General features: G+C 42.7%; 1 protein-coding gene and 2 long non-coding RNA genes across 3 annotated transcripts; 1 reads left to right on the forward strand and 2 right to left on the reverse strand.

Moving 5' to 3' along the window:
* Nucleotides 1-9,265: 9,265 nt before the first annotated feature.
* ptger3 (prostaglandin E receptor 3 (subtype EP3)) lies at nucleotides 9,266-43,286 on the reverse strand. The gene is made up of 2 exons (XM_029677021.2): nucleotides 42,442-43,286; nucleotides 9,266-13,335 (listed from the first exon to the last, which is right to left on the reverse strand). The coding sequence occupies exons 1-2, from the start codon at nucleotides 43,231-43,233 to the stop codon at nucleotides 13,033-13,035; spliced, it is 1,095 nt and encodes a 364-aa protein (XP_029532881.1). The 5' UTR covers nucleotides 43,234-43,286; the 3' UTR covers nucleotides 9,266-13,032.
* Nucleotides 15,709-25,828, forward strand: LOC135574693 (uncharacterized). Its single transcript, XR_010465569.1, has 2 exons — nucleotides 15,709-17,129; nucleotides 17,484-25,828. It is a non-coding gene; the product is annotated as an uncharacterized LOC135574693 (long non-coding RNA).
* Nucleotides 43,287-48,512: 5,226 nt separating the features above from the next.
* Nucleotides 48,513-53,425, reverse strand: LOC135574694 (uncharacterized). Its single transcript, XR_010465570.1, has 2 exons — nucleotides 51,978-53,425; nucleotides 48,513-49,263 (listed from the first exon to the last, which is right to left on the reverse strand). It is a non-coding gene; the product is annotated as an uncharacterized LOC135574694 (long non-coding RNA).
* Nucleotides 53,426-72,089: the final 18,664 nt, after the last annotated feature.

Here is a 72,089-nt window from a genome sequence, read left to right on the forward strand (position 1 = left end):
GTAGCAACCTTAAAGAAGAAAGGGTCTAAACCATCTGACCCAGATGTTTTTTGGGGGTCAAGTTTCAGGAGCTCCTGACCTGGCCTTCCAGATAGCCTTACTTATTTCTCATTTGTCGCAACCCAGTCAACCTGAGTATGCGTGTGCCGAGCCTTTCGCCAAATGCTATTCTTGAGGTGGAGTAACTCTGCAAGATCACGGTCAAATCAGGGGCTAAACCTGTTTTTAATTCTCATTTTCTTTATGGGTGCGCGTTTGTTAACAATACCACTGAAAATATAAAAAAAGAAGGAAGGCTTGCTCATTAGTGGTTTACCAAGCGTCGTTTCACTGAGCAGCCATTACGAACACAGTGTGCAAAACAGTAATCACTAAGGTCATTACAGAAAACAGACTGATACCTATCAGGATTATTTGTGAGGATAACTGCCACGATTTCTGCCGAAGTCGATGCCTCTCATTGTTCGGGCGGTGCTCGGCGATCGACGTCACCGGTCTTCTAGACATCATTGATCCATTTTTCATTTTTCATTGGTTTTGTCTTGTGTTCCTACACACCTGGTTCCAATCCCATTAATTACCTGTTATGTGTTTAACCCTCCGTTTCCCCTCATGTCTTTGTCAGAGATGTTTTGTATTGGTGCACGTTGGGTCCTCGTACCCACTTTGTTTTGTGTATTTTTTCATGGTTTTGGAGTTAGGTTTTTTACGTCATTAAACTACTCCATTTTCCCAAGATAAATTCTCCTGCGCCTGACTTCCTTGTCACCTATACACACGCCTATGACAATAACAAGAAGAGTAGCCTTTTCTGGGTGTTTGGAGTCATACCTTGTGGGATTGGTAATAATCTGAGAAAGATTTAGGGAGTCCCATTGCTTTAGGAATTGGTCAGGTGGTTTAAGCATGTCCCAGTTTAGGTCACCTAGCAGGACAAATTCAGACTTGGTGTAAGGGGCCAACAGAGAACTTAGGGCAGGTAGGGTACAGGCCGGTGCTGATGGAGGACGATAACACCCAGCAACAGTCAACTAAGAGCTATTTGAAAGTTTAATACTTAAAACCAGCAAATCAAATTGTTTGGGGACAGACTTGTAGATACAACCGAGCACTGAAGGTGATCCTTTGTAAAGATTGCCACTCCCCACATTTGGAAGATCTGTCTTGCCGAAAAAGGTTATAACCAGAAAGGTTAGCATCAGTATTCAAAACACTCTTCCTTAGCCACGTCTCAGTAATGAACAACACATCTGGATTGGAGCTGTGAACCCACACTTTCAATTGAGCCATTTTAGATAATGAGCTTCTAGTGTTAACCTGCAGAAACCCCAGGCTTTTACGGGAGCAGAAATCAGTGAAGCAGATATCAGAGCACAAGTCAGAATTGATAAAAAAAAAATATATATATAACGGCTTAGAGCTTGCCATTGTAAGTTCAGAGTCACTTGCCCCAACAGTGCCTGTGAGCAGGAGGCAAGCGAAAGCTCGGGAGAGAGAGAGAGGGGAGGGGGGGGGACAACCAGGGTAGACGGTGAACAGATCGCCAGGCAGAATCCGAGCTGCAGTGCAGCAGGCAACGGGAGTAGGTGGGAGAAGCTTTTATTTCTGGAGGCAGATTTCTTGTAGAAAATGCCAGTGGATGGACTGAACAGCAGGAGGAGGCTTCAAGGCCTCTGGATCTGGGTGGGGTAGCCTGCCATATGTTGGGTTCAAAGGTTTCGACACCTCTCGCTTCACACGTCAGTGCCAATTGCAGTTGTATCTCTTCGTCCAAGCAAGCTTGGTAGTCTCAGCTCCAGGTTGGATGGTGTTTTCAGGTCTCTGCTTGTCTGAAACATTCCAGGTAATTCCTGGTAATTCCGTCCAAAATTAGGTTGTAGGTTTGGAGTTCTGATTTGGAGTGAAGGTTATGTTGTTTAGGGTAATATCCTGCATATGTCCCTGCCAAAAAAATCTAAGTTTGTCTAACTCTAAATCTAAATCTATCTATTTTTAAAAACACATTGAAAAATGTGGTAGCTCATCTGCTCATGACCTCTCTCTCACTCTGCCTCTCTCGATATTTCAAGACCAGGCAGTTGTTGTTCTCCTAGGAGGGGTAGACATTCACAGAAAGTTGGGACAGTCCTGTGCGAAGTGATGTTAGAGGCTTTCTGTGATGGGTTGGTTTGACATTGAGGAACGCCATTCTATTGCGTTAAGACATTGAAACATCAGGATAGCAGTGGTCTTTTGATCAGTAATAAACTGCTATCTGGATGTGTCATTCAACTTGTTGTTTGTCTAGTGACCACAATGAAGAATTTACAGTTGTTCAAGGAAATATATTTTAGAATGGTGTTTACCACAAGCTCACTACTGATCAGAGGGAGAGTACTGTCAGGAAAGCTGCCACAAAGTACACAGTGAAAGGTTGTCAATTTCAAGGTGTTTTAGGTGTTCCGACCTATGAATAGATACGTAAGTAGATTTGCATATTGCGATTTGTGTTGATGGATACATCAATGCAATTAACGGTGCAGTATAGCAATTTCAACAACAATTTGCCAGCACAGTTTTGACGATGCGTCAATCTAAATTATATAACCAAAAAAAAGAATTTTCTTTGCATTGGATGCGTCTCAATTTACTGCATCTGCCAGTGTCGCACCTCCGCATCTGTGGTGAAAGGTGGCAGAGCTAGAGTGGTGTTTGTCAGACCATTAGACGTCCCAGAAATCAGTCTTCTCACGAAACTGTCTGTAGCATCCAAACGGTTTGACCTACATACAAACTGTTATGACCACTCTATGGAAAGGGGAGACTCTCACGAACAAGATGATATTCTATGTTTTGCTCTAAGACCACAAGTGTCAGAGTACTCATCTGAAGGTAACTGGTACTGGTTTAAAAAAATAGTATGACAGTGGTTTTATGCCTACCTGGCTCAGTGTCATCCGGGTTTGGCCGGTGTAGGTCGTCATTGTAAATAAGAATTTGTTCTCAACTGACTTGCCTTGTTAAATAAAAAAATACAAAATCACACGACTAAGACCTCTTTACTAATAACGTTAATGAATTACACATTTCTTAATTATCTGACTATTTTGAGGAAGTGTACTGGCTATGTTGTTGATACAGCATCTCAAGAGGGAAATGGGTAAGAAGTCTGTGCATATTGCTGTTATGATCTATTTTAAGACGAGTGTTTGCCTTCTGTTAGGACTAATGTACAGTAAATTTTAAATTAAATGGTGAGTCTCAAATAGTCACCTGTCCGATTTAATAGCCGGGTTGTTTGAGGTTACACTGAATTACCATGAATGTTTAGAGGTTTAATGTTTCATTTGTTACATTAAATAATTCAGCAATGATGCCATTTTTATCGCCAGTAAGAAACTGCTAGCTATTGGCTGGTAACAGCTGAGAAATGCTAGCTAACTGGCAAGCACAAAAATTGTCAACAACTTTGGGAGTAGAGACCCTTAGAAATCGGCAGATTTATATACCATACCTGTCAGGTGGATGGATTTTCTTGGCAAAGAATAAATGCTCACTAACAGGGATGTAAACAAATTTGTGCACAACATTTGAGAGAAAGAAGCCTTTTGTGTGTATGGAAAATGTCTTGGCTCTTTTATTTCAGGACCAACACTTTACATGTTGCATTTATATTTTTGTTCAATGTATTTTAATTGACTGATTTCCTTATATGAACTCTGACTCTGACTAAAATCTTTTAAAATGTTGCGTTTGACTGGAAGTCCATGGGTATCTGCTAGCATGACATACAAATCTGACTCTGGGGAAGTAGATAAAGAGCCCTAGTCTGTTAGATATTCAAATTGTATTTTTCAACAAGGACCCAACAAATTAGAACTGGAAATGTGGTAATATGCTAACTTGAAAATGTGTTATGCTACTAAATATCCAATAAATAACATTCAGCATATTGAAAAGTATGTTCATAATCTTTAATAGAATGTTCAATGATGCAACATCACATACGCAATAATATAATATTACAGAGCATGAATCAAAAGTGCATTTCATGTTTTCATTTCTATGAGTCAGGTATGAGGATACCGACCCACCCAGAGGACAGTTTAATGAATGGTGGCAAGGAGCATATTCCACTCTTTCCCTAATGTTACATAATCCTCTTTGACAGAGATATTTGGCAGCAGGAATCTAAACCTATACATCACAATGACTTACACAATTAAATAGGTTCCAAGCTTCTTCTAACTGCAACATTGTGTACCAATACTAAATTAATATTATTAGAATAAAATGCTCCATTAACAATTCAAATGTAGGTAGCCCTCATCTAGAAAATTGAGTCTCAGAGATCAGAGTTTGTTGGAGTTTTTCCACATACTAAAAATAATGTTCACGTTTCACATTCAGAAGCAAATGCCTTGAACTTGAAAAGACATCGACTTTGCCTGACAGTCATCTGGAATTGTAACATTCACTGGTAGAGCATTTGCTAGTGGGCACAAGCATAATATGTTTGTTTCCATTGCATGCACCATAGTTATACATTTTGTGTCCATCAGGTAACATTTAGAAAATCTTTGCAGAGACAGAAGAGTGAAGTATTTTACTCATCACTTGAGATCTATCAATTGTACAATTATTTCCTACCTAGGCAGTTAAATTGAGCATGGTCAAAACAGGCTTTTTACAGAAGGCTCAAATTAATACGTAATATAAGACAAGCCATTATGAAATGTATGATAGATTCCCTTGTATTGTTTTTTAAAGGGATTCATTCACTTGGAATGGACTCTAATTACACAAACAGGCACATAGAAATGGTGTATTTAATAAACCAAAATTGAACTGTCATACCGCATGAGGGTAGAATACAAAAATATCCTCATCATACGTCTTTCAGCGTATATTATATGCAATGCTCTCTGTTATCTTCACCAGGATCCTTTGTCAACTGACTTTGGGCACTGACTGTCCACGGGGAAACAGGGAATCAGCAACATGCATAAGAGATCTGACAAAGCAACCTGGATTCAGTTAGCAACTGTGGATCCTCCAGGGCTCATAAAACACTATTCTCAAAATTATGCAATTATAGACTGAAGCAGAAGCAGATCTCTCTTGTGGATAATTGCTCAGGCTGCGTGCTGGTCTGCTCACAACAGGTTATATAGCCCTATTAATCAGAACTGGTTTCTAGCGGTTTTGGTGTAAGGCAAAAAAAAGGAAATGATGGTATCACTTTTCATTAGGGTACCCTAGCTTGCCAGTCTAAACAGTTTGCACATTTTTTACGACAAACATTTGTGACGTTTTGGTGTTTGGCAGGGTTTTTTCGGCTGTTCGAGCAAACCATTTATTTTTCTTGAGGTTTGTCAAATTTTGGTAGCCGGAGACTACACCCCTTCGTCTGTAATTCAAACAGTAGGGATTATTCTATTAGGTCTACTAGTTTATGCACATTTTTTTCACTTAAAAAATACAGCACCAAACATCTTAGTTAGATGTAAAATTGCACGACTAAGACCTCTTTGCTAATAATGTCAATGAATTACAAATTTCTAAATTATCTTAGATTTCTTAAAAATAGTCTGAATTAGTGTACTGGCTATGTTGTTGATACAGCATCTCAAGAGGGACAAACAGTAATATTGTCACTTTTGTCTCGTTTCTCAAGTGATTTTAAGGGAGTATGCGAACACAGACGTTCACTTCGCCTAGCCGATGTCTGCTAGGAGCAAACCATACCTATGTATGCAGATGACTTTAGGAGGGCTGTAAAGAGTAGTAGTTTTTAGACTGCTAATTGTTATTAACTCATAAAATTAGGTGATTGTCATTTTGGTGTTGCTCAAATAGTGAGCTATATGTATTTGTATTTATTATGGATCCCCATTAGCTGCTGCATTGCTTCCTGGGGTCCAGCAAAATGAATTAGTTTATACAATTTTTAAACATTACAATACATTCACAGATTTCACAACACACTGTGTGCCCTCAGGCCCCTACTCCACCATTGCCACATATCTACAGTACTAAATCCATGTGTATGTATAGTGCTTATGTTATCGTGTGTGTGTGTGTGTGTGTGTGTGTATGCATGTGTCTGTGCCAATGTCTGTGTTGCTTCACAGTCCCCGTTGTTCCATAAGGTGTTTTTTTATGTTTTTTAAATCAAATGTTACTGCTTGCGTTAGTTACTTGATGTGGAATAGAGTTCTATGTAGTCATGGCTTGATGTAATACTGCCATAGTCTCCCATAGTCTGTTCTGGACTTGAGGACTGTGAAGAGACCTCGTGTGGCATGTCTTGTGGGGTATGCATGTCTGAGCTGTGTGCCAGTAGTTTAGACAGACAGCTCAGTGCATTCAACATGTCAATACCTTTCATAAATAAAAGTAGTGATGAAGTCAATCTCTCCTTCACTTTCAGCCAGGAGACATGCATATTATTAATATTAGCTCTCTGTGTACATCCATGGGCCACCCCCCGCCCTGTTCTGAGCCAATTGCAATTTTCCTAAGTCCTTTTTTGTGCCACCTGACCACACGACTGAACAGTAGGCAAGGTGCTACAAAACTAGAATCTGTAGGACCTGCCTTGTTGATAGTGTTGTTAAGAAGGCAGAGCATCGCTTTATTATAGACAGACTTCTATCCATCTTAGCTCCTACTGCATCAATATGTTTTGACCATGACAGTTTACAATCTGGTGTTACTCCAAGCAGTTTAGTCATATGTGGGTGTGTACAGATGTAGGATCTTAATTGGATCAATCTTTTGTTGCTGATAATGTTTCTGCACCGCAGGAAATGTAGTATATAAGGTTTATAAAGGCTTGTAATTCCCACTTTAACATGTCAGACTTTATTTGCCCTAACGAAAAATGTATAAACCCCTAAAAACAATTCCATTAATTATAATACACATAATAATTCACATTACCTGTTGCTGCAGGGTTATTTTCCTGCTGTAGCAAACATCAATAACAGAAATGACAGTGGAGCAATATAAACCCATTATTTGGCATCACCAAAATGACAAATCACACAATTTAAACTAATATCACATTTTAGAATAACTCATTATTTAAAAACTACTTATTGCGAATTCAGTAGTAGTCCAACCAGTATTCAAACCATCGACTATCAACCCAACATCTTAGCCGTAAGTCAAGAGATCTGTACCTTGCCTAGAATAGTCCTTCGGAAAGTGCGCCCCTGTGATTCTCTTTCTCAAGCTCCCCAGGGCACCCCGTCAATGGCATCATGGTAGCTTCATCTCATGTCTTACACCGATGCAGCGCATTTTGGGGGTGTTCCTGCCCAGAACTCAAATCCGGGTCCAACGACTGTCAACCCAACAACTTAGCCCTTACAAACCTCTTGGAGAGGGTACTAGGTGTTGGGTTATGGTCTCTACAATAGGAACTATAATTAAATGTATTTAAAACCCCAATAAAGGGTACCTTAATGTAGTACCTCAGTGTTACCCCTGAGGGTGTAACATTGAATTACAGTGTATGCATTATTTTCTCTTAGCAGAGATCCTATTTTGCAAGGCTAACATTAAAGTTATTTTTCTCAAAATCCTCTATCCACATATCTCTGAGTAGAAGGCCTAATGGTCTTATTCATTCATATTTTATGAGAGCAAATGATATCTTGCAAAGCTCATTTTGGAACTGCAAGTGTTGAAACAGAGCGAGTGTACTCAGCAGGGATCATTATCACCTTTTTTCCTTTCTATTGTGGAAGTACTGCCTTGGGACAATTAAAATGGTATAACAGCATGTTCATCAAAAAATGCATAGATGACGTGACACCTATAGTATCTTTCAAATCGTACCCGAATCAAAAATCGTGGTTTGATAGGAGCCTTGTAGGAAAACTGGGCAAGGTGACCAGGGACAATAGTTTGTTTAAACAGTACAAATATGACTTAGGCAGAATGATCAAGATGGCAAAACACAAGTATTGAGACAAAGTGGAGGAGCAATTCAGCAGGTCGTGCACAAGGCGTATGTGGCAGGGGCTCATAACGATCACGGATTACAAAAAGAAAGCCAGCCGCATCACCGACTCCAATGCCCCCTACCAGACGAGCTAGACACCTTTCTGAAAAATAGAGCACTATGACCTTGAGTTACTGAGGATAGCCCCTGATGACAACATACGATGACAACGTGGGCTACGCACACAGTCTCCACTGAGGATGTATGTAAGACATTAAAATGTGTTAACCCTCACAAGGCTGCCGGCCCAGATGGCATCTCTAGCCGTGCCCTCAGCAGAGCAGCTGGCTGTTGTGTCTGGCATTTTCTATCTCTCCCTAGTTCAGGCCTCTATACCCACCTGCTTCAGGATGTCCACTATCATCCCTGTGCCCAAGAAAGGGAAAGTAACTGAATGACTACTGACCAGTAGCACTCACTTCCGTAATCATGAAGTGCTTTGAGAGGCTAGTCAAAGACCATATCACCTCCTCCCTCCCGACACACTCGACCCTCTCCAATTTGCCTACCGCCCTGACAGATCCACAGACGCACTGCACAATACCCTTACCCACCTGGACAAAAGGAATGCATATGTGAGGATGCTGTTCATCGACTACACCTCGGCTTTCAATACCGTAGTACCCTATGAGTTCCCACAAGGGTGTGTCTTCAGTCCCCTTCTGTATTATCTGTTTACCCATGACTGCGTGGCCTCACACAGTTCCGACTCCATCATCAAGTTCGCTGACGACACGACAGTAGTAGGCCTGATTACCAACAACGATGAGACAGCCTACAGGGAGGAGGTAGGCTCTCTGATGGCATTGTGCCAGGTAAACAACCACTCCCTCAATGTTAGCAAAACAAAGGAGTGGATTGTGGACTTCAGAAGGAACCAGGCTGGACGATAGTGGCACCATCCTCATCAACAGGGCCGCCGTGGAGATGAGCAATAATTTCTCAGCGTACACATCTCAGAGAAGCTGAAATGGTCTAACCACATGGACACCGTTAGTGAAGAAGGTATGACAGCAACTCTTCAACCTCAAGATGCAAAGAAATTCAGTGTTCAGTGTTCTACAGGAGCACCATCGAGAGCATACTGTTGGTCTGCATCACAGCCTGGTACGGCAACACCCCCAAACCCTCAACTCTCACTTAATTTACTTGTAACAACTCCCCCTATGGACACTCTTTCTCCTGTTGCCCACTCCCCCAACATACTTTACTCTGCCCTCACCCCAATGACTTTTATCACTGTTGCAGTTGTTAATATGGATATTATTGATTTAATTTTTATTTCACTCAATGGTCATGCTGCTACTCCCCCTATGGTCATTCCACTCCACCCCCTCAACAGACTTTACTATGGACATTTGTTGTTATGCATATAGTGCTATTTCTACTGTTTTATTACCATTTTCATTACTTTATTTCACTAGCCCTGCATGTTGGAGCTCAAAGCCTAAGATTTTCACTGTACACTGCAATCATACCTGCAACCCTGTACATGTGGCTATTAATATATCAATGATTTCTGTCATGAGAAAGATGATGTAAACTCTGCTTACAAATATATAATTCATTAAGTTTAAGTTAATTCAATTTGAGAGTAATTGTGTTCCATCACACAATCATGTCTCAGGACAACCTGTACATAATAATTATGTTAAATGCATGAATGCAAACCTGGAGTGAAACTAATTTCTAGACAAACAGAGATTAAAATCCCTTCATTAAATTGACCACCTGATATCGTAGAAACTTGCCTCTCAAAATGATAAATTAGCATGTTTAACACCTATAATAAACGAATAACATGCAAATCCCTGATTGCACATTAACAGTGAACAAAGAATTGAACATAAATATAAACCTTACTCAATGTCACAGAAATGTGTTCCTTTGGAAAATGCGCTCGAAACACCATAGATAAACTGCTCTCCATGCTGCAATAGCACAGTATTCAACTCTATCTCTCATTTCAATCTCAATAACTTCCTACGGTTAAACCTTTGAGCTGGTTTCTGAGGCAGACTGCTTTGACAATCATTGAATAAATTCTGTCTTTAATAACAATGTTGACAGATAATCATTGCCATAGGTGAGAAAATGAAAATACAAGTTTGACTGCCAGTTAGCATCATTATGTTACCCAAGTAACCAACTAGGTAGTTGGCTCATAAATGTTTTTCAATACGCTAGGCATGGTAAGGCACTGTACAGTATGACGTCGTTCATGTTGTTGTCCAGGGTACTAGACTGATGAAGAAATAATGGCTCATGGAGAACACCATCCCACTGACATGATTTTATTTTTTATTTATTTTACTAGGCAAGTCAGTTAAGAACAAATTCTTATTTTCAATGACGGCCTAGGAACAGTGGGTTAACTGCCTGTTCAGGGGCAGAACGACAGATTTTGTACCTTGTCAGCTCGGGGATTTGAACTTGCAACCTTTCGGTTACTAGTCCAATGCTCTAACCACTAGGCTACCCTGCCGCCCCATGAACCACCATACAGCATGAAAGAGAACGTTATCATATCCATTCACAGCGTAGGCGGCTGCAGGCATGACCATATGAGAAATATACAGTACATGCTTAAGAAAAATCATTCAATCAGGTCGTCCAAGGCTTTTGTTTGAGCATATTCATTCCCTTATAAAACAAGAGATTCAAGAGACAATAGGAATGACCAAAATGTAAATAGCAGAACCTCAATGGGGTCCATACGTATTGGCACCCTTGATAAAAGATAAGCATAAAAGACAATCAAATAAATAATATAAATACTGAGCTATATAGTATGCTCAAAAAATGGGGCAATTATGTTCTGTGTCTTGGTTAATTGACCACAAAATCAACATTTTGCAATGGCCATCTGTCGGACTTGAACCCCATTGAAAACCTGTGGTTTGAATTGAAGAGGGCAGTCCATAAGCTCAGACAAAGGATATCAAGGATCTGGAAATATTCTGTATGGAGGAATGTTCCAAGATCCCTCCCAAATTGTTCTCCAATCTCATTAATTTAAGGATCTAACCATTTCCCCCCCAATTTTCGCCTAAATTGAAATACCCAAAACTGCCTGTAGCTCAGAACCTGAAGCAAGGATTTGCATATTCTTGATACCATTTGAAAGGAAACACTTTGACGTTTGTGGAAATGTTAAATTAATGTAGGGGAATATAACACAGTAGATCTGGTAAAAGATAACACAAAGAAAAAAACATGGTGTTTTTTGTATTTTTTTGTATCGTCTTTGAAATGCAAGAGAAAGGCCATAATGTATTGTTCCAGCCCAGGCGCCATTTAGATATTGGCCACTAGATGGCAGCAGTGAATGTTCAAAGTATTAGACTGATCCAATGAACCTTTGTATTGATGTTCAAAATGTTGTATCACGACTGCCCAAATGTGCCTAATTGATTTATTAATACGTGTTCAAGTTTATAACTGTGCACTCTCCTCAAACAATAGCATGGTATTCTTTCACTCTAATAGCTACTGTAAATTGAACAGTGCAGTTAGATTACCAATCATTTAAGCTTTCTGCCCATATCAGATATGTCTATGTCCTGGGAAATTGTCTTGTTACTTACAACCTAATCACATTAGCCTATGTTAGCTCAACCGTCCTGCGGGTAGGACACCAATCTTGTAGAGGTTTTTAAACAGTTTAGAAAAAAAGTTAAGAACTATTTGAATTAAACATGCCACAGATTCCAGCCATCATTACATTTAACATGAACTTTGTTATATCAAATGCAAATGTAATCCCATTAGGTCAAAAATTATATTGCATCAACAGTGTCGTTATCCTCTCAAGGGTACTGGAGTAGGCCTACTGCAAACAGAGGTGGCAATCATTTTTACACCTATCTTTTAGAGTTGTAATTATTATTATTTATTTTAATTGTATTTAACCTTTCTCTAACTAGGCAAGTCAGTTAAGAACCAATTCTTATTTACAATGATGGCATACACTGGCCAAACCCGGACAACGCTGGGCCAATTGTGCGCCGCCCTATGGGACTCCCAATCATGGCCAGTTGTGATACTGGTTTCCAACCAGTAGTGACGCCTCTAACGTTGAGATGCAGTGCCTTAGACCGCTGTGCCACTCAGGAGTTAAACAAAATCTTTATCAGAGCAATTATATTAGCATAAAATAATATACATTTCCTATTTGTTTTGGCATATAATATAGAAATTCTATTTATTTTATACAATTTTCTTTGCTCATTTTTTTATCAAGGGTGCCAATTATTGTGAACCCCCCTGAACATATGACAGCATATCCCCAATAGGTAGCATCTTCAGCACATTCAGAGTTAAACACACATTTCAGTGTTCAACATAGAAACAACAAATATCAATGCCTTTTCCATATATCAATACATTTTGCAATCTTCTTCAATTAGCATATATAATACTGTGTAATCTATTCCAGTTTCGAGTACACTTGCCTTGCACTTCAGAGGTTCCCCTTCTTTTTTTTTTTTTGGTTACAAATCTAGTCTATTACACATGACAAAGTGAAGACTGATTTGAATTAAAAATGTCACACATTCCAGCCATCATTACATTTAACATCAACTTTGTTACATGAAATGCAAATGTGATTCCAGAAAGTCAAAAACTATATTCCATTAACAGTTGTCATCTGTTGTTTTAACGTGTTGGTTGGAAAACAAAATGGTATCTTCTGATTGAGAATGTCTGTTTGTGTTTGGTAGGGCTGTAATGTTTATTGAGCAACCATGTAAAATCCCCCTGGAACTCATTGGCTTTAACAGTCCAAAGTGAAGGTTGCAGAGGTCACATTTTCACATTCTGGTTTTGTGAGCCTCACTAGAATATATGCAACCAAACAAAAATGAGTGCACATGGAGAGCATTGCCAGGTCCATTAACACACTAACAAAGTAATTTCTGTCATTAGTGGCACAACATTATTGCACAATAACTGTTTTTGGACTGTGGGTGATAGAATTTAAAAAAATGTAATCAGGTCAGGTTATCCTTAAGTTTGATCGGGTACATTTACTGTTTCTACAGACCGTTAGTGTCAGAAGGCTGCTTGTTGAGAACATCCAGGGCCGTCTGAGTCTCCTTTTGTCCGTCTATGGAGCAGTTGGACACAGCATTGGCCACCTGGCAGAACTTGCGCAGTATAATCTCCCTTAGAAGCAGGTAAACCCAAGGGTCCAGGATCTGGTTCAGAGAGGCCAGGCGAATGGCGGTGAGAAAGAAGTTACAGTCCACCTGGATGTCTTGACTAGGAGTGAAAGACACTTCTGCCGGTTTGCAGTGATGTGACGACGTCTGTGTCGAGATCATTCTTAACATCAGCACCTAAAGAAGAGAGTCAGTGAAAATTGAATCAAGAGTACCTTGGAGGGTCTCGGTTTACTTAACATCATTACTAATTTATAGATATGAGATACCATACGTGGTCACAAACTCTTGAAATTCCTTCTGTCACTACATATTTCGGTAAAATGGCTTTTAGTTTCTACACACCTCACTTACGGAAAAAAAACAGTTGGACGCATTGGGAACGTGGTAATGTTATTTCATTAAAAAATGTTGTATGTTTCTGATGATCCTGCCTTCATTATGTAATTGTTTGGTTTTGTCATGCAGGGCTCACTTTTTTTTATTTGATTATGTTACTTAGATTAACGCACGGGTGCGTCCAATGGATTTTAATCAGCTCTCAGAAGCTGCGGTTAACATGTGGTTGTCCTTCATCTGATTAAGATGATCCAATCACTAACTGATTGAGATTTGTTGTGGCTGCACATGGTAATAAAATGTGTCTCATCTGCCCACTGCAAATTAATCCAACCTGCCTCAGACATCCCCTTATGACAAGCTGTATAAATCGACAGAAAACAGCACAGTTTTATAGTCAATAACTGTATAATATCATCATTACAACCTACTTTTGTTATCCAACGATTTAAGACTGGTCATAATAGTGTTCCGGGTAACCTAGCCCTGTCCACAGCCTGTCCTATCCCTAAGAAAGTCATTGCACAAACAAGCTGAGTATCTAGATGTGTGTACAAAATACAGTTAATGCACAGTATAAATAGAAATTACACTTAGGCCTTATTGCACACTGCAGAAACAGAAACAGGTTAAATGATAGAGTACGCCAAAAAGTTAATCTAATGGTGCAACGCATTTACCAAAACAGGTCTCTGGACAGGGTTGATATTTATGCATGGATGTAAACCATTCTACTGAAACAGCCAATGCTATTTTCTGGAGTGCATTAAATCTAAACTGGACATCGGTGAAGTCGGCACAGTCTTTTGGGATCTTGAAAAGGCCTTTGAAACTGTGAATCATGATGTCCTCTTATGCACACTATCATCCCTTAATGTGTCCACTGAAGTCATTAGTTGCATGTATTCCTATCTGACAAACAGAAGTCAAAGGGTTCGTTTGGGAGACACTCAGTCGGACTCTGCTATAACATTGGGGTCCCACAAGGGTCAATATTAGGCCCCCTTCTGATTACCATCTATATAAATGATCTCCCACAAGTTAACATACAGATGTATGCAGATTATACAGTGCTGTATGTAAACAACTAGTTGTTAACAAGTTAACTGAAGATATGGTACATGTTTCTAAATGGATGACTAATTCTTGCCTGCATTTAAATATCGACAAGACTGTTTATGTACTTCTCTAAGAAATCCATTGATTATTCTCAACGAGCTGTTCATGTTAATGGTATCTTCAGGTATCTTCATGTCATTTTGGACTCCAACTTGACATTTAAGAAATATGTGAAGAAGATGGTTCACATGGTCAATTTTGGATTATCCAACTTTATGTTTATAAAACCTTTCCTTTGCCTGGATGCTGCCAAACTATATATGCATGCTATGATCTTCTCACATCTGAAATATTGCCTCACGCTGGTCACAAGCAGGAGCTCCTATTCTGAAACCAATTGAATCACTCTACAAACAAACACTTAAGGTTTTTGATAACAAACCAAACAGTTACCACCATTGTCATATCATTTACAAACATAACTTATTTTAGTCTGGATAGCTTTAAGCATTATGTAGATGAAAACCTTGTCTTTAAGATCCTGCATGGTCTTGCCCCTCCACCCCTATGCCGGCCTATCATGCTCAAGGAAAGCACCTCCGGGATAACAAGGGCAGTAATTAGAGGGCATTGCGTTGTCCCTTTTTGACACAGTGCAATCGGTCAATCGGCCTTCTCTGTTAGAACTACAGTATACTGGAATGCAATGCCCATAGACTTGAGAAGCTGCACTGATTATGGGATTTTTTTATTGATATTGAAAACATGGCTAAAATCTATCCAGACCTGTACACAAGTCCTGTGGTTCCTCATATGTAAAATTACAGTTGATGATTGTCACGCCCTGGCCTTAGTTATCTTTGTTTTCTTTATTATTTTGGTTAGGTCAGGTTGTGACATGGGTGATTTATGTGTTTGTCTGGTCTAGGGGTTTTGTATGTTTATGGGGTGTTCCCTAGTCTAGGTGTTTATGTAAGTCTATGGTTGCCTAGATTGGTTCTCATTTAGAGGCAGGTGTTTATCGTTGTCTCTGATTGGGAACCATATTTAGGCAGCCATGTTCTTTGGGTATTTTGTAGGTGATTGTTTCCTGTGTCTGTGCCACACGGGACTGAATCGTTGCTAGTTCATTTTGTATTTGTGTTCTGTTGTGGAATTATCAGAATTAGTTGAGTAACATAGATAAGATGTGTTATTTTCATGATATGCTTATGAGTTATTTCTCATAAGAATGTATTTTGTTGTACTATAGTGGTGGCCATTGGCAGTTATCTGTTCTATGTCAGGACTAAGTTGCATGGGCCACAGGAGAGGGGAGAGGTCAAGGGGTCATCATGTGTAAACGTATCTTTTCGGTGTGGCAGTGACTCCCTACTTTTCTCATCGGGGAAAGAAGGGTGACAGTGTCTGGAATCATTCTATGCTCCCTCTTTGTTGACCTATAGGGTCACTCTCCTCTCCGTGAGTTTGTCCTCTGTTTGGTTGTATTTAGAATTGTTTCTAAATAAATTACAATTTGTATATATCATAGGGTGGGGGTAATGTCTTGGTACCATTTTGTACCAAGGACGAGATAAGAGCTTTGTTTAGGAGACCAAACTGAACGATAATTTATAGCCCACTCTGTCTGACTAGGGGATATTCTCTCTGAAGTAAGGTTTTTTTCTCTCCCTGTAAGTTCCTAAGACCTGTGTTTTGTCATGTCGTCTAGGAGGGGGTGGACCTTTGCTATAAAGGATCCCATTTGCCATTGTGTAAGGACTCTCAACTTTTCATTAGAGATACTGAAATGTTGAAAGTCAAAATGCTATTGCAAAAGCTTAATTATTATTAAAGGTGAAGATTAAGCATAACTCTGACTCGTGTGATTTGCTCTCTCATCATTTGGTAATTAAGGAAATTTCCACGACATTTGGCGACGGGGATGGGATGTGAATCTTCACTCGGTGAACGCTCCTGACGACCTAGGTAATCGTGCACAAGGGATCCCTCAAACTCGGGATCTCAGGGAGACCACACTTCGAGAACAGAGCAGATGGACCAACCTAAGATCGGAGAGGCAGCGAGCCGAGTGGATACCACATCCCGAACATAGTAAAAAAAAAAAAAAAAAGAGGTGAGATGAGCAAACCACATTTGAAGTTTGAGTTGGATAGGACTTAGAGCTTGGTGAAGCCCTAGTGGAAGAAGGACCTCATTCTGTGTATCTGTGTGATTGTCTAAGTGACTCTCAGAGGTGGTGAATTCCAATTATTATAAATGTGCTAGCCAGGTATGCCATGGGTTACTCTGTGTGAGTACTGTGTAGGAGTGTTCTGTGTGGGCGCGGTAGGTAGACTCTGTGTGGGTTACCTTTTTATGTTCTGATGTCCTGTGTGGGTGATCAGTAAAATTCTGTGTGAAGTACTTAAGGAATTCCTGTTGTATTTTTTGTGTGTGTGTGTGTGTGTGTGTGTGTGTGTGTGTGTGACAGAGAGACAGAGACTAAGAAGCCATGGGCGTGCGCGAGTGCAAAGAACCAGGCATTCCGGACCCTCCTACTGGAGCCTTGAAGGTTATGGTAGATAAATGGGGTAGGGATATTCTGGAACAGGTACTTCTATGGCATAGAGAGGGTGGTTTTCCTTTGACAGGGACACTAAGTGTGACGCTGTTAGATGAGATAAGACAGAGATTGGTAGAGAAGGAAGGTAAACTAGGAAAAAAGGATCAAATTGACTGGGTGAAATTCAGGAAATGGGAAAGGGAAGCTGACAAACGGAAGAAAAGACAGGACACATTTCGGGGAAAACCCTGTCAGAATATGGTAGTTCAGACTGAGGAAGGAGAAAAGAAGGGGAAAGATGAAACAGTGAGAAGGAATAGGAAGGATGATGATGACGGAGATTGTTCCCCTCCCTACTTTACTCCTCAAACTCTCTACCCAGTGTTGCCGGACCTCCCTCCTCCTCAGGCGCCTCCTGCTGATCCGCTGGATGCAAGACTACTGCAACCTGCAACCCCACCCCCTGTCTCTCCCAACACCACGGTGATTGATCGTCTGGCACGGAGCCTGGCTGAAGTCCTGACAGGGTCTGGAGTGACTCCGGCCAGTCTCACTGGAGGCGCAGTGGGGGGAGCACGCCAGAAGGGTAAAAAAGATCAACAATCCTTTTCTCAAGGCTCCTCCACTCAGCTCCAGTGAGGTAAGTGAGGACGGAGGGGCACCCCAGCTGACTCCCCCGTTGAAGGACCGTCTACGGACCAGGACGGAGAGGCGTGTCTCTACCCCCTTCCAATACGACCCAGCATCAGACATGTATCATCAATACCCTCTGATGGCCTGTCCTAACCCTCAGCCTCAACCTGATGATGCTAATGCTGCTGCCGCCGCAGCATGGAACCCCATTGTGTATGTCCGGAGGACGTGGAGACATGATGAAATCAAAGACATTGTAGAGGACCTACCAGACCCAAGTAAGGACGCTGTGAAATATTCAGCAGAGATGAAGGTATTAATGGGTCAGTACAAACCATCTGCTGCTGAGATAACCCATATCTGTAAAAAGAAACTGGGACTCAGGTGGGCGGATGTACAGGGACAGTTTGATTGCAACTACCTGTGGGCTGAGAATGGCGCATATCAGGACCAGATAACGGCGCTGCTGGCCAGGATTGTGGAGATGTATCCAACTAAGACTGACTGGACTGCTATCAGAGAATGCACTATGAAGAAAGATGAGGGCCTGGAGGCTTTCAGAAAGAGACTTGAGACCTGTTTCAGGCTACACAGCGGTATCAGACCAAAAGAACACGCATATGGGGATCTGCTGAAAGACGCCCTAGTGAGGGGTCTGACACCGGGCCTGGAGAAAGCTGTGAGGACTACCTGCATCAGTTGGGAGACTGAGCCATTAGCAACGGTGGTACAGCACTGCAAGCATGCTGAGAGACAACAGAGTACACAGAAGGAAGAAAAAATAAACGAAGAATAAGTAAAGACACAGAAACTACAGGCTGCCCAGATGACGTTTTACAAGGGAGCAGCCCCAGCAGGGACAGGACGAGGGGGTGGAGTGCGCAGGTGCTACAACTGTGGGATGCCGGGTCATTTTGCTGCTGACTGCTCCGAGCCAACGAATCCACAGAGGAACAAAGACAGGGGCGGACCGAGAAGAGGGGTCCGAGAGGAGGGGGCAAGAAGAGGAGGAAAAGGAGCACATGCATGGACAGCCCCATTCCAACAACAGCCGTGGCAGCCACCTCACGGGGTCCAGCAACAGTGGGGACCACAAGGAGTCCCTCCATGCAAAGGACAAACTGGAGCCTGGCAGACGGGGCCGCCGGCACAGACAACCCTGTACAATCCAGGACAGGGACAGGAGGAGGAGTATTGACATGATGAGAAGACAGGGACAGTTGTGCTAAAATCCTCAGAGCAACAAGAGCATTTGTTTTTAAAGTGTCACACCCTTCCGAGAGTAGAGGCAACAGTGGAGGCTTGCGTCAATGGTGAGTCATTAATATTTCTTGTTGATACTGGGGCTGCTATGTCTGTCATTAACTGCAAGGCTATGATAAAACCTCCCATGTCTAATGAAATAGTCAAAACTATAGGGGCTTCAGGCCTCCCACTCAGAGAGCAGGTAACTATGCCTCTGCCTGTCTCCTTTTGTGAAGAGAAGGGTCAACATCAATTTCTCTACTCTGACCACTATCCTGTCAATCTGATGGGCAGGGACCTCCTGTGTAAACTGGGCATCAACATAACATGTGGCCGAACCGGTTTAACTGTTATTCATGAGGAAGAGGAGGAAGAGGGGGAGCAATTGATGTTAATGTCTGAGTGTTGTGACTGGTATTATGCATGGGATGTTGATGATGAGGTGCCCAATATTGCTCGTGTTTTCTCAATGGCCAAAACCCATTGGGGCCACGAGGGCAGTTTCATGTCTGAAGCAGGCTTACATTGCACCTCCCATTTTTCACCATTGACAAGAGATCTCCATTATGAGAAACAATGGCTGTGTGATACATTACAGAATGAGTCAGTGCAGTGTGAGGGTATATACTGTAGCAGTGATTTCTGTGCTTTAGGGGTTAATCTAACCCCTGCACAGAAAGAGCTCTACCTGTTTAAGGATAGCGCACCACATGTGTCCCTGGCAAAATCAGACGGAGTAGAATGGGTGGATACTGGAATTTGGATGAAATGCTTGGTTGATGCTACAGACTGGGAGATGCACCCTGATGGGTCAACTTATTCACCCAGCACACTGACAAGTTGTTACCCACTCAGTTGGGGAACACCAACTGAGAGGGGTGTGCATGGTGTTGATCAGGTTTCTTTTTCTACCAATGTCATGTTGTTGAGTGAAGACTCACCCCTCCTGAGAGGGGTCCCTGAATGCCTATGGGCAAGGGACAAGTATGATTTTGGGAGAATAAAGGGAGCTGAGCCAATGGTAGTCACTCCTAAAGATACCAGGCGCCCGTCTAGAGCACAGTATCCACTCAGTAAGGAGGCAATAGCAGGTATTACACCTGTTCATGCATCCTTGTTAGCTAATGGTGCTTTAATTCCCTGTCAAGAATCACCCTGTAACACCCCTATCTTGCCTGTTAGAAAACCTTCAGGTGATTGGAGATTTGTCCAGGACTTAAGGCCTGTGAACGATGCAGTTTTTGCCCGTGCCCCGGTGGTTCCTAATGTTACTACACTGTTGGGGGCGGTACCACCCACAGCAGAGTGGTTCTCTGTGATTGATTTCACAAATGCATTTTTCAGTATTCCAGTGGCACCAGAATCTCAGTTCTGGTTTGCTTTCACGTTTCTAGGGAAGCGTTTTACTTGGACCGTCGCTCCAATGGGTTATGTGGATTCCGCCGCAATTTTTTCAGCGGCTTTAGCACAAAATCTGGAGGGTCTTATACCCCCTGAGGGCAGCACTCTGATTCAGTATGTGGATGATTTGTTGTTGTGCTCCAGCTCAGTGGAAACTTGTGAAACTGATACTCGGGCTCTGTTGATATTTCTCACTGAGAATGGCCACAAAGTTTCAATGAAGAAGTTACAGTTGGTTTCACAGGCAGTGAGGTATTTGGGTCATGACATCTCTCCCAATGGCAGGCAGCTGGGTAAGGAGAGGATACAGGCTATTCTCTCTGTCCCACAGCCGGTTACTAAACGACACATGATGTCATTGACTGGTATGGCAGGGTATTGTAGGGCGTGGTTACCTGACTATGAGTGGCAAAATTAAGTGGACACCAGAGGGACTGACTGCTCTGACCAAACTGAAACAACGCATGACTACTTCTCCCTGTTTGGGGCTCCCTGACCATTCTAAACCTTTTAACCTTTTTGTTTGTGAGAAAAATGGTTTTATGTCATCTGTTTTAACACAGGAACATGGAGGAAAGCAGCGCCCAGTTGGGTATTATTCCAAACAGCTGGACAGTGTGGCCAGAGGTCTGGTTTGTTGTTTGAGAGCTGTGGCTGCTGCTACTGAAGCTGTGTTGGCTTGTGCAGACATTGTTGCCATGTGTGAACTCACTGTACACGTTCCTCATGCTGTACATGCTCTTATTTCACAGGCAAAGACGGCCCATCTAAAACCAGCTCGACTGCTCCATTATCAGAATGTTCTTCTGACAATGTGTCATGTGACCCTGAAGAGGTGCACTGTGTTAAATCCTGCTACTTTGTTGCCCACCGAGGATGATGGAGAGCCTCACGACTGTGCTGAACTGTTGGAGCTTGTCTCTAAACCAAGGTCGGATTTAACTGACGTCCCTTTGCAAAATGCACATTTGGAACTGTTTGTAGATGGCTCTGCTCAGCGTTCTGAGAAAGGAGAACCATTGGTTGCGTATGCGGTTACTACTGCCTCAACCATACTGGAAAGTGCTAAATTACCCTCCCACCTTTCTGCTCAAGCAGCAGAACTCTTTGCACTCACTAGAGCTTGCATATTAGCTAAAGGCCAGTCTGCTACAATCTATACAGATAGCAGATATGCCTTTGGTGTGGTACATGATTTTGGTACTCTGCGGAAACAGCACGGCTTCCTGACCTCCTCTGGTAAGGCGATCTCTCATTCAAAACTTGTTGATAACTTGCTAAAAGCTATTTTGCTCCCTTCTGAAATTGCTGTTTGTAAGTGCCTTGCTCATGCTAACTCTTCCGACCCTGTCTCCAAAGGTAATGCTATGGCTGACTTGGCAGCTAAGGCAGCAGCTGTCTCCTTGGAGGCCCCTGTGTTACAGATGGTTTTAGTTCCTGATAGTAACCTCTTCTCTCCCACTGATATCTCTGACTTACAATCCTCTGTAGGTCCTGTTGAGTTGAGAAAGTGGAAACGACTATGTACATATGACCAGGTGCAGAAACTCTGGCTGGGCCCGGCTGGGCTACCAGTCTTACCACGTTCATGTTTCCCCTACTTAGCTAAGTTGTCACATGGAAGAGATCATGTGTCAAAGGGGGGAGTTGTTGATTTTGTAAATACATTTTGGTTTGCACCTGGGTTTTCTGTGTTTGCTGAACAATTTTGTGCAAAATGTGTGATTTGTATGACTAACAACATGGGAAGAGGTATTCCCATGCCACTGTCGGCTCATCCAACCCCTGAAGGACCATTTGAACACATAATGATGGATTTGATTGAACTCTCTCCTTGGCAAGGTTACAAATATTGTCTGGTGATAGTGGATGCCTTCTCCAAGTGGGTAGAGGCATTCCCATGTCGACATTCCACTGCTATGGCAGTAGCCAAGAATCTCCTTAGGGAGATCATCCCAAGGTGGGGGTTACCATCTAAATTAACCAGCGACAATGGCTCCCACTTTGTAAACCTGGTGATACAGAACTTGTCTGAGAGTCTGCAGATAGACCTCAGGACCCATTGTAGCTATAGGCCGCAATCCGGAGGTTTAATTGAACGCGTTAATCAAACGCTGAAATCTAAGATGGTGAAGCTTATGGCAGAGACGGGGCTTTCTTGGGTCACTGTGATCCCCCTGGCGCTGATGTACATGCGAGAGAGGCCCCACAGAACCACTGGAATGGCTCCTCATGAGGTTCTGACAGGTAGACCAATGAGGATGATTAATTCTCCTTTCCCACAGAACAAGCTGACACTGATGGGCTGCGACGATGACATGGTAAGTTATTGTATTGCTCTAAACAATGTTCTGAAGGCTATTTTCCCCAGGGTGAAAGCGGCTCTACCCCAGCCACTGGTGGGGATCCTGCACAAACTGCAACCAGGTGACTGGGTGGTGGTGAAAGACCTGAGACGAAAGCATTGGAACCAGCAGAGGTGGACTGGACCATACCAGGTGATGCTGATTACCCCTACTGCTGTTCACGTAGCTGAGAGGTCTACTTGGATCCACGCCAATCACTGCAGGAAGGTGCCATACTGCCCACCAGACCCTGAGGATAAAGGACCAGAGACGCCGGAAGTCACCGACTAGATGGGAAGATCAGGCCCAGACTCTACGCATCATGTTTCTTGCTCTGGTCTTGAGCATTCTCATTACAGTTGCCATATGGACAGTGACTCAAGGACAACCGGTCCTGGAAAGACAACATGGTACGGACTCGACTGATAACCGTTCAGTCCCACTGCGGGACTTAAATAACAGCCACTCCAGCTCGAGCCAACGGCAGGCTCAGGACAGGAGTCCAGCAAACAATAGCCGCTCCCATATCGAAAGAAGAAGAAGGTCAATGCATCCACTGGATGAGCATCACAGTAGGAATCACGAGGGAAACACTTGGTGGTCACTGCTTAACTATACAGTAAAGACTGAACTGATGTTAGGAAATACCTCCTGTTATGTATGTAGCTTGTTTCCACATTCAGCGATCTCCCCATTTTTACAGTATTCAGTAGAGTTCAGCATTAAAGACACTATGTGCACTAGAGGCGCTCTTGTCAAATGAGAACACATGGGGTCAACCTTCACTAGGTAGAACACTGAGGGATAAATGCATTAATGGTCATTTGTCATCAACAAAAGATTTACGGGGGGGATTTGATTGTTCACATTGGTGTAGTAGAATAATCTTAGAACCTAGATCCCGTGTACCAGAACCTATTAAAGTCCAACCCCGGCGAACCCCATTTAGGACCTGTCATTGTCACAATCCAAGCAATATTTCCATACCACAATTGAATGAATCCTATCTGGGAATGTCAACATGTGTCAATTATAGTGTTTTCCCAATAGGATGTAGCTGGAAGAAGGGAACATGCAGCTCTGGATACCCCATTAGACTGAGGGTGGGACACACCATTATTGATGCTGAAACTGACAGTCGTTCTCCTCATCAATTTGGCTCGGCAACATTTACTGATCATTATTGGATTTGTGGGGATAAAGCTTATCTCTACCTACCCACAAATTGGACAGGGTGCTGTGTTTTTGGTAAACTAAACATCTCCCTTGTGGTAATGCATAAAACTAATTCCTCTATTCCAAGCAGGTTAAGACTAATTAAGAGGGACATCTCGCAATACAATAATGTCCCTAGTGACTCTCGACAATCCTCGAAATTGGAAAAGTTCTGGCGTGGTTTAATCCCCTGGTATGGGGCATCGGAGAATGCACATGAGTTGGATAGGCTAGGATATCATTTGGAATCCCTGGTAAATTTGACCACTGCAGGGTTTTCTATGATAAGACCAGAATTACAAGCCACTCAACTCATGGCAACACAAAATAGGGTGGCACTTGACATGTTGCTAGCACGTGAAGGAGGAGTGTGTCAAATTATAGGAGATCACTTTTGTACATTTATACCCCAGGGAGATGACAATTTGACTATTGTAGTGGAACATTTGAAAGAGCTTAGGGGTGTTCTCGAAAGGGAACACCAGCCTGACATCAACTGGAATCCGTTAGGATGGGTTCAGTCAGTGTTTGGTGCTTGGGCTGCGACCATTTTCCACTGGTTAATCTATGGTCTAATATTACTGATTGCTCTGTTGCTAATTATAATTTGTGTGAAGAAATTGTTTAATAAAGTGGTTGATGTTGTTCTTACTATGCCCTTGCTTGCAAATGAAGTAGGTGTAGATGAGGAATCTGAGATTGATGGACAACAATCAGGTGAACACAGTGAAATATTCTCACTGGACAGTGTAGAGAGAGGGTTCACTGTATATGAATGATTTCCCTGACCCATTCCCTATTCCTGACTATATCTCTGATAGTGGGGAATCCAATTCTAAGCATGAGTACTTAGAGGGATGACTGTCCTATAGGTTGTAACGATGCCTGTGTTTAGGTTGTAATGATGCCTGTGTTTAGGTTATCTTGTAATTTTGGGAGCATTTATGTTTTTTTATTTTTACTCAACAAATGTATTATTCTATATGTTTAAACAGGTGCAAGTCTGTTATGGTATAAACATTGTAAACTCAGTTTCTGACGGGTGAATACTTACATTGAAGGGATTTGATTCTTTATTATCTTTAAATTTTAATTATGGATTTTTTAATTGTATTATATACTCTGCTGTTAGTAAGGTGCCATGTTACTATTCTGATTCTTCAGAAGTGACTGAGTCCCTTGAGAGGGGAATGTTGTGGAATTGGTTGAGTAACATAGATAAGATGTGTTATTTTCATGATATGCTTATGAGTTATTTCTCATAAGAATGTATTTTGTTGTACTATAGTGGTGGCCATTGGCAGTTATCTGTTCTATGTCAGGACTAAGTTGCATGGGCCACAGGAGAGGGGAGAGGTCAAGGGGTCATCATGTGTAAACGTATCTTTTCGGTGTGGCAGTGACTCCCTACTTTTCTCATCGGGGAAAGAAGGGTGACAGTGTCTGGAATCATTCTATGCTCCCTCTTTGTTGACCTATAGGTTCACTCTCCTCTCCGTGAGTTTGTCCTCTGTTTGGTTGTATTTAGAATTGTTTCTAAATAAATTACAATTTGTATATATCATAGGGTGGGGGTAATGTCTTGGTACCATTTTGTACCAAGGACGAGATAAGAGCTTTGTTTAGGAGACCAAACTGAACGATAATTTATAGCCCACTCTGTCTGACTAGGGGATATTCTCTCTGAAGTAAGGTTTTTTCTCTCCCTGTAAGTTCCTAAGACCTGTGTTTTGTCATGTCGTCTAGGAGGGGGTGGATCTTTGCTATAAAGGATCCCATTTGCCATTGTGTAAGGACTCTCAACTTTTCATTAGAGATACTGAAATGTTGAAAGTCAAAATGCTATTGCAAAAGCTTAATTATTATTAAAGGTGAAGATTAAGCATAACTCTGACTCGTGTGATTTGCTCTCTCATCATTTGGTAATTAAGGAAATTTCCACGACAGTTCATGTTCAGTTTTCCCTATTAAAACATGGACCCCTACCACGCTGAATATTGGTCCGATCCTTGTTTCACCTATTCAGAGGAAGAGGAGGAAATCTGCCGTGACAATGATAGTGTTGTTGTTAGAATTATATATTATTTGATGTAATGTATTTGTATTTTGTATAGTGGCTGTGTAAAGGTCCTTACCTGCCCAGGTACTACAGGTGAAAATGTGCTTTTGGATAACCCCAGGCACATGTACATGGATGTTGAATTATTGTAAAATTGATGTTGATTAATGTGCATTGTCCCCTATAAATAAACAAAATTAAAAACATAGTGCCTTCAGAAAGTATTCATACCCCTTGACTTATTCCACATTTTGTTGTTACAGACTGGATTTGCTTTTTGTACTCCCTTATCTATACACAATACCCCATAATGACCAAGTAAAAACATGTTTTTATCATTTGTTGCACATTTATTGAAAATGAAATACAGAAATATCGAATTTACATATGCATTCATACCCGAGTCAATACATGTTAGAATCAACTTTGGCAGCGATTACAGCTGTGACTCTTTCTGAGTAAGTCTCCTCTAAGAGCTTTGCACACCTAGATTGTACAATATTTGCACATTCTTTAAAATTCTTCAAGCTTGATCAAGTTGGTTGTTGATCATTGCAAGACAGCCATTTTCAAGTCTTGCCATAGATTATCAAACCGATTTAAGGCAAAACTGTAACTAGGCCACTCAGGAACATTCAATGTAGTCTTGGTAAGCAACTCCAGTGTATATTTGGCCTTATGTTTTAGGTTATTGTCCTCAAAGGTAGGAGCATGGATCAGAAAACCAGTCAGTATCTGGTTTGACCACCATTTGCCTCATGCTGTGCGAAACATCTCGTTCGCATAGAGTTGATCAGGCTGTTGAGTGTGGCCTGTGAAATGGGGCAGCTAGTGTAGCTATTCCCTCCGCAAGGCAATCAAACAAGCTAAGTGTCAGTATAGAGACTAAGTAGAGTCACAATTCAACGGCTCAGACACAAGAGGTATGTGGCAGGGTCAACAGTCAATCACGGATTACAAAAAGAAAACCAGCCCCGTCGCAGACCAGGATGTCTTGCTCCCAGACAGACTAAATAACTTTTTTGCTCGCTTTGAGGACAATACAGTGCCACTGACACGACCCGCTACCAAAACCTGTGGGCTCTCCTTCACTGCAGCCGACGTGAGTAAAACATTTAAACGTGTTAACCCTCGCAAGGCTGCAGGCCCAGACGGCATCCCCAGCCTCGTCCTCAGAGCATGCGCAGACCAGCTGGCTGGTGAGTTTACGGACATATTCAATCAATCCTTGTCCCAGTCTGCTGTTCCCACATGCTTCAAGAGGGCCACCATTGTTCCTGTTCCCAAGAACGACTACTGCCCCGTAGCACTCACTTCCGTCATCACGAACTGCTTTGGTGAGACTAGTCAAGGAGCATATCACCTCCACCCTACCTGACACCCTAGACCCACTCCAATTTGCTTTCCGCCCCAATAAGTCCATCTGGACAAGAGGAATACCTATGTGAGATGGCTGTTCATCGACTACAGCTCAGCATTTAACACCATAGTACCCTCCAAACTCGTCATCAAGATCGAGACCCTGGGTCTCCGCCCTGTGCACCTGGGTACTGGACTTCCTGACGGGCCGCCCCCAGGTGGTGAGGGTAGGTAACAACATCTCCACTCCACTGATCCTCAACACTGGGGCCCCACAAGGGTGCATTCTGAGCCCTCTACTGTACTCCATGTTCACCCACGACTGCGTGGCCATGCACGCCTCCAACTCAATCATCAAGTTTGCTAACAACACTACAGTGGTAGGCTTGATTACCAACAACGACGAGACGGCCTACATGGAGGAGGTGAGGGCCCTCGGAGTGTGGTGTCAGGAAAATAACCTCACACTCAACATCAACAAAACAAAGGAGATGATTGTGGACTTCAGGAAAACTCAGAGGGAGCACCCCCCTATCCACATCGATGGGACAGTAGTGGAGAGGGTAGTAAGTTCCTCGGCGTACACATCACGGACAAACTGAATTGGTCCACCCACACAGACAGCGTTGTGAAGAAGGCGCAGCAGCACCTCTTCAACCTCAGGAGGCTGAAGAAATTTGGCTTGTCACCAAAAGCACTCACAAACTTCTACAGATGCACAATCGAGAGCATCCTTTCGGGCTGTATCACCGCCTGGTACGGCAACTGCTCCGCCCACAACCGTAAGGCTCTCCAGAGGGTAGTGAGGTCTGCACAACGCATCACCAGGGGCAAACTACCTGCCGTCCAGGACACCTACACCACCCGATGTCACAGGAAGGCCATAAAGATCATCAAGGACAACAACCACCCGAGCCACTGCCTGTTCACCCCGTTATCATCCAGAAGGCTAGGTCAGTACAGGTGCATCAAAGCAGGGACTGAGAGACTGAAAAACAGCTTCTATCTCAAGGCCATCAGACTGGTAAACAGCCACCACTAACATTGAGTGGCTGCTGCCAACATACTGACTCAACTCCAGCCACTTTAATAATGGACATGTATGGAAATTGATGTAAAGATGTATCACTAGCCACTTTAAACAATGCCACTTAATATAATGTTTACATACCCTACATTACTCATCTCATATGTATATGTATATTCTGTACTCTATATCATCTACTGCATCTTACCATCTTTATGTAATACATGTATCACTAGCCACTTTATGTTTATATACCCTACATTACTCATCTCATATGTATATACTTTTCTCTATACCATCTACTGCATCTTGCCTATGCCATTCTGTACCATCACTCATTCATATATCTTTATGTACATATTCTTTATCCCTTTATACTTGTGTATATAAGGTAGTAGTTGTGGAATTGTTAGGTTAGATTCCTCGTTGGTTATTACTGCATTGTCGGAACTAGAAGCACAAGCATTTCGCTACCCTCGCATTAACATCTGCTAACCATGTGTATGTGACAAATAACATTTGATTTGATTTCAAATCACGTTGACATCAGCAAACCACTCGCCCACACAAAGCCTTACACGCTGTCTGCCATCTGCCATAAAATTTGTCATGATGTCTGCCATCTGCCAGTACAGTTGAAAATGAGACTCCTCCGTGAAGAGCACACTTCTCCAATGTGCCAGTGGCCATTGATGGTGAGCGTTTGCACACTGAACTCTGTAACGACACGAAACTGGAGTCAGGTGAGGATGACGAGCACGCAGATGAGCTACCCTGAGACTGTTTTGCACAGTTTGTGCAAACCCACAGATTCATCAGCTGTCCGGGTGGCTGGTCTAAAACGATCTCCCAGGTGAAGAAGCCGGATGTGTCGGTCCTTGGTACTGGATTATTTAGAATCCAAGATGGCGTTGCAGTCGGATATGTGTCTTTGTTTTGTCCCATCCGTGTATTGTTTATTTATTTTATTTTATTACCTTTATTTAACTAGGCAAGTCAGTTAAGAACAAATTCTTATTTTCAATGACGGCCTAGGAACAGTGAGTTAACGACAGATTTGTACCATGTCAGCTCGGGGTTTGAGCTTGCAACCTTCCGGGTACTAGTCCAACGCTCTAACCACTAGGCTACCCTGCCGCCCCAAGTATACTGTATTATATATACTGTATACTGTAAATATTTCATATATATTTTCATTTTATATATTTACATCTCACTTTCCATCTACGGACTGAATATACTCTCCTGCCACCCGCCTCACCCAATGTGGTATGGATCTGCTATTTTTATACTTTAGAACTGGAAACCCCTTCAGAAGCTAGCCAACTAACTAACTACTAGCTAGTAGTCAGTTAACCAGTTGGATTTAGGGGGCGCTATTTTAATTTTTGGATGAAAAACGTTCCCGTTTTAAACAAGATATTTTGTCACAAAAAGATTCTCGACTATGCATATAATTGACAGCATTGGAAATAAGACACTCTGACGTTTCCAAAACTGCAAAGATATTGTCTGTGAGTGCCACTGAACTGATGTTACAGGCGAAACCCAGATAAAAATCCAACCAGGAAGTGCCGCATTTTTTGAAATCGCCTCGTGCCAATGACTCCTTATATGGCTACGAATGAGCTACGAACGAGCTTACTTTTTCCACGTTTTCCCCAAGGTGTCTACAGCGTTGTGACGTCTTTTTAGGCATTTCCCTTGAATAATGGCTGTAAGGGACCATATATGGCATGTGGTCACATGGTGTCTCCCACAGAAAACCTAAAATACTGAGGTAGCCATTTTTCCAATGGCTTCTTATGAGAAACCAACTGCCTCGACGGATATATTATCGAATATATTTGTTAAAAACACCTTGAGGATGGATCCTAAACAACGTTTGCCGTGTTTTTGTCGATATTATGGAGCAAATTATGAAAAAAGTTTGGCGTTATAGTTGTAGCATTTTAGGGTCGATTTCTCAGCCAAGCATGATGAACAAACGGGAGCTATTTCGCCAGTCTGCACAGCGCGATATCAACCCAGAGCATATTGGACTGCTTTTTCTCTACCAGATCTCCGGATTCCTACTGCAAGCTCTGAACCTTTACACCAGATCATCGCAGCTAGCTAGCTGCTATCAAAGTGGCTACTCCAGGCTAATGTCTCTGTCCTGAAGCAAGCACCAGCTAGCCTCGAGCTAGGCCCATCTCCCAGCTAGCCAAAGAGATCCACCAGCCAATTCTTGGGCTACAATACCTCTTTTGCCAATTGGCCTGGACCCTCTACTGCCGACACGGAGCCCCGCCGATCCATCACGACTGGTCTGCCAACGTAACCGTCCGAGGTGGTCTGAACAGGCTCTTCCGTTGTGACGTCGCCGGATGCCCAACTGTTAGCCCCGGCCCACTAGCTGTCTGAATCGCCTTGTCTCCAGCTTGTCTAGCGTAGCAGCGACTACAGAATTGGCTCCCTGACTCATCTAGTGCTGCTCATTGGACCCTATGATCACTCGGCTACACATGCCTCTCCCTAATGGCAATACGCCTGGTCTATTGCTGTATTGATTAGTGATCATTGTCTTTTTCACTGTAGAGCCCCTAGCCCTGGCCAATATGCCTTAGATAGCCCTTTTGTTCCACCCACACACATGCAGTGACCTCATCTGAATTAAAAGTGTTACATAAACATACTCCATTCAAAAAATGTAGAACTAAGAACAGATATAGCCCTTGGTTCACCCCAGACTTGACTGCCCTTGACCAGCACAAAAACATCCTGTGTTCTGCATTAGCATCGACTAGCCCCGCGATATGCAATTTTTCAGGGAAGTCAGGAAGCCATATACTCGGTCAGTTAGGAAAGTTAAGACTAGCATTTTCAAACAGAAATTTGCATCCTGTAGCACTAATTCCAAAAAGTTTTGGGACACTGTAAAGTCCATAGAGAATAAGACCACCTCCTTCCGGCTGCCCACTGAGGCTAGGAATCACTGTCACCACAGATAAATCTACGATAATAGATAATTTCATCATGCATTTTTCTACGGCTGGTCATGCTTTCCACCTGGCTACCCCTACCCCGGGTAACAACTCAGCACCCCCTGTAGCAACTTGCCCAACCCCCCCTCCCGCTTCTCCTTCACCCAAATCCAGACAGCTGATGTTCTGAAAGAGCTGCAAAATCTGGATCCCTACAAATCAGCTAGACAATCTGGACCCACTCTTTCTAAAATTATCCGCCAAAATTGTTGCAACCCCTATTACTAGCCTGTTCAACCTCTCTTTCCTATCATCTGAGAACCCCAAAGATTGGAAAGCTGCCGCGGTCTTCAAAGGGGGAGACAATCTAGACCCAAACAAGTTAAAAAACAGATCACCGACCATTTCGAATCCCACCGTACCATCTCCACTATGCAATCTAGTGTCCGAGCTGGTCATGGGTGCACCTCAGCCACGCTCAAGGTCCTAAATGATATCATAACCGCCATCGATAAAAGACAGTACTGGGTAGCCGTCTTCATCAACCTGGCCAAGGCTTTCGACTTTGTCAATCACCGCATTCTTATAGGCAGACTCAATAGCCTTGGTTTCTCTAATGACTGCCTCGCCAGGTTCACCAACTACTTCTCAGATAGAGTTCCATGTGTCAAATCGGAGGGCCTGTTGTCAGGACCTCTGGTAGTGTATGTGGGTGCTACAGGGTTAAATTCTCGGGCCGACTCTTTTCTATGTACAGTATATATCAACTATGTCGCTCTTGCTGCTGCTGATTCTCTGATCTACCTCTACGCAGAAGACACCATTCTGTATACATGCCATACAACTCTCCTTCCGTGGCCTCCAATTGCTCTTAAATACAAGTAAAACTAAATGCATGCTCTTCAACCGATCGCTACCTGCACCTACCCGCCTGTCCAACATCACTTAGAATACGTGGACAACTACAAATATTTAGGTGTCTGGTTAGACTGTAAACACTCCTTCCAGACCCATATCAAACATCTCCAATCCAAAGTTAAATCTAGAATTGGCTTCCTATTTCGCAACAAAGCATCCTTCACTCATGCTGCCAAACATACCCTTGTAAAACTGACCATCCTACCAATCCTCGACTTTGGCGATGTCATTTACAAAATAGCCTCCAATACCCTACTCAACAAATTGGATGCAGTCTATCACAGTGCAATCCGTTTTGTCACCAAAGCCCCATATACTACCCACCATTGCGACCTGTACGCTCTCGTTGGCTGGCCCTCGCTTCATACTCGTCGTCAAACCCACTGGCTCCATGTCATCTACAAGACCCTGCTAGGTAAAGTCCCCCCTTATCTCAGCTCGCTGGTCACCATAGCATCTCCCACCTGTAGCACACGCTCCAGCAGGTATATCTCTCTAGTCACCCCCAAACCAATTCTTTCTTTGGCCGCCAGTTCTCTGCTGCCAATGACTGGAACGAACTACAAAAATCTCTGAAACTGGAAACACTTATCTCCCTCACTAGCTTTAAGCACCAACTGTCAGAGCATCTTATAGATTACTGCACCTGTACATAGCCCACCTATAATTTAGTCCAAACAACTACCTCTTTCCTAACTGTATTTAATTAATTAATTAATTTAGCTCCTTTGCACCCCATTATTTTTATTTCTATTTTGCACATTCTTCCATTGCAAAACTACCATTCCAGCGTTTTACTTGCTATATTGTATTTACTTTGCCACCATGGCCTTTTTTGCCTTTACCTCCCTTCTCACCTCATTTGCTCACATTGTATATAGACTTGTTTATACTGTATTATTGACTGTATGTTTGTTTTACTCCATGTGTAACTCTGTGTCGTTGTATCTGTCGAACTGCTTTGCTTTATCTTGGCCAGGTCGCAATTGTAAATGAGAACTTGTTCTCAACTTGCCTACCTGGTTAAATAAAGGTGAAATAAATAAATAATAAATAAATACATCTGGCCCTTCTTTGGACACTGGGTTAACAAATCTCCAAACAAGCTTCAATGCCATACAACACTCCTTCCGTGGCCTCCAACTGCTTTTAAAATGCTAGTAAAACTAAATGCATGCTATTTAACCGATTTATTGCCCTCACCCGCCCGCCGACTAGCATAATTACTCTGGACAGTTCTGACTTGTTCTGAATATGTGGACAACTACAAATACCTAGGTTTCTGGTTAGACTGTCAACTCTCCTTCCAGAAATTAAGCAAATGTACACTATAAATTGCTGGGTTAAAAACAACCTAATTTGGGTTATTTGGTAACCCATCGCTGTGTAAGTATTGGACAGAACACACACTGAGTTTTTTTGACCCAGCCAGTTGGGTTGTGTGAATAAAACAACATGTTGAGTTGTTGGGATTACACAAACATGGGTGAAACAGTTGGATATGTTTTACTCTCATGCTGGGTTGACCTAGCAGCTGTGTCTTTTTTAATGTAATTCTCAAGGTTTTTTTCAGAAGGTGTTGCTTATTAGGGGCGTAGCTTTCAGATATATTTTATTGGCGACCCATGACAGTAAATGCAATTCCTGTACCTCATGTTAGGTTTACAAACTGCAAATAAAATTGCCCTAAAATCTTAAGCATTTTACACATTCTTCCAGAATATTAAGATGATTTATTACATTATAATAAGGTGGCATCTATCCCAACAATGGAATTTGTATAGGATTTTCACACTCTGTTGTGATGTGACTATCGTTAAATGTGCCATGACTTTCCCTCCTGGTCAAGGATCAAAGACAGCACCCCCTCTCTCACCAGAGAGGAAGAGGGGGGGAAATTGGGCTGGTTGATGACTAATGACCGGTGGTAAAAAGTCTCTCTCTGGCCCTTTGCAGTATGGAGAATGTAATGTCTGAGGGTTACAACAGAGAGATTTTACAAAACTCCAACATCCAAAAGTGGATAATGAAATAACATTTCTACACAAAGAATGGTCGGGAGGATAATTTATTGTTTGGTGATATCATTGAAGACGTTATAATGGAAACATTGTAACTTTAACCTTTTTGGGATAGGGGGCAGCATTTTCACTTTTGGATGAATAGCGTGCCCAGAGTGAACTGCCTCCTACTCTGTCCCAGATGCTAATATATGCATATTATTATTAGTATTGGATAGAAAACACTGAAGTTTGTAACAATGTTTGAATGATGTATGTGAGTATAACAGAACTCATATGGCAGGTGAAAACCTGAGAAAAAAATCCAACCAGGAAGTGGGAAATCTGAGGTTTGTAGTTTTTCAACTCAGCCCCCATTGAAGATACAGTGGGATATTAGTTATGTTTCACTTCCCAAGGCTTCCACTAGATGTCAACGGTATTTAGAACCTGTTTTGAGGATTCTACTCTAAAGGAGGGGCTCATAAGGGTTCGTTGAGTGAGTGGTCTGGCAGAGTGCCACTGCCTCGGTCTGGCGCGCTCACGTGAAAAGGTAGCTACGTTCCACTTCATTTGTACAGACAAAGGAATTGTCAGGTTGGAACATTAATGAAGTTTTATGTAAAAAAATCCATACTTAGTTTGGCATGTTTCTACGGGCTGTAACGGAACTTTTTGAACTTTTCATCCGACGTTCGGCGCGACCTGAATGGTTTGCTTTCAACGTAAAGTTTTTGAAATCTGATACAGCGGTTGCATTAATGACAGTCAAGTCACGACAAATGTAATGACTACTATTTATCGAATAATTACCTTCTAATAATTACCTTCTACGTTTAATTATTACTCTATGAAATTAATCATGTAATAATTAACTCATTAGGAATTTGGGGCACCACAATAAAAGTTTGCTTAATTGGTTACCGTTTCCCGAATTAACTCAAGAATATATAGATATCATACAGGTCATCAATTATTATTTCCTCATATCAGTCCCATTGTGACCGAGTCTCACTGATCATTCCGTACCACACAAATTGATTTGATTATTTATTTATTAACAAGCTAAATGATAACATAAAATACACATATACGTTATTGATTAGAAACTTAATACCATGACTACAGGTCCCTAGCAAACCAACATAAAACACGTGTTACACAAGATGGAGATTTAAAAAGAGAGAGAGTGAGAAAGTGAAGCAACACTTAGATACATTTGTAAACTACGCTTAGTTTAGCCCTAATACCTTGCCCCGAACTGTCGCTCTTAGGTAAGAAGTAATGAATGTATAATTGTGTTGGAGATCTTCGTCAGGTATCTCTGTTGCTGGGTTTCGCTTGGGGATAAGGTTTCAACGGAGGCTTGGTCTTTGGATGACCTTCTCCTTCATAAGTCTCTGATTGTCCACAATATGTCACACTGTCCTTAGTTTTCTGTTTACTTCCACTGGAAGAGTGATCTCCTGAGGACGGCTAATCAGTAATGTCGATGATCCCAGAGTAGTGATGAAAGCCATTTCGACAAACATTTATATGAAGAGAATAACCAGATAGTCCTGCTTAAATTCACCTTCTTAGATACAGTATTTAGAACAGCTACTCAACCGTAGCATTGATTGTTAAGAGGTTACTTTGTCTTCTTCAACCTCGTATTGCATTTATGGGGTCGCGACTAATCTTACACCTCAGCTGCAGCTCGTGGTCATTCTAATCTGATATGTTAATTATTACCTCAAATGCTTTATACCCTCAGATAGAAAGGGGGTGTTTACATCTTGCTGACATGCTCTCTGGGTTCCCTGGGGTGTAGCTAAAGCAAGGTATCACATTTTACTATGATCTCGTTACATAACTAAAATCACAATCTTATCATTACAAAAACATAGTCTTTATCCTGGATAATTTCCACACAACGTAAAGTATGTGAACATGATATACACTGTATGAAAACTCTTCAAGTTACAATGTTTTCATTATAACATCTTCATACAACTTTTATTGACATTTACATTACATTTAAGTCATTTAGCAGACGCTCTTATCCAGAGCGACTTACAAATTGGTGCATTCACCTTATGACATCCAGTGGAGCAGCCACTTTACAATAGTGCATCTAAATCTTTTAAGGGGGGGGGGGGGGGTGAGAAGGATTACTTTATCCTATCCTAGGTATTCCTTAAAGAGGTGGGGTTTCAGGTGTCTCCGGAAGGTGGTGATTGACTCCGCTGTCCTGGCGTCGTGAGGGAGTTTGTTCCACCATTGGGGGGCCAGAGCAGCGAACAGTTTTGACTGGGCTGAGCGGGAACTGTACTTCCTCAGTGGTAGGGAGGCGAGCAGGCCAGAGGTGGATGAACGCAGTGCCCTTGTTTGGGTGTAGGGCCTGATCAGAGCCTGGAGGTACTGAGGTGCCGTTCCCCTGACCTCACAAAATAGACATTAATCTTCCACATTCCATCCCTCATCATGACCAACATTCGGAGGATGAAATTAAAAGTAGATGCTTTTTCCACTTGGAACCGGTAGGTTCGCTAGACCTTGTTCATGGTTTCCTCAAGCAGAAGAGTGGTGGAATTATGTGGTTTCCACATCACCAACAAACTAACATGGTCCAAGCACACCAAGAAAAGTTGTGAAGAGGGCATGACAAAACCTATTCCCCCTCAGGAGACTGAAAAGATTTGGCATGGGTCCTCAGATCCTCCATCACTGGGGCCAAGCTTCCTCTCATCCAGGACCTCTATACCAGGTGGTGTCAGAGGAAGGCGCTAAAAACTGTCAAAGACTCCAGCCCCCCAAGTCATAGACTGATCTCTCTGCTACCGCACGGCAAGCAGTACCAGAGCGCCAAATCTAGGTCCATGCGGCTTCTAAACAGACTCCTGAACATCTAATCAAATGGCTACCCAGACTATTTGCATTGCCCCACCTCCAGCCCTTTTGCGCTACTCTCTGTTATTATCTATGCATAGTCACTTTAATAACCATTATTAATAGAGTTATTAATTACCTCGATTGACCGGTGTCCCCGCACATTGACTCTGTACCGATACCCCCTGTATATGGTCTCGCTATTGTTATTTTATTGCTGCTCTTTAATTACTTGTTCCTTTACTTTCTTGTTCTTATTCATTTTTTTAACTGCATTGTTGGTTCAAACCAAGCTGCTTACCCATTGCAGATTCAGTCTTCCCAGCCTGGTGCAGGTCTACCATTTTGTTTATGGTGTCCTTTGACAGCTCTTTGGTCTAGGCCATAGTGGAGTTTGGAATGTGACTGTTTGAGGTTGTGGACAAGTGTATTTTATACTGATAACAAGTTCAAACAGGTGCCATTAATACAGGTAACGAGTGGAGGACAGAGGAGCCTCTTAAAGAAGAAGTTACAGGTCTGTGAGAGTGAGAAATCTTGCTTGTTTGTAGGTGACCAAATACTTATTTTCCACCATAATTTGCAAATAAATTCAATAAAAATCCTACAATGTGATTTTCTGGATTTTTTCCCCCTCATTTTTTCTGTCATAGTTGAAGTGTACCTATGATGAAAATTACAGGCCGCTCTCATCTTTTTAAGTGGGAGAACTTGCACAATTGGTGGCTGACTAAATACTTTTTTGCCCCACTGTAGTTCTTCCCGGACAGCGTGTCAGTGAATTCCTGTAATGGGCCCATGGTTTGTTCACTGACTCCAACACATCAATTTCCTGATAGTTGGACACCAGGTGCATGCTTTTCTTCTCTGAATCCAGACACGGGCTATGGCCTTTTCTTGTTCCAGGATTCATTCTATCATCTTCTGTCTTGAACCCCACCTGGTTGGGGACTCTGTGATGAGCTGGTGAGTGTGTAGACTGAGCTCAGTCTGTGCTAGAAACAAGTCTCTCCATGTCTATTCTATGGTTTAGGAATGTTTGACCACTAGCTGTTTGAATATGTAATTTATATAATCATTTTGATTGAAAATGTATTAATTTAGATAATGTTGTTATAATTAAAACAGCCTGTGGTTAGATTGGCAGAATGACACAACTACTAACACACTACAGCTGGCCTGAACATATATTTTTTGAATGCACTTTAATTATCCAATGTCACACTTACCGAGGTCAAGCCTGTGCCCAAGGCAGGCGGATCCAGTTGTTCAAGCACAACGCTTTTATCATGTTGCTCCCGCTGTCAGTTGTCATGCACATCTGTCGGTCTTTGCTCATCTTCCACGATGCCAGAGAGTATTTGAGACCCTGGGCTATTACTTCACCCGTATGATCATCGGGGAAGTAAGACGTCTGGAGGCAGACATTTTGGCAGGGTTTCTTCAGTGAAATACTTGTGGCTTGGCAACTGATATTTGTGGTCAACTGTACCTAGCAGCTTCTTAACTTCTTGGTGACAGGGGGCAGTATTTTCACGTCCGGATGAAATGCATGCCCAAATTCAACTGCCTGCTACTCATCCCCAGAAGGTAAGATATGCATATTATTAGTACATTTGGATAGAAAATAAAAGATTCTCACTCTCTTTTCAATGGGTTTCATTGGGAATCCAGATTTCTAAGGGACCTTCTTGCAGTTCCTATCGCTTCCACTGGATGTCAACTATCTTTAGAAATTGGTTGAGGTTATTCCTTTGTGTAATGCGGCCATCTTGAACGAGGGTCAATTGAAGTGTACTGTTAGATGACCAGAAAGCTAGCTACAGTTTGTTTTCCTCCTGTATTGAACACAGATTATCCCGTCTTCAATTTTTCGATTATTTACATAAAAAAATACCTAAAGTTGTATTACAAAAGTAGTTTGAAATGTATTGGCAAAGTTTACAGGTAACTTTTGAGATATTTTGTAGTCACGTTGCGCAAGTTGGAACCGGTGTTTTTCTGGATCAAAAGCGCCAAATAAATTGACATTTTGGATATATATTGACGGAATGAATCGAACAAAAGGACCATTTGTGATGTTTATGGGACATATTGGAGTGCTAACAAAAGAAGCTCGTCAAAGGTAAGGCATTAATTATATTTTTATATCTGCGTTTTGTGTCGCGCCTGCAGGGTTGAAATATGCTTTCTCTCTTTGTTTACGGAGGTGCTATCCTCAGATAATAGCATAATTTGCTTTCGCCTCTGGATTCACAACAAGTGTAGCTTTAATTTCTCTGCATTTTCCCTGGCTTTTGGCCATGTGACATATCCCAGAGAGGTTAAAGCCTGGCTTTTCTACTGTACAGATTGGAACCATATCTTTCGCTATGTAATAGGTCACTGCATCCGTTATTTCCTTCCACCTCAAACTTTTCTTGTCGTAAGGGATTAAGTTTGAAAAGGATGTAGCTATGGTAGTTTGTCTTTTAGCAGACATTTTGGGAATCAAGCGACTGGAATCAGCATTGCGTAGTCTCACGCATTCCTCCCATTCCACCTCGTGTTTCAGTTGCAGGTGATTGAAGAGGTTAGTTGTCCTGCTGCTTTTTGAAGCAATTGTCTTTCGACACATTTTGCACAGGACATTAGTTTGCTGAACATCAGACCTCTTAAACCCGAATCACTTCCATATTACTGAAAAAATATTGCTGCCCTTTTTGGTGATGATTTCATTCTCACAAGAGGCTGAGCTGGCTTCCTCACTTTCCATTTTGGTGGAACACTTACCGCCGTTACACTTCTCTGCCGTGGTTACAATTAGTGAAAGGCTGTCTAGGGTTGTGATAGGTGGATAACCTCTGTGCACGTGTTGTCACAGAATTGGGACATGATTCAACATTGGGCTGACAGAGAAGAGACAGTGAGATGCTGCATTTGTTAACTTCTTGACGCTACCTATCCCGTTAGCGGAATAATTGCCATCAACAACAGATTAATTGCAGAGCGCCGCATTCGAATAATATTACTACAAATATTTATATTCATGAAATCACAAGTGCTATATAGCAAAACACAGTTTAGCATTTTGTTAATCCACCTGTCGTGTCAGATTTAGAAAATATGCTTTACAGCGAAACCAATCCAAGTGTTTGTGTAAATTTATCAATCACTAGACAAAACATTATGAACACCTAGCATCAAAGTAGCTTGGTCACGAAAATGTTTAGCTTTTATCGTCGGATTCCGATAAGTTCTCCCATATATCGTGCATCCCTAAAAGTAATGATGGACTGTTGTTTCTCTTTGCTTATTTGAGCTGTTCTTACCATAATATGGACTTGGTATTTTACCAAATAGGAATAGTGTCTGTACACCCCCCTACCTTGTCACAACACAACTGATTGGCTCAAACACATTAAGAAGGAAAGAAATTCCACAAGGCCCACCTGTGAATTGAAATTCATTCCAGGTGACTACCTCATGTAGCTGGTTGAGAGAATGACAAGAGTGTGCAAAGCTTTCATCAAGGGAAAGGGTGGCAACTTTGAACAACCTCAAATATAAAATATATTTTGATTTATTTAACACCTTTTTTGGTTACTACATGATTCCATATGTGTTATTTCATAGTTGACGTCTTCACTATTATTCTACAATGTAGAAAATAGTAAAAATAAAGAAAAACCCTTGAATGAGTAGGTGTGTCCAAACTTTTGACTGGTACTATATGTTCAACTCATAGCTAGTTTATCCAGTGATCATTTTGAAGGATAGGTACTGACTGAAATGTAGCCGACTATTTAGCATGCTGGCTTATAATGGCCATGCAGTAGCCAACTATAGTTAGCTAACACACTTTTGTACATCGCGCTGTAATGTACAATACAATGACCTTATTTTAACACACCAAAAACGTAAAACTTCCAGGTCAACTGTAATATGAATACCATTGTAAAGCACGATTTCTTCCCTTTCCAGTAAAATCAATGATGAGACCTTCATGCTGCCTGTTTCTGCATGATTGAAGAAGGCAATGAGCTCCGTTGGGTCTTTTTAAAAATGTGTGAAACCTATAAGCCGTGTGTGTGTGTGTGTGTGGGGGTGGGGGGGGCAGTTTTTTCCCAACTTTTCTGCAATACTATTGGACCATTACCATGTCAATCGAAGCTTGAATAAAAATGTGGTTCTCTGCACAGACTGAAGCCCACACAGTCCCATTAGTTTTAATTGCAGCCTTGTTTGAATGCAGTGGTTGTGCAAATTAGTACGGAATGGGGTTAGTCAACAGTAGCTAGATAGCTAATCGTGGACACCAAATGACACAGCTACCTAGACTTGGGAGCTCATGGGCTCACAGGCTACATTAGCCAACTGGTTAGATATAATTACACCACGGCAACAATAGCTAACTTTTCCACTTAGTTTTACACTGACCACCGCATTTAGGAGGATAGCTAATTACTGAAATGTAGCTGGCTAGACCACTGGCCAGGCAATAGACACTAACCTATTGTGGACACACAACCTATTCTTTGATACATTTGGGTTAACTTGCTGATATCAAACAACACATACCAGACCATTTGTGGAAAGGTCAAAATAACAATTTAGTGGGCTCATTTTTTTAATGATCAGTGAAACTAAAATAGATTGGTAGCTAGCTGATGAGGTTTTCATTTGGTTCAACAATTGTGGACAATAACAGTAAACTCCAAAAAATCATCATAATCTTCTTAATATATATATATATATTAGGAGAAGGGAAGATAATAGCATTTTTTTCAGTTTTATGAGCAGAATGGCACTGTTGGGAGGAGAAGCTTCATTTCCAAAACTAATTTTCAAACGTACATTATGATGCATTAGAAGAAAAAGACTTATGACAATAATCGTGTACATTTGCATGACAATTATTCGTTACACAAAATGCCATAATCGTCACAGCCCTATTTCTTTCCCCAACTGATTTGGTGATCAAACTGAAGCTGTTTCCCAAGTTGTTCCGTCGGTGTTAACTCGTGGGCGGTGTGAGCTAGCTAAACAGATTGCTTTGTAGAGCATATGTGTGACATCAAGCACTTAACTAATCACCTCAAGATGGCTAAACCAATCAGCTGTGTCAATAAGGTTGTAAATGAGACCCTTCCTTTGGAACTTTAAGTAAAATGTGCGTTCTGTGAATTATTTGTCGTATAGGCGTGCCGTGTTAAATATGATTCTAGTATTTTAGAGAGTTCTACACCACATTACCAAATGCTATAAAACAAGAGGAAAACCACCAGAATTTACCAGTATAGGAAAACAACTAGAACTTACCAGTAAAGGAACCCAGCATATAAGCAGTACACACATGATTCCCAATAGTTGAATGACTGTCTCCGTGGTTAATCGTTCCCACTGCTTGGATGAGTGAGATGTGCCCGATTTCGTTTTGCAACGAATAACTAATCCACGAATTGTGACGACGTTGCAGGAGAAAGTCACAAGAAGTGAGAATATCCCAAGAACAGCGAAAGTGATGGAGAAAAACATGTTGCCCGGGACCTCTCTGTCTCCAGTGCTTATGAAACACCAAGTGCCTGGCCATTGCAGCGTATAGTGCCCAACTCCTGCGACCGGCAACAGCGAGAAAAAAAGAACAAGACACAATATAACTGCCAGAATTTGCATTGTCACACTTGTCTTCATGTGATTGGAGTACCAATGAGGACTTGTAATCGCCAATGCCCTCTCAATTGCCATTGCGCTGGCAAAGAATAGAGAACACAAGCCAAAAGTTGTCATACACACTCCAAAGAAAGCACACAGACTCCCCGATGAGTCTATGCGGTCCCATTTCAAATCGGCTCTGTAAACCGATATAACTATAGGGCTGGTGAGAAGCTGTCCAAACAGATCTGTCAATGCCAGCGACCCTATGCAGAGTAGGAAAGACTTTTTCCTGTTATTTTCTTTTTTTCTGTACGAGCTATATACCAGCATAAGTGCGAGAGAATTGCCCACCATTCCCGTTACCATCATAGTAATGGGGAAAACAACTGACACGGATCCACAGCTGCCACTTTTGGTGACATTGCTCTCACGCAAAGACTTGTTGGATTCCAACATCTCTCCAGGAGAAGCGTTGAGCCTGGTATCCAAAGAGTCTCAGTTGTCGGAAATCATCCTCTATGTGAGGATACATACAGGCTAAATCCACTGTACACGCCCAGCACCCTCCAAGTGTTGCTGCAACGCTACTGTGCGTAAAAACGCGTCACACTTTTTAAAGCACGGGAGGTGGAACTACCTGCAAGAGCATATGCACAATTTCAAAATTCGTCAGGTATAACTTTCTACACCAATTGCTCCAGGAGGCTAATTTTGGCAGCTGGACAAGGGCATAATATAAAGTGTATGTTCACATTGTAAATGTTTTAGCATAGGCCTATACCTAGTAGGCAGCTATGCCTTACATTGAATATTGGCTTAGGCTATTATTAATGGCTTTGATATAGCTATGATTGATCTTACCTGAACTAGGGGTTCAGATCCATTCTGAGTTCCACTGAAAAGCTTTTTTAAATGAGACATTTTGGCCTTGCTGCTGCTTTATTCAATCTTAGTTTTATCACAGCTTTTTCAGGGACCCATTGGAAGCTCCCTAAACCACATGGTTGGGAATCACTGACCTAGGACTCTTCAGAGCCATGGGAAAAGCTTCGTTGTTGCATTTAAGAAAATGTAGGCCTACTAGCCTAATTATCGCAAGGCAAGCCTATATCCTTCACATTGTAGTTTACTTTTAATTCAATGCCATTTGCTAGCCTGATGACTCAAACTAAATTATTCTGCTGCTTTGTCATTCACTACATACATTACTAATTACCCTTTAAATCGAGAGGTATTTCATTATGCTGTATGTCATCTTCAAGGAATCTTGCCCTGCTACTGAACAGAGAAGTGTAGCGTTTGTAAAGCCTCACCATCATAAACTTAAACGGGAGGCAATTGTGAAAGTATAATTGGCTTTACAGGCAATGTGTATCATTTAACATTGCTATTATAATAGTACTCACTTATAGGAATAGGAAATTGTTTAGAAGTGGCTAGTTAAGCCATCACTGAAAACCACACATTTTCCATCTTCTATGTTTTGGTAACTTACTGTTTTTCAACAAGACTGAAGAGACTGCAAAGTTTTAAAATGTTCAAAGTGATGTCCATCTCGCCACAGAGCCTTCAACAGCAAGGGGGCATTTCCACTCAGTTGTGGATGTCCCCATTGAAATGCATGACATCTGGTGCAATGTAAAGGAGTGCTTATGGGTAATGTGAACCAGGCTTGTGCCTGGCACACACCTACAACGTCATTGCGCAAAATGTTACACAGCATCATCTTGATATGTGTGCAACAAAACTTCAACATTCACCTTCTGTTACCATTTCTGTCAAGCCGTCTATGCATACAATTTGATGCATACTTTAGATTTATCCAATGTATGCACCACACAGAAGTCACTGCAACTTCCTCTGCAATGCTGCAAGTCAAGCGCAGTGTTCCATTGGAAATGAATACACTGTACTTCTGATGTACCAAAACGCAAAAACACTGTAGGTATGATCGAGGCATTAACTTCCATTGGGCACGGAATAGCGTTTGGCCTGAACTAGGAGTGTCCGGTAGCCAGACAAGCCATTTGCTGAACTGAAAATAGCTTTAGAATATTCTTGTCACACATAAACCTAACATGAGTGGATCATTCTTCCTCACTATGCACTTGGTTGATAGACCTATCCCATCATCACAAGATTTATACATAGCTGTCACGGATTCCCCGGTAGGTACTGCTGCCCATTCCATACATGAGCTCCTGAGGTTTATGTCACCAGCTGAACTGTTTCATTGCGCACACCTGGTTCCAATTCCCCTGATTAGTAATTCTATATGTGCCCTCTTTTCACCATTGTCTTGTTGGTTGTTGTTCCCATGTCTGTTGGTCTTGTGAGTGCCTGTGCTTTGTTGGTTCGGCTTTCGTGCTGCGTATATAGTGTACCTGTTATTATGAGTCTTGTCTTGTGTATTTATTAGAGGTTTAACCTCGCTCTTTTGTTTGGGTTACGTCCGTGTGTTTTTCTATACATGTTTGTTTTGGGCTTCGTCCCCGTGCCTTTTCATGGCATATATTTTTGGGTGAAGTATTAAACCCCCCCTTTACATATTCCTGAGCCTGTCTCCAATCATTTATACAATGTGACAATAGCCTCCTGACACAGGAGGTTGGTGGCATCTTAATTGGGGAGAATGGGATCGTGGTAGTGAGTGGAATCATTGGAATGATTTCAAACACATGGTTTCCAGGTGTTTGATGCCATTCCATTTGCTCTGTTCCGGAGCTAGTTCATTTAATGTAGTAGTTTAAAAGTACCAAGTGCCACCTACAGACAAGACTGAGAACAGCAATCAAACATGATTAAACCATAACATGTGCTTTGTTTGTAGAAGTGACCTGTATTTAAAGGTCCAATAGCCATTTTTTGTCATTAAAAAAATACCCTGAGCTGTTTGAGAATACAGCAGAGAAATGAAGCGAAAAGATTTTAGCTCGCACAATAGAAATAAATTAAGTAGTTTCATAAGGTAAACACTTACCAAAGTTGAGTAGCATGCTTGTAACTATATGACATACACCGTGTACAAAACATTAGGAATATCTGCTTTCTTCCATGAGACTGACCAATGAAAGCTATGATCCCTTATTGATGCCACTTGTTAAATCCACTTCAAATCAGTGTAGATGAAGGGGAGGAGACAGGTTAAAGAAGAATTTTTAAGCCTTGGGACATAGATTGCCATTCAGAATAACAAAATATTTAAGTGCCTTTGAACTGGGTATGGTAGTAGGTGCCAGGCATACCGGCTTGAGTGAAAACCGCCGCTGGGTTTTTCACTTTTTCATGCTAAACAGTTTCCTGTGTATATCAAGAATGGTCCACCACCCAAAAGATATACAGCCACATTGACAACGGTGGGAAGCATAGGAGTCAACATGGGCCAGCATTTATGTGGAATGCTTGACACCATGTAGAGTCCATGTACCGACGAATTGAGAATGTTCTGGGGGCAAAAGGAGGTGCAACTCAATATTAGGAAGGTGTTCCTAATGGTTTGTGCACTGTGTGTACACTACATGACAAAGTATATGGACACCTGCTCGTCGAACATCTCATTCCAAAATCGTGGGAGTTAACATAGAGTGTGTCCCCCGTTTGCTGCTATAGTAGCCTACTCTCTTCTGGGAAGGCTTTCCACTAGATGTTAGGACTTGCTTCTATTCAGCCACAAGTGCATTAGTGAGGTCCGGCACTGATGTTAGGCAATAAGGCCTGACTCGCAGTCAGCGTTCCAATTCATCCTAAAGGATTTTGAGGGTGTTGAGGTCAGGGCTCTGTGCAGGTCAGGCAAGTTTCGAACCATGAAAAACAGCCCCAGACCGATATTCCTCCTCCACTAATCTTTACATTTGGCACTACTATGCATTCGGGCAGGTAGCGTTCTCCTGGCATCCGCCAAACCAAGACCCGTCCGTCGGACTGCCAGATGATGAAGTGTAATTCATCACTCCAGAGAATGTGTTTCCACTGCTCCATGGTGATCTTAGGCTTGTGTGCAGGTGCTTGGCCATGGAAACCCATTTCATGAAGCTCCTGACAAACAGTTATTGTGCTGACGTTGCTTCCAGAGACAGTTTGGAACTCAGTAATGAGTGTTGCAACCGAGGACAGACAATTTTTACGTGTGCCAGCACTCGCCAGTCCCGTTCGGTGAGTTTGTGTGGCCCACCACTTCACGGCTGAGCCATTGTTGCTCCTAGACCTTTCCACTTCACAATAACTACCCTTGACCGGGGCAGCTCTAGTAGGACAGAAATTTTACAAACTGACTTGCTGGAAAAGTGGCATCCAATGACAGTGCCAAGTTGAAAGTCACAGCTCTTCTGTAAGGCCATTCTACTGTCAATGTTTGTCTATGGAGATTGCATGGCTGTGGGTTCAATTTTATACAGCTGTCAGCAACAGGTATGCCTGAAATAGCAGAATCCACTAATTTGAAGGGGTGTCCACATACTTTTGTGTATATAGTGTACTTAGGCCACCAATTAGTTAAGGAGGTAAAATGAATGATTCAACTGTCAGCTACAAATAATTAGTTTGTTTCCTAAGCCTAAAATGACACCATCAGAATTCCTTGCACTTATTCAAAACAAGAAATAGAAGAAAGTAAAGAAAAATACTTAGCTTCACAGTAAATCAAATCAGTTTAGCAAGCTTCCTGGTGAATACAATAGACATTTCAAGATGGTTTTACACACCTGAGTTGGTAATATTTTTTTCCTCACTTATACAATTGCACACACAAGAATGTTCCTAAATCAAAGAAAATTTTCTTTCCCCCTTCTGATGACCAGGTGGCGAATCGCATCTCTGCATGTCTGGCAGACATATCAGTGTGGATGACGGATCACCACCTCAAGCTGAACCTCGGCAAGACGGAGCTGCTCTTCCTCCCGGGGAAGGACTGCCCGTTCCATGATCTCGCCATCACGGTTGACAACTCCATTGTGTCCTCCTCCCAGAGCGCTAAGAACCTTGGCGTGATCCTGGACAACACCCTGTCGTTCTCAACTAACATCATGGCGGTGGCCCGTTCTTGTAGGTTCATGCTCTACAACATCCGCAGAGTACGACCCTGCCTCACACAGGAAGCAGCGCAGGTCCTAATCCAGGCACTTGTCATCTCCCGTCTGGATTACTGCAACTCGCTGTTGGCTGGGCTCCCTGCCTGTGCCATTAAAACCCTACAACTCATCCAGAACGCCGCAGCCCGTCTGGTGTTCAACCTTCCCAAGTTCTCTCACGTCACCCCGCTCCTCCGCTCTCTCCACTGGCTTCCAGTTGAAGCTCGCATCCGCTACAAGACCATGGTGCTTGCCTACGGAGCTGTGAGGGGAACGGCACCTCAGTACCTCCAGGCTCTGATCAGGCCCTACACCCAAACAAGGGCACTGCGTTCATCCACCTCTGGCCTGCTCGCCTCCCTACCACTGAGGAAGTACAGTTCCAGCTCAGCCCAGTCAAAACTGTTCGCTGCTCTGGCCCCCCAATGGTGGAACAAACTCCCTCACGACGCCAGGACAGCGGAGTCAATCACCACCTTCCGGAGACACCTGAAACCCCACCTCTTTCAGGAATACCTAGGATAGGATAAAGTAATCCTTCTCACCCCCCTTAAAAGATTTAGATGCACTATTGTAAAGTGGCTGTTCCACTGGATGTCTTAAGGTGAAAGCACCAATTTGTAAGTCGCTCTGGATAAGAGCGTCTGCTAAATGACTTAAATGTAAATGTAAATGTAAAATCTGGGTTTATTGTGACCAACATCTGTAAAACATCCTTCGTAAAAATGGAAGCTCATTCTATGATATTCTCATGTCTCAAAGCCTAATGAGTGGATTGACAATGTAGCCTGCCACGACACTGTGCATTTTGGATAAAAACATGTATGTTGTCTCATCACAATATTATACAGTTTCTCTAAAAAGTACCTGACACCACAATCAAATCATTTTTTTATACATCAGCTGATATCTCAAAGTGCTGTGAAGAATCCCAGCCTAAAACCACAAACAGCAAGCAATGCAGGTGTAGAAGCACGGTGGCTAGGAAAAACTCCCTAGAAAGGCCAGGACCTAGGAAGAAACCTAGAGACGAACCAGGCTATGAGGGGTGGCCAGTCCTCTTCTGGCTGTGCCGGGTGGACATTATTACAGAACATGGCCAAGATGTTCAAATGTTCATAGATGACCAGCAGGGTCCAATAATGATAATCACAGTGGTTGTCGAGGGTGCAAAAGGTCAGCAACCCAGGAGTAAATGTCAGTTGGCTTTTCATAGCTGACCATTCAGAGTATCTCTACCACTACTGCTGTCTCTAGAGGGTTGAAAACAGCAGGTCTGGGACAGGTAGCACGTCCCGTGGACAGGTCAGGGTTCCATAGCCGCAGACAGAACTGTTGAAACTGGAGCAGCAGGTGGACTGAGGACAGCAAGGAGTCATCATGCCAGGTAGTCCCGAGGCATTGTCCTAGGGCTCAGGTCCTCCGAGAGAGAGAGAAAGAAAGAGAGAATTAGAGAGAGCATACTTAAATTCACACAGGACACCAGATAAGACAGGAGAAGTACTCCAGATAACAAACTGACCCTAGCCCCCCGACACAAACTACTGCAGCATAAATACTGGAGGCTGAGACAGGAGGGGTCAGGAGACACTGTGGCCCCATCCGATGATACCCCTGGACAGGGCCAAACAGGAAGGATATAACCCCACCCACTTTGCCAAAGCACAGCCCCCACACCACTAGAGGGATATCTTCAACCACCAACTTACCATCCTGAGTCCGAGTATAGCCCACAAAGATCTCCGCCACAGCACAACCCAAGGGGGTGCCAACCCAGACAGGAAGATCACATCAGTGACTAAACCCACTCAAGTGACGCACCCCTCCTAGAGACGGCATGAAAGAGCACCAGTAAGCCAGTGACTCTTCCCCTGTAATAGGGTTAGAGGCAGAGAATCCCAGTGGAAAGAGGGGAACCGGCCAGGCAGAGACAGCAAGGGCGGTTCGTTGCTCCAGAGCCTTTCCGTTCAACTTCACACTCCTGGGCCAGACTACACTCAATCATATGACCCACTGAAGAGATGAGTCTTCAGTAAAGACTTAAAGGTCGAGAACGAGTTTGCGTCTCTCACATGGGTAGGCAGACCATTCCATAAAAATGGAGCTCTATAGGAGAAAGGCCTGCCTCCAGCTGTTTGCTTAGAAATTCCAGGGACAATTAGGAGGCCTGCGTCTTGTGACCGTAGCGTACGTGTAGGTATGCAGGACCAAATCAGAGAGATAGGTAGGAGCAAGTAGGTATGTACGGCAGGACCAAATCAGAGAGATAGGTAGGAGCAAGCCCATGTAATGATTTGTAGGTTAGCAGTAAAACCTTGAAACCTCAGCCCTTGCCTTAATAGGAAGCCAGTGGAAGGAGGCTAGCACTGGAGTAATATGTTCCAATTTTTTGATTCTAGTCAGGATTCTAGCAGCCGTATTTAGCACAAAATTAAGTTTATTTAGTGCTTTATCCGGGTAGCTGGAAAGTAGAGCATTGCAGTAGTCTAACCTAGAAGTAACAAAAGCATGGATACATTTTTCCGCATAATTTTTAGAGAGAAAGTTTCTGATTTTTGCAATGTTACGTAGTTGGAAAAAAGCTGTCCTTGAAACAGTCTTGATATGTTCGTCAAAAGAGAGATCAGGGTCCAGAGTAAAGGTCCTTCACAGTTTTATTTGAGACGACTGTAAAACCATTAAGATTTATTGTCAGATTCAACAGATCTCTTTCTTTCTTGGGACCTAGAACAAGCATCTCTGTTTTGTCCGAGTTTAAAAGTAGAACATCCAATTCCTTATGTCTGAAACACAGGCTTCTAGCGAGGGCAATTTTGGGGCTTCACCATGTTTCATTGAAATGTAAAGCTGTGTGTCATCCGCATAGCAGTGAAAATTAACATTATGTTTTCGAATGACATCCCCAAGAGATAAAATATATAGTGAAAACAATAGTGGTCCTAAAACGGGACACCGAATTTCACAGTTGATTTGTCAGAGGACAAACCATTCACAGAGACAAACTGATATCTTTCCGACAGATAAGATCTAAACCAGGCCAGAACTTGTCCGTGTAGACCAATTTGGGTTTTCAATCTCTCCAAAAGAATGTGGTGATCGATTGTATCAAAAGCAGCACAAAGGTCTAGGAGCACTAGCAAAGATGCAAAGCCTCGTTCTGATGCCATTAAGAATTCTTATTTTCAATGACGGCCTAGGAACAGTGGGTTAACTGTCTGTTAAGGGGCAGAACGACAGTTTTGTACCTTGTCAACCTTTCGGTTACTAGTCCAACACTCTAACCACTAGGCTACCATGCCGCCCCGAGTAATAAGGCACGCTGCAAGATTCTTGGAAAAAGTACAGAAAAAAAACTAAAAATTCAATGACAACATTAGAACTGAACAATTCAACCTCCTTCCTCCCTCAACCACTTCCCCCATCCCAGACAGTACCTCCCCAAACGAGGTACAAGCCTAAATAGAACATGTTCTCTTCGCACTGTATGTCTGTGAGAGTGCAGTGTTAAACCCAAACCCACAGTCCCGTTCTTTAAAGTCGTGTTTTGTGTTAGTGGATCAAGCAGCGAAAAGGGAGAAATTAAAAAAAAAAAGTGAATCCCTTGTGCAAACAAAATTACAATTACCACTTATATTCCGAGTCTTATAACAGGCATTGAGAGAGAAAATAAATAAAATGTATAAAGGCTCTCAATCAAAAACCTAATTTGAAGTAAGTGAATCGTAATAAGACGATCAAACATTTTTTTTACAATAATTGTCTAGTTTGACGATAAGACAACTTACAGCCAAGACCAAAAAACTACTTGTGTGCAACGTTGAACATTTGCTGGGCATATATTACATTCAAAACCTTTAGAAATAAAGTTAAGTGGTTAACAAATATCCAGAAATATTTTTAGTCACTATGTAAACAAACTGAATAGGTGAATGAGACAGCCTTTAATCAAAGGAGTTAAGTAAAACCTTAATAGAATTAAATTAAAATGACTGAATGCTTGTAAGGCAAGCACACTAGATGATCAAAACATTAGATCCAGCATCAAATAAGCCTGAATGTGTTCACCAACTCAACAACTATACAAGAATAGTATGTCAAAACTAAACATATTTGTACCACAGGTGGGCTACTTACTATTCACAGTTCGCAAGCAACAATTGCTGATCTATGGGCAAGTTCAAGACTTCTTCATGTGACGTTGAATGTGAGCCATGGCCTCATCCAGAGACTCAAATGTGTAGTCTTTACCCTCATGAGATGGAGAATAACTGACCAGGAATCGCAATCCATACTTCACACCTGGATGGTCCCGTAGTAGTCATTTGGCCTGCCCGAAAGCTGCGCGCTGCCTGGAAACAGTGGGGGAGTAGTCCTGGTAGAAGCTCTGTCCTTGAAAGCTCAGAGTGGTATTGCGGGCTCGTCGGAGAATCTCCATCTTCTCATGGAAAAAGTGCACTTCAGTAAATATGTCACAGGGCCTCTCACCATCCCGGGGCTTTGGGCACAGCGACCGGTGGGCAAGATCAATCAGGGGATTCTCATCCAAGGCAAGAACATTCTTCACTAGCCCAGAAACAAAATCCGTGGCGCGAGGCATTTATGCTGACTCTGGGACCAATACAAGTCTCAGGTTATTGCGGCGAGAGAATCCATTTAAACTCATAACTCTCCTGCACCTTTTTAAAATCTGCAGCCAGGCGATTCACGTCAGCCTCCAGGGAGGTAGTTAAGTCAGAGACATTGGTAGTGGAGGTCTCCAGTGCTGCAATCGTTGTAGTGTGCAACTCTGTTGTTGTTTTGAGTGATGAGATTGCTGGCACAGTCTCGTTCCACAGGATGGTTAGATCTGCTTTTAAAGTATCAGAAACCTCCTGTATTCGGGCCTCAATCGTAGCAACTATTTCCGAGTGTAGTAGTTTGATGGCCTCGAGAATGTTCATTGCAGTGCCGCCAGGCCAAGCCGCACCCCCGGGTAAAGTGTGAGTCCCCGGGCCATCAGACTCAGGAGTGGGCGGTGATGAGTATGGGTCTTGTAGGCCGAGTTTTCTCAAAGTCATGTTTTTGGCATTATGTTTTGTCGACATGCTGACATTCGAAAGCAAAGTAGTCTTGGTTTTTACGGAAAGGGATCACCAAACTAATACTTGAAAATAAGTACGGTTCTGCTGCTAAATTCACATACATTTAAGAATACTGCGGGAGCAAACGGAAAACACGTCAGTGGCACATGGCGCCCCTCCAACCCCCCCAGGAATTACAGTTTTAAAACATAGCTGGGTTGTGTGTTAACTAGGCACAAAACTGAAAAAACTGTTGAAGGATAAGGACAATTCAGTGTTTTCCGACCTCCATCCCTGACGTGTCTCTGGGGTCCTATCTGAACGTGTCCAATAAGAAGCATAAATTCAAATATTCCATTGCACAATATTTTCTTACAATGTGGCCTAACTAACATAACTCTTTTGCGGTGAGCTTTCTAATGCAAAATGTTTGCTGTGCCATGACCCAAATAGGTGCTCCACCATTGTGCTGCAGTGGTTTGTCCTTTAGAAGTTGCAGCGTACTTGGTGCCGCAGAATTCTATTGCACGTTATTTAAGTGTGAACCACTGGAACCATTCATGCTAGTTAGTGCAAGTTTGACCACCAGAGGGCATCTTTGAGAAGCATTTGAAAGCCTTCAATAGTGACACTACTAGAGAATGCAGGCACGAGGGAGACCGGGGTTCAATACCCTGACGGGGAGGTAGGCGTAAGCTGTCCTTGTAAATAGGAATTTGTTCTTAACTGGTTCCATGTGTACTATTTCATAGTTGTGATGTCTTAACTATTATTCTACAATGTAGAAAAAGTAAAAATAAAGAAAACCCTGGAATGAGTAGGTGTGTCTAAACTTTTCACTGGTACTTGCTTAATTCATTTGATTCATATTATTGTGTTTCTATTCCAAGAAAAACAAAAACCCTCTGGGTTTCTGTTAGGAAGGAATGGAAAATATGGTGCTGTACAATGTGATGGTCAGGAGTACAGTACTGGGCTATTTAGATAAAGAATACCTGTGTCATGCAGGCACACCGGGGTTCAATTCCCTGATAGTGTAGAAGGAGTAGGCTGTCCTTGTAATTAATAACAAATTCTTATTTCAGAGCAGCGTGAAACAGTGTTGAAATAGTTGTAGGCTATTGCTTCAAATCCTATTGCTTCTAACTTCAATATTCTCTTTAAATAAATAAGACCTAACCGACTTTTAACAGCACATTACTGAACACTAGTGAGACTCATGTTTCCTACGGTAGGCCTACACTACATTGAAAAATATGACGTGACTCTTCGCCAATAATTACATACAGAGGATTGGAGGATATTTCTGTAATTCAGTGATATTTATTCCCATAGTAATTCGTTATGGATCCATAACTAAATAAACATTGGCATTTTGAAAGAGTATTTTTATCATTATTTATTACAGTTTTTTCCAATTGCTAACACACTAAAATGACATGCACAGCACAATTATTTAAACTGACACACAGAGAGCAAAACCTCTTCTCAAGTCTCCAAAAGTCTAAACAGATTTTCTGCTTTACACACATTTTGCAATTAAAAATGGCACTTTTTAAATGCACTACACATTGTTCTCTGCATAAGACACAACAATCTGACATAAAGTCACATGTTTGCCATTTCAAAACACTGCCATTCAAAATGACACTACATGAGCTAATCTGCCAATACATGTGCCACCTAGCCAAACACCTCAATGGTTAAATGTTACCACTTCAATCAGGAAGTAAGCACTATGAAAAGGCCACAGGTGAGCACCATTCGTTTTACAACAACAATGGAAGCCGTTGCAGAGAGAGGAAGAGGAAGAGGAAGGGTGAGAATGAGAGGGGGCGGAAGAGTGAGAGGTAGGGGTAGAGCTGGTAGAGGAGTTCATGGCCAAAGAAGACAACAACTTTCAAATGAAATCAGAGCAACCTTAGTTGATCATGTCATCAACCATGGGCTGACAATGTGAGAGGCTGGACAGAGAGTGCAGCCCAACTTCAGCCGTTTTACTGTCGCCTGTGTCATCCGGACATTTAGACTGGAGTACAGGTATGTAACCAACATTTCTTTCACACTATGTAGTACACCCCATGTCATAGTGTATCAGTTGGGTGACACCTGTTTACTTCAAGAATGGCTGATGTCATACACTAACTGCACACATTTCCTGTAGAATTTACTCTACTGTGGGAGAAATATCTTTAGGTTGCATTGTCCAAGCCCTATATTTTTGTTTTTCTAAAGGACTGAGATACGCAACCATGATGGAGGAAGGGGCCAAATGTTCACCGGGGTACAGGAAGCTGCCATTGTAAACTTGGTTTTGGAAAATAATGAAATCAGATTATGAGAAATTCAAAGCCACATCATCCAAGGCAACACTATAAGTCAGCCCGTCCACATTAGCTCGCATTCTCAAGCGAAACAAGATCAGAATGAAACAACTTTATAAGGTGCCGTTTGAGAGAATCTCTCAAAGAAACAAAGAGGTCAGACGAGCATATGTGGATGTAAGTACAATATTGACTGCAGTACACTACACGCAACATTGTTTCCCAATGTACTGGATAACACCATATTGACTGCTTTTGTTCTTTGTTTTCAGGGAGTACTGGAAATGGATGCTCATGCAGTCCCACATGAGTTCATCTTTATAAATGAGGCTGGGTTCAACCTAGCAAAGACCAGAAGAAGGGGGAGAAACGCCATTGGCCAGAGCCATTATAGATGTTCCTGGCCAACGTGGTGGGAACATCACAATGTGCACTGCCATCTCCAATACGCATGGTGTCCTCCACCGTCATGCTAACCTTGGACTATACAACACAGCCCATATTCTCAAATTTCTGGACAGACTCCACAACATTCTCATACCACCAGAGCGTATGAATGATGCAGACCATCAAAGAACCCGGTACGTTGTAGTATGGGACAACGTGAGCTTTCATCGTGCAGCCCCAGTCCAGAACTGGTTTGCTGACCACCCACCATTTCTCGTGCAATACCTCCCACCATACTCACCATTTCTGAACCCCATAGAAGAGTTATTTTCGGCACGGCGGTGGAAGGTATACAACCGGCAGCCCTTTGTGCGCATGCCTCTTGTGCAGGCTATGGAAGAGGCATGTGATGAGATTGATGTGGGTGCGATTCAGGGATGGATAAGGCACTCAAGGCGCTTCTTCCCTCGATGTCTGGCAAGGGAAGATATTGTCTGTGATGTGGACGAGGCGTTGTGGCCAGACCCAGCTGTTTTTCTTGACTCTTTTTTTTACATATATTTGTTATGCACATACTTTCTGCAATTTTCTTTTTCAGTTTACTGTTATTTTGTGAGCATATTTTTGTTCAGGCCAATGTAAATATATCTGTTGTGTATATGTTGCATATGACTTGTTTGGTGAAAAAAAAAAAATCAACAGCATGTGTGTGTATCTGCAAATAATTCTGTGTATCTGAAGAATTTTCTACAATTTGAACTATTTTAGTATTATGGCAAAGCATAGCAAAGATGAGAGTGCTTTTCATTATGCCCAACAGTGTGTAGTTGGTTAGACAAAAATCTGGTAATATGAATGAAGTGTGGGCCATTTCGTGCAAACGTTTGATTTTGATAATGCTATATGTAGTTTTGGTTGCAGTGCTTCATTTTGTAGGATATATGAGGTATTTTGCAGTTTGTGTGTGTGGTTTTGTGAATTGTGTTAAGTATTTCGATAAAACCAGCCTAGTTTGCAAAATTGTGTTTTCGCAATTGGGAAAAACTGTAACGAAAGCATAAAGATGCCATTAGTTACATTGTTTTAGTTTGAACGTGCAGACTGGCACTAAGAACATAGCAGCGGGAGCATTTCCCTTGTCAGCGCCATTATTAGTGCAATGCCACTTAAAGTGTTGCTAGTGTGGAGGGGTAGGGGTCCACCCCCTCTCCATCCTCCTCCCTTCCCCATGGGCTAGGTTGGTCTTCTGTGTGCAGCTCTGCGGCCCATCCCGTGCCCCGTGCCCTCATGCCTTGAACCTCATGAGCTTTCAGTGGACACATCTGGAGAACTGCAAGGCAATCCCATCCCATTGTGCCCCACTCAGGAGCCATGAACAATATGACCATTTTTGTCCTGCTAATAACAGGGTTAATAATATATCTGTGAAAATATCCAACGGGCTTTTACATATTACTAAATTAATAATAATAATCGCTTTGTTTAAAAAATAACAATATTTTGGAGATGATTTCATTTTCTGTCACGGCCGTCGTTGGAAGGAAATCAAAGTGCAGCGTAGTGAGCGTACATTTCTCTTTTTATTTAAAATGCCACCAACAAAACAACAAACGAAACACAACAAATGAAAAACAACAAACGAAAAACAACCATGACACTTACAGGGCTAGACTCCCACTAACAAAGATAACTAACCACACGGAAAGGAGGGAAAAAGGGTGACCTAAGTTTGATTCCCAATCAGAGACAACGATAGACAGCTGTCCCTGATACCCGGCCAAAACATAGAAATAAAGAAACATAGAAAACAACACATAGAACGCCCACCACACATCACACCCTGACCTAACCAAATAGAGAAATAAAATGGCTCTCTAAGGTCAGGGCGTGACATTTTCAAATAACGTATAGTGAACATGGGGTGAGACATTGTTACTAATCCGTAAATAAAGCTAGGTTGTTATTTAGAAATATTTATTTGGTTTTATTTATCTGTTTTTAGAGAAACCAAAAATCTACAATCATCTCATGGTTATTGAACCAGCATCTGTAGCAACACAGCTTGCACTGCTTGCTATGCAGTGTCTTAGACCGTTACGCCACTCAGGCACTGTGACTGGTCGGGAGTGGCTTACAGTACTACATTAAAAGCAAAATAATCCTAAATAAAATAATAATAAACCTGTGTCACAACAGTTTTAGTAAGTAATACTGAAGTCGTGCAGAATGATCAGTTTCTATTTAAGTTTATGTTGCACATTCATTGTCAGTTAGAGACACAGTAGGACCCAAAAGCATAATCAGTGCTCTAACTCCCCCTTATGCTGGTCTGGAGCAATGAAATAGTGACACAGGATACTGTACTAAACCACAAATGACCTCTTAAGTCAGCATAATCACAAAACTTTTAGTGGAGCAACCACTGCACATATTAATAGTGGAAATAATGAGTTAGAACTGCCTTACAATGTAAATCAATGGAAAAGGGCTATATACAGTAACTCACTGTGTTCCTTAAAATGTGCTCCTGCATTAACTCAACAGGTTACTTTGTATTTTGAAAGGTCTCCTTCCTCTTCGTCATCATCCTCCTCCTAATATTTTGCTTTCACTGGATCTGCCTTTTTAAAATTCTCTTTCGAGGAAGACTTGCTCCCAGGATTCCTGCTGTACTTTTGTTTTTCTCCCAAACCGGTAAATATTGAAAGACAAAAAAAATATTACAAAATGGCACAGAGACAGGAAACACAGTGATAAATACACTGGGGGGGGGGAAGCGCCACCTGGAGGGGGTGGAGACAATCACAAGGACAGGTGAAACAGATCAGGGCGTGACAGTAAGCTCTTATTCACAAAAGAGATTCACCTTGTCCTATTCTCCATCAGATTCCTCTCGGTCGATGTACTCCACATTCTCCCGCTCATTGAACCCTCCACCATATCCTGATAATACGAAAGGGCAATGGAATTAAGAGTAAACAAGGAATATCTAAGGAGGCAATTTACTTTAAAACATGACAAAGAACTTTGGCAGTATTGTGTAGTGTACCTGTTCTCTCCTCATGCTTGGCAAATTTAGGAGTGTTACACATGTTGCACTCAGACCTCCTGACCCAGTTCACATTGCAGCAGCTATAAGTAAAAAAGGCATACAATCATGTGCTTATCACATACAGTCAAAGCATTACCTGTGTTAAGATCCACCATGCATGCATCTAGAGGTTTTATGAAGAGTTAGTCACTTACATTTTACACTGCCAATTGTTCGCACAAAAGAGAATCTTCTCAGCCAGGGTCTTGCCAATCTCTGTTCATCCTGCTTTCATAATCTTTCCCTCTGTTGTCTTTTCTGTTTCAGAAAGATAGGGATTAACATTGGTCTGACAATACTTTGACTCAAGTCAGAGAAACAATCCTGGACATTTTATTCCTCGTTACCACTTCCTAACACATGGATTGTCAGATGTGCTCTGACACTTGTCAAATGTGTCAGGGCTTGCAAACTATCATGGACTACAAAGGGAAACCCAGTCGTGAGCTGTCCAGTGACGCGAGCCTACCAGACGAGTTACATGCCTTCTATGCTCGCTTTGAGGCTAGCAACACGGAACCATGCATGAGAGCACCAGTTGTTGCGGACGACTGTGTGAACACGCTCTCCATAGCCGACGTGAGTAAAACCTTTAAACAGGTTAACATTCACAAGGCCGCAGGGTCAAACAGATTACCAGGACACGTACTCCGAGCATGCTCTGACCAGCTGGCAAATGTTTTCACTGACATTATCAACCTCTCCCTGACCCAGTCTGTAATAAAGTACCTACAAGTTTCAAGCAGACTACCATAGTCCCTCTGCCCAAGAATGTCAAATTAACCTAGCTAAATGATTATCGCCCCATAGCACTCTGTAGCCAAGATGCTTTAATAGAACTACCCCTCCCGGATCCGGGAGAATTGTCATCAACTGACACTAATTAGCATAAGTGGTCACGACAACGCCAAAAAATATTCCAAATTAGATCCATCAAAATAAAAGCCTGAAACTATGTCTTGTGACACTAGACACAATAGGGAAGCCATAGAAAAAGGAATCTGGTTGATATCCCATTCACTGCTCCATAGGGACGCATAGGAATGCAGAGGTTTCTAAATAGGAGTCCATTCCTGATTGGATTTTTCTCAGGCTTTCGCCTGCAATATCAGTTCTGTTATACTCACAGAGAATATTTTTACAGTTTTGGAAACTTTAGAGTGTTTTCTATCCTAAGCTGTCAAATATATGCATATTCTAGCATCTTGTCCTGACAAAATATCCCGTTTACTTTGGGAACGTTATTTTTCCAAAAATGAAAATAGTGCCCCCTAGTTTCAAGACGTTAAAAGGCTAGTCATGGCTCATATCAACACAATCATCCCAGACACCCTGGACCCACTCCAATTCGGATACCGCCCCAACAGATCCAACTTTCCCATTTGGACAGAGGGAACACCTTCGAGAGAATCATTTTCATTGACTACAGCTCAATGTGCAACACCATAGTGCCCTCCAGGCTCATCACTAAGCTAAGGACAGTGGAATTAAATGCCTCCCTTTGCAACTGGATCATAGACTTCCAGATCGGCCGCCCCAGGTGGTGAGGGTAGTTAACAACACATCCGTCACGATGACCCTCAACACGGGGGCCCCTCAGGGTTGCGTGTTTAGTCACCTTCTGTACTTTCTGTGGCCGCGCACAACTCCAAAATCATCATTAAGTTATCCAACGACATGACAGTGGAAGGCCAGATCACCGATGACAATGAGACAGCCTACAGGGAGAAGGTCAGAGACATGGCAACAACAACCTTTACCTCAACGTCAGCAAGAAAAATGAGCTGATCGTGGACTACAGAAAACATAGGGCCGAGCACACCACCATCTCCATGTTCTGGTCCCTGTTGGTAGTTCAGAGTAATGATCAGAGACATCCATGTTGATTAATGTGTCTGTTTTTCTTCATGTTTTGTAATTTTGTATGTACAGTCATAGCCAAAGTTTTGAGAAATATTAATTTTCACAAAGTCTGCTGCCTCAGGGTTCTTAGATATTTTTGTCAGATGTTACTATGGAATACTAAAGTATAATTATAAGCATTTCATAAGTGTAAAATAGTTTTATTGACAATTACATGAAGTTGATGCAAAGAGTCAATATTTGCAGTGTTGACCTTTCTATTTTAAGACCTCTGCAATCTGTCCTGGCATGCTGTCATTTAACTTCTGGGCCACATCCTTACTGGCGGCAGCCCATTCTTGAATAATCAATGCTTGGAATTGGTCAGAATTTGTGGGTTTTTGTTTGTCCACCCGCCTCTTGAGGATTGACCACAAGTTCTCAATGTGATTAAGTTTTGGGGAGTTTCCTGGCCATGGACCCAAAATATCTATGTTTTGTTCCTAGAAGTTATCACTTTGCCTTATGGCAAGGTGCTCCATCATGCTGGAAAAGGCATTGTTCATCACCAAACTGATCCTGGATGGTTGGTCAGAAGTTGCTCTCGGAGGATGTGTTGGTACCATTCTGTGTTCTGAGGCAAAATTGTGAGAGAGCCCACTCCCTTGGCTGAGAAGCAACCCCACACATGAATGGTCTCAGGATGCTTTACTGTTGGCATGACACGGGACTGATGGTAGCGCTCACCTTGTCTTCTCCGGACAAGCTTTTTTCCGGATGACCTAAACAATCGGAAAGGGGTTTCATCAGAGAAAATGACTTTACCCCCGTCCTCAGCAGTCCAATCCCTGTACCTTTTGCAGAATATCAGCCTGTCCCTGATGTTTTTCCTGGAGAGAAATCAAATCATCAAATTGTATTTGTCACATACACATGGTTAGCAGATGTTAATGTGAGTGTAGCGAAATGCTTGTGCTTCTAGTTCCGACAATGCAGTAATAACCAACGAGTAATCCAACCTAACAATTCACAACAACTACCTTATACATACAAGTGTAAAGGGATGAAGAATATGTACATAAAGATATGAAAATGATTGATGGTACCGAACGGCATAGGCAAGATGCAGAATATGGTATAGAATACAGTATATACATATGAGAAGAGTAATGTAGGGTATGTAAACATTATATTAACAGTCTGATGGCTTTGAGATAGAAGCTGTTTTTCAGTCTCTCGGTCCTTGTTTTGATGCACCTGTACTGACCTCGCCTTCTGGGTGATAGCGGGGTGAACAGGCAGTGGCTTGGGTGGTTGTTGTCCTTGATGATCTTCATGGCCTTCCTGTGACATCAGGTGGTGTAGGTGTCCTGGAGGGCAAGCTGTTTGCCCCCGGTGATGCATTGTGCAGACCTCACTACCCTCTGGAGAGCCTTATGGTTGTGGGCGGAGCAGTTTCCGTACCAGGCGGTGATACAGCCCAACAGGATGCTCTCGATTGTGCATCTGTAAAAGTTTGTGAGTGCTTTTGGTGACAAGCCAAATTTCTTCATCCTCCTGAGGTTGAAGAGGTGCTGCTGCGCCTTCTTCACCACGCTGTTTGTGTGGGTGGACCAATTCAGTTGGTCCGTGATGTGTACGCCGAGGAATTTAAAACTTACTACCCTCTCCACTACTGTCCCGTCGATGTGGGTAGGGGGGTGCTCCCTCTGCTGTTTCCTGAAGTCCACAATCATCTCCTTTGTTTTGTTGACGTTGAGTGTGAGGTTATTTTCCTGATACCACACTCCGAGGGCCCTCACCTCCTCACTTTGGCTTTTTTGCTGCCCTTCTTGACACCAGGCCATCCTCAAGTTTTCCCCTCACTGTAATGCAGATGCACACACACCTGCCTGCTGCCATTCCTGAGCAAGCTCTGTACTGGTGGTGCCCCGATCCTGCAGCTGAATCAACTTTAGGAGACGGTCCTGGCGCTTGCTGGACTTTTTTGGGCGCCCTGAAGCCTTCTTCAAAACAATTGAACCGCTCTCCTTGAAGTTCTTGATGATCCAATAAATGGTTGATTTAGGTGCAATCTTACTGGCAGCAATATCCTTGCCTGTGAAGCCCTTTTTGTGCAAAGCAATGATGACGGCACGTGTTTCCTTGCACATAACCATGGTTGACAGAGGAAGTACAATGATTCCAAGCACCACCCTCCTTTTGAAGCTTCCAGTCTGTTATTCGAACTCAATCAGCATGGCAGAGTGATCTCCAGCCTTGTCCTCGTCAACACACACCTGTATTAACGAGACAATGACATGATGTGAGCTGGTCCTTTTGTGGCAGGGCTGAAATGTAGTGGAAATGTTTTTTGGGGATTCAGTTAATTTGCCTGGCAAAGAGGAATTTTAGAATTAATTGCAAATCATCTGACCACTCTTCATAACATTCTGGAGTATATCCAAATTGCCATCATACATACTGAGGCAGCAGACTTTGTGAAAATTAATATTCGTGTCATTCTCAAAACTTTTGGCCACAACTATATGTATTGGATGTGTTCACAAAGGGCTAATCTGTAAAAGAGACCCTTGTCTCAGTATGACTTCCCTGTCAAAGTAAAGGTTAAATCAAACATTTATCCACGTTGACGGGGCTGTAGTGGAGCAGATTGAGAGCTTCAAGTTCCTCGGTGTCCACATCGCTAAGGAATTATCATGGTTCACATACACCAACACAGTCCTGACGCGAGCACGACAACGCCTCTTCCCCCTCATGAGGTTGAAAAGATTTGGCATGGTCCCTCAGATCCTCAAAATGTTCTACAGCTGAACCACTGAAAGGTTCTTGACTGGCTGCATCAATGCTTGGTATCGCAATTGCTTGGCATCAGACCACAAGGCGCTACAGAGTAGCGTGTAGTGCGTACTGCCCAGTACATCACTGGGGCCGAGCTCCCTGCCATCCAGGACCTCTATTCCAGGTGCTGTCAGAGGAAGGCGCTAAAAATAGTCAAACATTCAAGCCACCCAAGTCATAGACTGTTCTCTCTGCTACTGCACGGCAAGTGGTACCTTTGCACCACGTCTGGAACCTGTACAGCCTCTACCCCCAAGCCATAAGATTGCTAAATTGTTAATCAAAAGTGACCTGGAGAATCTGCATTGACCCCGTTTGCACTAACTCTTTTGTCTCATCACATTCACTGCTGTTACTGTTTATTATCTATCCTGTTGCATAGTCCCTTTATCCCTACCTATATGTACATATCTACTTCAATTACATCGTACCCCTGCACATCGACCCCATCTATATAGCAAAGTTATCGCTACTCAATGTATATTTAATCTTCCTGTTATTATTTTTAAATTTTAACTCCTTTTTTTCTTCCTGCATTGTTGGGAAGGGCCTGTAAGTAGCATTTCACGGTTTGTCTACACCTGTTGTTTACGAAGCATGTGACATAACATTTCATTTGGTTACTTTTCTGATGGGCTTTACAGGCTGGCAGACATACAATAGCAAAACCTGGTTCTCTTGAAGTCTCATCACAATAAATCTGTGTTCCTCCAACCAAACAAGTGTAAATTGTAAATTTGTTGAGCAATTCATCTGGACATGTAGACTGTAAAGAGACATGCAAGGGTAGTAAGTATAATAATGGGCCCAACAGAGAGAAAATAACTTACCCCTGCCACATCTATTACAGCTTGTTCTTCTGTCAAAGTTCACAGTCCCACACTAAAGGGATAATAACACAACGTGTGAAAATGAGCATATGCACAATCCAAAATTATTTTACTGTACAGAGCTAGCTGTACCGTAGCTACTGCAGGATTTTGGAATTGAGATTAGATTAATTTTAGTAAACTGTACAGAATGTCAACCACCAACGCCTCGAGGCATGCTTCACCGTCTTTCTTGATGCAGGTTGAGGCATTATGCAACTTTACCTGGACCTACGCAGTTACATGTTTGTTACTAGTCATCTGCTTCTAGTTAACATTATCCTAGGCCTATGTGTTGTAACTATCAATCAACTGGATGTGGCTAGCAACAAACCAGGGCCTCGAAAGCTTCATTTGGCAAGAAGCATTGGGTAGCTAGCAGTAGATACATTGTACCGCTTGACTTGGTGATAAGAGTGATACTGAAAAGATTATCGTCCAGTGTGGATACTTTGAGATTTTGGCAATAAAGCCCTTTATCTACCTCTCCAAATCCAGATGAACTCTTGGATACGATTTGCATGTCTACATGTAGTTTGATGAAAGTTGTTAACTAGCGTTAGCTCAATTGCTAACTAGCGTAGTTAGCATTGGCACGTGAAATTACCTAACTTCCTTCATACCTGGATGCACAGCCATAAAAATTGCAAAATGGACTTGCATCACGGCACCAACATTAGCGTTTCGGCAACTACATTAAGATTTCCGGATTTCTGATTGAAAAATAAAAGTCTGCGGTAAAAGGCTGTGTATGATACTAAATGACTAATGTTTGCAGCTTTGTATACTGCATAATGTTAAACTAAGTTGCAAAATTATAACTACATCGGGGGAGAATAACTACTTTATATAAAATAAATAATACATTGAAGCACATTGCGAAATGGTTGGAGATGAAGTAAATTCATGTAAAGAACACAATATTCTACACCCCCTATTGATCAGGCACTAGTCTATACATGGTGTTATTTCTTGGGGGACAGTGGTCTTAACCTGTTGGGGCTAGCCCTGAATACTGCCCCTTCTGGAGGAATTCGGTACCCATATAAAACATGATACATTTTTGTCAAAAGTTGCTAATATATGCATATAAAAAATATTATCGAATAGGAAACACTCTAAAGCTTCTAAAACCGTTTAAATGTTGTCTCTATGTAAAGCAGAATGCATTCTCCCAAAGTCTCTCTTGTAATGGGAAAAGTTGCCACCACTTCGACGTCATCGTATACACACTTCCCAAGCAGTTATAACCATGGAAACAGTTTCTACGTCTTCAGCATGAAGCCTGCGCGCGCTCACGAGACGTTCAGCGTGCCCAAACGTCTCGGTGACGCAAAAAAAAAGTTTACCCAATGCGCGCTGTGATGTTTCTCTCTCTTTCCCTCAGGATGGATTGAACAACGTGTGTGTGTCTGTTCGCCCTCACGATTGCTGTAGACCTTTATAACATGTTAAGGCTTAATTATAAACATAGTTTGACAAGTTTACTCGACATATAATGTATACTTTCGACGTTTTGGTGCGCATCCACTTGAAATTTGCATACATTTCGACCGAAATGTGGCTAGTTTGAGAACCAAAAGACACAGACTTGAAAACTGAACGCTAACTTGGTGAGTATTAACCCTTCCAGGTCTTCTGATGGAAGAACAGGCACGGTAAGGGAATATTTATGTGTTCATTTTGGGTTTCTGTCGACTCCAAGATAGAGGAGTCATTATGCTAAATGGGAGCGCCGCCTCCCTATTATAGCCTAGTGAACGCAAAAAGGAACGTTAAAAATAATTGTAACACAGCGATTGCATTTAGAAGAAGTTTATCTTGCCATACATATGTAAAACATGCATATTTAGTCAAAGTTTATGATGTGTATTCCTTGTTAGCTGACGTTATCTGCCGGAGCTATTTTATTTCTCCTGACATTGCAGTAGCATTTTTTGAACGATGCATAATTGTAAACAGAGATTTATGGATATATATTGCAGATTATTGAAAAAAAAAATGAATGTACTGTGTAACATGTTATATTACTGTCATCTGATGAAGATTTCAAAAGGTTAGTGAAATGATTTTTCTTTTAATCCTGCGTTTGTTGATTGCATATTTTTTCCTACTTGGCTATGCTAATGAGGTATGTCTGCAGTGGTGGTTGGACATAAATATGTGCTATGTTTTCGCCGTAAAACATTTTAGAAATCTGACTTGCTGGGTAGATAAACAACTTCTTTATCTTTCATTTGAGCCATTTTTCTTGCTAATCTGTGGAGGTTAAATATTTTTAGGATTATTTCTTGCGTTCCCTGTGCCACATTACAGCTCAGGGGGGGTGGGGGGAGTTCCCAAAGGGGAACTAGTAGCCCTAACAGGTTTTAAAACCCAACAGCACTTTCTATGGCACTACTCTATGTGCCGATGTAAAAGTGGGGTTGAGAATACTCAGTAAATTCTGTAGAATCTACACGAACAAAAATATAAAACACAGCATGTGAAGAACATGGTCCCACGTTTCATGAGCTGAAATAAAAGTTCCCAGAAAATGTTCCCTACGCACATACGCTTCTTCCACTCAAATTTTGTGCACACATTTGTTTACATCCCTGTTAGTGAGCATTTCTCCTTTGCCAAGATAATCCATCCACCTCACAGGTGTGGCATATAGGCAGAACTTCCGGGTTGGAGCGAGCGGTCGCATCTGCACTCGGTCCGCAGGTAGTATTACATTTCATTACATTTCATTATAGTACAACGGTTTGATTTGTCTAATCTTAGCAATTTCTTCTTAGCTAGCTACATAGCTGTCTTTGTATCATAGATAATTGCGTAATTATCGTATTTCGTCGTCCTAACGCAGTCTACACTGCCCTGCAGCTAGCCAGCTAGCTAACGTCCACCGTTAGCTAGTCCACCGTCTACCGATTAGCAACGGTTTGATTTGTCTAATCTTAGCAATTTCTTCTTAGCTAGCTACATAGCCGTCTTTGTATCATAGATAATTGCGTATTATCGTATTTCGTCGTCCTAACGCAGTCTACACTGCCCTGCAGCTAGCCAGCTAGCTAACGTCCACCGTTAGCTAGTCCACCGTCTACCGATTAGCAGCACAACTATTACACTCAACTGAACGACTTGATTAGTGTAGTGTTAGCTAGCTACATAGTTGTCTTTGCTGTCTTCATATCCAAGATAATTGTGTAGTTTAGAGTGTGTAGTCTTAGAGTGATTATCTTAATTTACCGAGGTTAGCTAGCCAGCTATTTGTCGTCCTTAACGTAGGAGACACTGCTAGCTAGCCAACAGCTAGCCAACGTCTTCCGAACAGAACTTCCGCACTCAACAATCCGGTCGCATTTCGCTTCGCTCCACAGGTAGTATCACATTTTTCATTTCATTACAGTACAACGGCTTGATTTGTTTGATCGTAGCTAGCTACATAGCTAGCTACATAGCCGTCTTTGTATCAAAGATAATTGTGTAGTCTTGAGCGATTTCCTAGGTTAGCTAGCCAGCTATTGTCGTTCTTTTAACGCAACGTAACGTAATCAACACTGCTAGCTAGCCAGCTAGCCCCGAATAGCAGCACAGTAGCACAGTAGAAACTATTACACTCAACGGAACGACTTGATTAGTGTAGTGTCAACAACGTAGACACTGCCAGCTAGCCTACATAGTCAACAACGCAGCCTCTGCCAGCTAGCCTACTTCAGCAGTACTGTATCATTTTAATCATTTTAGTCAATAAGATTCTTGCTACGTAAGCTTAACTTTCTGAACACTCGAGACGTGTAGTCCACTTGTCATTCCAATCTCCTTTGCATTAGCGCAGCCTCTTGTGTAGCCTGTCAACTATGTGTCTGTCTATCCCTGTTCTCTCCTCTCTGCACAGACCATACAAACGCTCCACACCGCGTGGCCGCGGCCACCCTAATCTGGTGGTCCCAGCGAGCACGACCCACGTGGAGTTCCAGGGCTCCGGTAGCCTCTGGAACTGCCGATCTGCAGCCAACAAGGCAGAGTTCATCTCAGCCTATGCCTCCCTCCAGTCCCTCGACTTCTTGGCACTGACGGAAACATGGATCACCACAGACAACACTGCTACTCCTACTGCTCTCTCTTCGTCTGCCCACGTGTTCTCGCACACCCCGAGAGCTTCTGGTCAGCGGGGTGGTGGCACCGGGATCCTCATCTCTCCCAAGTGGTCATTCTCTCTTTCTCCCCTTACCCATCTGTCTATCGCCTCCTTTGAATTCCATGCTGTCACAGTTACCAGCCCTTTCAAGCTTAACATCCTTATCATTTATCGCCCTCCAGGTTCCCTCGGAGAGTTCATCAATGAGCTTGATGCCTTGATAAGCTCCTTTCCTGAGGACGGCTCACCTCTCACAGTTCTGGGTGACTTTAACCTCCCCACGTCTACCTTTGACTCATTCCTCTCTGCCTCCTTCTTTCCACTCCTCTCCTCTTTTGACCTCACCCTCTCACCTTCCCCCTACTCACAAGGCAGGAAATACGCTCGACCTCATCTTTACTAGATGCTGTTCTTCCACTAACCTCATTGCAACTCCTCCAAGTCTCCGACCACTACCTTGTATCCTTTTCCCTCTCGCTCTCATCCAACTCTTCCCACACTGCCCCTACTCGGATGGTATCGCGCCGTCCCAACCTTCGCTCTCTCTCCCCCGCTACTCTCTCCTCTTCCATCCTATCATCTCTTCCCTCTGCTCAAACCTTCTCCAACCTATCTCCTGATTCTGCCTCCTCAACCCTCCTCTCCTCCCTTTCTGCATCCTTTGACTCTCTATGTCCCCTATCCTCCAGGCCGGCTCGGTCCTCCCCTCCCGCTCCGTGGCTCGACGACTCATTGCGAGCTCACAGAACAGGGCTCCGGGCAGCCGAGCGGAAATGGAGGAGAACTCGCCTCCCTGCGGACCTGACATCCTTTCACTCCCTCCTCTCTACATTTTCCTCTTCTCTCTCTGCTGCTAAAGCCACTTTCTACCACTCTAAATTCCAAGCATCTGCCTCTAACCCTAGGAAGCTCTTTGCAACCTTCTCCTCCCTCCTGAATCCTCCTCCCCCTCCCCCTCCTCCCTCTCTGCAGATGACTTCGTCAACCATTTTGAAAAGAAGGTCGACGACATCCGATCCTCGTTTGCTAAGTCAAACGACACCGCTGGTTCTGCTCACACTGCCCTACCCTGTGCTCTGACCTCTTTCTCCCTCTCTCTCCAGATGAAATCTCGCGTCTTGTGACGGCCGGCCGCCCAACAACCTGCCCGCTTGACCCTATCCCCTCCTCTCTTCTCCAGACCATTTCCGGAGACCTTCTCCCTTACCTCACCTCGCTCATCAACTCATCCCTGACCGCTGGCTACGTCCCTTCCGTCTTCAAGAGAGCGAGAGTTGCACCCTTCTGAAAAACCTACACTCGATCCCTCCGATGTCAACAACTACAGACCAGTATCCCTTCTTTCTTTTCTCTCCAAAACTCTTGAACGTGCCGTCCTTGGCCAGCTCTCCCGCTATCTCTCTCAGAATGACCTTCTTGATCCTAATCAGTCAGGTTTCAAGACTAGTCATTCAACAGAGACTGCTCTTCTCTGTATCACGGAGGCGCTCCGCACTGCTAAAGCTAACTCTCTCTCCTCTGCTCTCATCCTTCTAGGCCTATCGGCTGCCTTCGATACTGTGAACCATCAGATCCTCCTCTCCACCCTCTCCGAGTTGGGCATCTCCGGCGCGGCCCACGCTTGGATTGCGTCCTACCTGACAGGTCGCTCCTACCAGGTGGCGTGGCGAGAATCCGTCTCCACACCACGTGCTCTCACCACTGGTGTCCCCCAGGGCTCTGTTCTAGGCCCTCTCCTATTCTCGCTATACACCAAGTCACTTGGCTCTGTCATAACCTCACATGGTCTCTCCTATCATTGCTATGCAGACGACACACAATTAATCTTCTCCTTTCCCCTTCTGATGACCAGGTGGCGAATCGCATCTCTGCATGTCTGGCAGACATATCAGTGTGGATGACGGATCACCACCTCAAGCTGAACCTCGGCAAGACGGAGCTGCTCTTCCTCCCGGGAAGGACTGCCCGTTCCATGATCTCGCCATCACGGTTGACAACTCCATTGTGTCCTCCTCCCAGAGCGCTAAGAACCTTGGCGTGATCCTGGACAACACCCTGTCGTTCTCAACTAACATCAAGGCGGTGGCCCGTTCCTGTAGGTTCATGCTCTACAACATCCGCAGAGTACGACCCTGCCTCACACAGGAAGCGGCGCAGGTCCTAATCCAGGCACTCGTCATCTCCCGTCTGGATTACTGCAACTCGCTGTTGGCTGGGCTCCCTGCCTGTGCCATTAAACCCCTACAACTCATCCAGAACGCCGCAGCCCGTCTGGTGTTCAACCTTCCCAAGTTCTCTCACGTCACCCCGCTCCTCCGCTCTCTCCACTGGCTTCCAGTTGAAGCTCGCATCCGCTACAAGACCATGGTGCTTGCCTACGGAGCTGTGAGGGGAACGGCACCTCAGTACCTCCAGGCTCTGATCAGGCCCTACACCCAAACAAGGGCACTGCGTTCATCCACCTCTGGCCTGCTCGCCTCCCTACCACTGAGGAAGTACAGTTCCCGCTCAGCCCAGTCAAAACTGTTCGCTGCTCTGGCCCCCCAATGGTGAAACAAACTCCCTCACGACGCCAGGACAGCGGAGTCAATCACCACCTCCCGGAGACACCTGAAACCCCACCTCTTTAAGGAATACCTAGGATAGGATAAAGTAATCCCTCTCACCCCCTTAAAAGATTTAGATGCACTACTGTTCCACTGGATGTCATAAGGTGAATGCACCAATTTGTAAGTCGCTCTGGATAAGAGCGTCTGCTAAATGACTTAAATGTAAATGTAAATGTATATCAAGAAGCTGATTAAACGACATGATCATTACACAGGTGCACATTGTGCTAGGGACTAGGGCTGTTGCTGTGACTGAATTACCGCTACACTGGCAGTCACGAGTTATGATGGCAGTTAAATTCCACGTGACCGTTTAGTCACCGTAATTAGGCTTCTCCAAGCTCTAATGCTGCTGATGGTCATTAGTAGGCTACCAAACTTGCTAACTGCCTGGTGGTCAGCACTCTATTGTCCCTCTAATCACTCTGACATCAATGCAAATGTGATCGAAAGTCTAATTAAACACTTCATGAGAGCCCATGAGCTCATGTTGCACAACATTTCTATAGGCTATACAATTGCGAGAGAAAACAGAGGATTCCATCAGTTTTCAATAGGCTAGTCGTCCTATACTCATTTCTCAACTTTCCTAACATTAAGCACATTGCTTATCTTTACAACAGGAGTATAGCCTACCTGGCTGCCATGAAAATGAACCACGGGAAAAGCATCCTCCATTCGCTATTTAAGTGCATAGATGACATGTATTTTTCCTCCTGCCCCTATTTTGAGACAGGTGCATGATAATGGTCCATTATAAATCAAAACAAATGTCACACAAATATTGTAAAGACAAGGTTAAATCAAGAATCGTGTGATGGGTGGCAATATTAGCTTATCACTTGTGAATGATGCCCAGCGTAAGGCAAAAAAACAATCCCTTTTATTGCAACTTTTTCGAATTATAGTCACACACCTCATGTAGGCTGGCCCATGAGCCTATATGTTTTGATAAGATTTGTATCACAACTAAACTGTCCAAATAACTTCTTAAAATGAAACCCATTATTCCACTTTACAAGCTGTGCAGCCGGAGGAACCGGAACCCTCGCAGGAGGCTCTGGACTGGGAACCCCCGCAGGAGGCTCTGGACCGCA

This window comes from Oncorhynchus nerka, linkage group LG13 (assembly GCF_034236695.1).
Source record: "Oncorhynchus nerka isolate Pitt River linkage group LG13, Oner_Uvic_2.0, whole genome shotgun sequence".
NCBI lineage: Eukaryota > Metazoa > Chordata > Actinopteri > Salmoniformes > Salmonidae > Oncorhynchus > Oncorhynchus nerka.

Coding starts and splice junctions, on each gene's coding strand:
- ptger3 (XM_029677021.2), bottom strand. CDS start 43,233: ATGTTGGAATCCAACAAGTCTTTGCGTGAGAGCAATGTCACCAAAAGT. Junction 13,336..42,441: donor TATGCTGGGTTCCTTTACTG/GTAAGTTCTAGT, acceptor TCTCTTCTTTAG/GTGCTGATGTTAAGAATGAT.